This window comes from Bos indicus x Bos taurus, chromosome 2, assembly GCF_003369695.1.
Source record: "Bos indicus x Bos taurus breed Angus x Brahman F1 hybrid chromosome 2, Bos_hybrid_MaternalHap_v2.0, whole genome shotgun sequence".
In the NCBI taxonomy this organism is placed as follows: domain Eukaryota; kingdom Metazoa; phylum Chordata; class Mammalia; order Artiodactyla; family Bovidae; genus Bos; species Bos indicus x Bos taurus.
In genome coordinates this window covers 6,582,034-6,654,122 of record NC_040077.1, presented here as the reverse complement: position 1 = coordinate 6,654,122, position 72,089 = coordinate 6,582,034, and the positions used below count along the sequence as shown (strand labels likewise).

The 72,089-nt window shown below is 40.6% G+C and overlaps 1 long non-coding RNA gene across 3 annotated transcripts; it reads right to left on the bottom strand.

Moving 5' to 3' along the window:
• Nucleotides 1–14,860: 14,860 nt before the first annotated feature.
• LOC113901368 lies at nucleotides 14,861–38,966 on the bottom strand. Of its 3 annotated transcripts, none has more exons than XR_003513401.1 (3): nucleotides 38,721–38,953; nucleotides 15,765–15,805; nucleotides 15,429–15,554 (listed from the first exon to the last, which is right to left on the bottom strand). It is a non-coding gene; the product is annotated as an uncharacterized LOC113901368 (long non-coding RNA). The 3 variants fall into 3 exon arrangements; XR_003513402.1 differs by lacking the exon at nucleotides 38,721–38,953 and adding an exon at nucleotides 33,159–33,523; XR_003513398.1 differs by having other exon boundaries at nucleotides 14,861–15,805; nucleotides 38,721–38,966.
• Nucleotides 38,967–72,089: the final 33,123 nt, after the last annotated feature.

Genomic DNA, 72,089 nt, shown 5'->3' with positions numbered 1-72,089 from the left:
CACTTTTCACTTTCATGCATTGGAGAAGGAAATGGCAACCCACTCCAGTGTTCTTGCCTGGAGAATCCCAGGGACGGGGGAGCCTGGTGGGCTGCCGTCTATGGGGTCGCACAGAGTCGGACACGACTGAAGCAACTTAGCAGCAGCAGCAGCAACAGTGGCCAGGATGTACTTTTCTAAACCCACATCAGTCCCTAACATTTTTGGTTACAGGTACCCATAAGCTAACTACTTCATTGTTATTAGAAACACTTTGACAAAGGCAAGGTTCTAATAACCTAGTGAATAAAGTTTTCTAGAATCTGTGTGAGGAGACTTGTAATCATACAGCTCCCTTTTCTCTTTCATCACTCACCTCAGAGAAACAGTGCCTAGGATGACTAAACTGACATTATTTCAAGTATACTAGGTCAGGAGTGCCTTGGGAAGCAGAAAATCTAACTAAACAAAGAATGTAGAGATTGGCGGTCATGGACGTTGGTCAACCACTAAGCCATGTCATCAAGAGCCTAGACTTTATTTGCTCTATCATCCTTAGCTGTGTGGCTTCCTAGATGGTGCAGAGGTAAACAAACTACCTGCCAATGCAGGAGACACCAGGGGTGTGGGTTTGATCCCTGGGTCAGAAAGATCCCCTGGAGTAGGACATGGTAACCCACTCCAGTATTCTTGCCTAGAGAATCCCATGGACAGAGGAGCTTAGCAGGCTACAGTTCATGGGGTCACAAAGAGTTGGACACAACTGAACATGTATGCACAACCTTGATCCTTAGCTGTTAGCTTTACATCTTTGTGTCTTTCGATTTATGGTCTCAAGATGCCCACTGAATTTTCAAGCAAAGAAGAAGAGGGAAAGATCACTTCCAGTCCCCACCATGCCTTTTATCAAGAAGGAAAAAGCTTTTCCAGAAGTCCCCTGTAAATACCTTTGCAAATTTCTTTGGCCAGTCTGGGTCATTTGGACACTCCTACCTCCAAAAGAATCTGGAAATCAACTGTATTGAAAAGAATAACAAAATTAGCTTAGACCAATTATGATTCATCCCCTGGAGCTGGGCAGACTGCTGCCTGTATTAGTTGGCTATTGCTGTGAAAATGCTCGATAACAAGCAACCCCACATTCTTAGTGGTTTACAAGAACAAGCATTTGTTTCTTAATTATAATCGAGTAGGTCATTTGTGTGGAGTAGGAAATGGCAACCGACTCCAGTGTTCTTGCCTGGGAAATCCCAGGGACAGGGGAGCCTGGTGGGCTCTCGTCTCTGGGATCGCACAAAGCTGGACACGACTGAAGCGAGTTAGCAGCAGCAGCAGGAAATGGCAACCTACTCCAGTATTCTTGCCTGGGAAATCCTATGGACAGAGGAGCCTGGTGGGCTACAATCCATGAGGTCACAAAGAGTCAGACACGACTGAGAGACGAACACACACAGGTCATTTGTGACTCTGCTGGGTTTGACTAGGATCAACTGGACTTGAATGTAGGCTGTGTGTTTTCACGTCCGCTCCATATATCTTCTTATTCTGGCACTACTGGCCACATAGCTTATTCTTCTCATGGCAAATGATAGGTGCACAAGAAGCCAGGTACAATTTATACTAACACATTTAGAGGATCTGCTCATGTCCTGTCCAGTAACATTACATTTGCCAGACAAATCACCTGGCCAAGTCCAATACAAACTAGGCGAGAATATACGCTCTGCCTATTCCAGTGGAAAGTGCTAGAAAGTCATGTGCCAAAAGGTGCGTTAATGGGTGTGTAATTCTATTAGAGAGAATGAAGAATTGGGAACAAAAATTCAATCTGTCCCCTAATTCCACCAACCTGGGGAATGAGAAAGAAAGGAATGGCTCTTGGGTAGGCATCCAGAAGTGTCTTCCCACCAGAGTAGTCAAAAGAAGCCTTAGAAACTTCTTTTTCTGATTTAGTTAGCAGAGGGAAGAGGGGAAAGTAAGGAAACAGTAAAGTTACAGACTGCTTTCCTGGGCAGGGGTCTCCAGCTATAACATTGATGGCTAGTTGAATAGGCTGACAGACTGTTTCACAACTCAAACTCTCAGTTTCACAGTCTGACTGCCTGCAAATAGCCTGCGTGTCTCTGATGCAGGAGGTGCCAGGTATGACACTAAGTACTTCGAATGCATTAACTCACTTTATCTTCACAACAAATTTATGAAGCTTTTTCACTTTACAGTTAAGTGGTCAGGGGACTTAGGCAGCTGCGCACACATGGCAAAACCACTAGCAAAGCCCAAATCCCTCTGATTTCATTCACTCAGCCATCTATTACTCACCAGATGTTGACTGAGGATGCAGGCCAATAACACAGTCCCTGACCTCCAGGACTTCAGATCTCAGTCTCTAAGTTTCCCAGCCCACTGGACTTTACATGTCAACTAAAAAAAATTGAGTCCAAGACAAATGTGTTTTATTTTTAAATCAATATACTTTATGCCAGTTACACTTCTAAAAGCTTATCATGATATATTCCAATAAACCATCATGCCTACTCTTGGAGATAAGTACTATTATTCCACAATTTAAGTATGAATGAACTGAGATCCTGAGAGGTTTCCTTTGTTACCTTTGTGAGAGGGAATGTTCTCACATCATGTATGGATGTGAGAGTTGGACCATAAAGAAATCTGGGCACTGAAGAATTGATGCTTTTGAACTGTGGTGTTGGAGAAGACTCTTGAGAGTCCCCTGGACTGCAAGGAGATCCAACCAGTCAGTCCTAAAGGAAATTAGTCCTGAATATTCATTGGAAAGACTGATGCTGAAAGCTGAAATTCACCTGACGTGAAGAACTGACTCATTGGAAAAGACTTTTATGCTAGGAAGCACTGAAGGCAGGAGAAGGGAACGACAGAGGATGAGATGCTTGGACGGCGTCACTGACTCGATGGACATGAGTTTGAGTAAGTTCCGGGAGTTGGTGATGGACAAGGAAGCCTGGTGTGCTGCAGTCCATGGGGTCTTAAAGAGTTGGTACCCAACTGAGTGACTGAACTGAACTGAGAAACGGATGGAGCAGAATTAGAAACCAAGCCACTTGACTCCAGAATCCACCTTTTCACCACACCTGCCATGCACAGTCCATGACCAGTAGAAAATAGATTTCTTCAAGTAAAGTAATAAATCAATACAGCGTTTTCTGATGCATTTTCTCATTAAAAGATATTAGTTATAAACTTATTGCATAAAGGCCTGTTAACTACTTTATGTTAAAAAGGGTTCCTCACACTTAACACAGGCTTTCCAGGTGATACTCAGTTCAGTTCAGTCGACACAGGCTTTCCAGGTGATACTCAGTTCAGTTCAGTCGCTCAGTCCTGTCCAACTCTTTGCAATCCGATGAACCGCAGCATGCCAGGCCTCCCTGTCCATCACCAACTGCCGGAGTCCGCCCAAACTCATGTCCATTGAGTCGGTGATGCCATCCAACCATCTCATCCTCTATTGTCCCCTTCTCCTCCTGCCCTCAATCTTTCTGAGCATCAGGGTCTTTTACAATGAGTCAACTCTTCGCATCAGGTGGCCAAAGTATTGGAGTTTCAGCTTCAGCATCAGTCCTTCCAATGAACACCCAGGACTGATATCCCTTAGGATGGACTGGCTGATCTCCTTGCAGTCCAAGGGACTCTCAAGTCTTCAACACCACAGTTCAAAAGCATCAACTCTTCAAAAGCGCCAGGTGGCGCTACTGGCAAAGAATCCACCTGCCATTGCAAGAGATCCAAGAGACACAGGTTCGATCCCTGGGTTGGAAAGATCCGCTGGAGTAGGAAGTGGCAAACCACTCCAGTATTCTTGCCCGGAGAATCCCATGGACACAGAAGCCTGGCGGGCTACAGTCCATGGGGTCACAAAGAGTCGGACACAAGTGAGCACACTTAAAACACTTGGGGTCATGGGTCTGGTATTTTTTTAGTGTTTCAAAATTATAAACTAAGAGAGAAGATATCAAAATATAAAATGACAGTTGTCGTTTCTTTTTCTTTAAATCTCACAGACTGGATTTCATTGAGTCCACTATTTTATCTGCTTGATGTTCACATAATACTTTACAACTGCTAATTAATCACACTACATTTTAGCCATAATTATTAAAATCGCCTCGTATTCGGGTGCTGGAGGCACCTTTGGAGCCCTCTTGCCTGCCAGTTCCACCGAAGTCACAAGTGGGGCGGCAGCCCGTCACTCCGGCTCCTGGTCCCCAGCCACCTGGCGACACAACTGCGGGGCGATTTGTCGGCACCCGGGCGGCGCTGCTAAGCGCTGATTCCCCAAAGCTGTGGGGCTGCCCGCCGCCGCCCGTCTGCTGCCGCAGAACTTCCGGTCCAGGGCCCCGACTCCGCGCTGAGGACCGGAGCCCACCGCCCACACTGCAGCAGACTGGCCCTGCTCCATATCCAGGGCGCCTTTCAGCCGGAGCAAATTTTTCAGAGCATCAAGCAAGACTACAGTCACTATCAGAAGTGGAGTCATTCAGAAGTTGTTCTTAAAGCTTGTATTTTGGGAATTCATCTCCCTCCTCGGCATGCCCAGCATCTAGGTTCTCCAGGTTCCTCCTGTATGAACACCAATCAGTCCTCCTCCATCGTCCAACAAGTTGCAATTATGTGTAAGCATCTCTTACAAGACTAAAAAGATCATATTTGGGAAGGGTATGAGCAAATCCTCTACAGCTAATTAGCAGAATGGTATGAATCTTTTGTGAAATTCACACATCGTGAGATTAGGCCACGAGATGGGAGGAGGCCAGCAAATTAAGTGTCCTGAAGCTGTTTGCACGTCTGGGTACCAGGCTAGCCATCAAAGAGATGGCTGGTATGTACTTTTTGCAGCTGGTTTGGTTTCATATCTCACTCCAAGTTTACTACAACCTGAGAACACTTAAGTGTTTCTACAGGTCCTTTTTATGAACTTAAACTTTCTGGTTGCAACAAGGATCTCATTTCTGTTCACCCAATAAACAGCCATGCCCTACTGGGATAGATTTTCCAAACAAAACAGCTGGAGGAACAACTTAGCAAAATATACCTTCAGTGGCATTTAACGAATGGAGTTTCCCCGTGCACAATTCTGTAAGACGTGTGTGTATGTATCTTTTACATTATTGCTAGTTTTGTTCAATTAAAAAAAAATCCTTGGGGATTCTGGCTGTGAATGTGAGACGTGATAACTATGGTTAAAAGACTATGATCTTCTACAGACCATTCATGTTTTGTGACCATGTATTTAATACATTGCAACAGTGGATTCTGTGTAGGAATTATGGTTAAATACAGGGGCCGTTTCCAGGCACAGAATGTGAATCATAAGTTAGTATGGGCATCAGATGGTCTTATAATGATATAGCAAAGTCTGTGGTCCTAGGTCTGCAAATGCATGGTAGGGAAGTAGGACAAACCAGAAATGAGCCACTGACAGCTGGATTCTCTCTAGCTGGTATTAGGAAAATACTTTGATTCCAACCCTTAAACACCCACGTGGCGCCTGTGTTCACTCAGTCACATAAAGAGCTCCCTGGACACTGACCTCTAAAAAGAAAACACTTCCTCTGGAGTGAAAGCATCAGGATTTATTTGGGAGCTTAGCAGAGATGAGCATAGGGTGGGCCTGATTCAGGAGGCATTGCTGCTTGGCAGAGACCACTTGACCTTTGTATCTGTTCTAAAAATAGAACTTGGATTCCTTGGTCAGACTCCCCCAAATTCTTTTAAGAGGTGTCCACATCAAACTGGCTTGAGCTTGGCTTTGGCAGCCCTTCCGTAAAATTGCTTATGGATTGTTTTTCACACTGTTTCCAAGACAGAGAAACAGCAAGCAGCCTCTGCTTGGAGGAAGTGGAAGTTAAACATACATTTATTCATTTACAGTGACTTGTTCAGGACCACATTTTATAAATGCTTTGTTTCTTTTATTGTTGTTTCTAGAAAGAAAAGTTCTATTAAAACTAATAGTTTCAATATGGAATAATTTTTTTAATAGGGCTTATTTGGGGACTTCTCTGGTGGCTCAGTAGTAAAGAATCCACCTGACAATGCAGGAGTCATGGGTTCAATCCCTGGTCCCAAAAGATCCCACAGGCCAAGGAGCAACTCAGCCCTTGTGCCACAACTCTTGAGACTGTGCTCAAGAGCCCATGCTCACCAGCAAGAGAAGCCCCCGCAGTGAGAAGCCCGCACACCACAACTAAAGAGAGTCCCCGCTTGCCACAACTAGAGAACGCCTGCACACAGCAGTGAAGACCCGGTGTAGCCAAAAATCAGTATATACACACAACTATTAAAAATGACAGTAAAATGAAATAGGGCTTATTTTGAAAAATTGAGTTTAATTCCCATGGGAAAAAAAATTTTTAAGGTAACCTTATTGATAAATACAGTTGCAAAATTCCTAAATAAAATATTCACAAACTACACTTGAAGGAAAGTTACAAGGCTCAAAATAGCCTGGAGTTAAAACTCCCCTCCTATCCTCCCCACCATTCTAAGCAAAACAAAGGGGTCTTCTCACCTGAAGAAAAAAATGGACATTAAGGTTGATTACGCCCAGCTCCCAGCTGGTCCCAGCCTCTGGCCGATCTCCAGAATTCCTTACACCAGCCTTTTAAGAGATAACTAACCTGAACAACCTTGGAGAAGAATAGGCCCCATTAAGGCAGTAGATTTCCACATATATGCCTATATATACTTACTCTTTTCTTGGATTAGTGCAGCAGCTCACTAATCTGACTGCTGCCCCTTCTCACCTCATTCCATTCAGTTCAGTTCAGTCACTCAGTCATGTCCGACTCTTTGCGACCCCATGAATTGCAGCACGCCCGGCCTCCCTGTCCATCACCAACTCCCAGACTTCACTCAGACTCACGTCCATTGAGTCGGTGATGCCATCCAGCCATCTCATCCTCTGTCGTCCTCTTCTCCTCTTGCCCCCAATCCCTCCCAGCATCAGAGTCTTTTCCAATGAGTCAACTCTTTGCATGAGGTGGCCAAGGTATTGGAGTTTCAGCTTTAGCATCAGTCCTTTCAATGAACACCCAGGACTGATCTCCTTTAGGATGGACTGGTTGGACCTCCTTGCAGTCCAAGGGACTCTCAAGAGTTCTCCAACACCACAGTTCAAAAGCATCAATTCTTCAGCTCTCAGCTTTCTTCACAGTCCAACTCTCACATCCATACATGACCACAGGAAAAACCATAGCCTTGACTAGACGGATCTTTGTTGGCAAAGTAATGTCTCTGCTTTTTAATATGCTCTCTAGGTTGGTCATAACTTTCCTTCCAAGGAGTAAGCGTCTTTTAATTTCATGGCTGCAATCACCATCTGCAGTGATTGTGGAGCCCCCAAAAATAAAGTCTGACACTGTTTCCACTGTTTCCCCATCTATTTCCCATGAAGTTATGGGACCAGATGTCATGATCTTCATTTTCTGAATGCTGAGTTTTAAGCCAACTTTTTAACTTTTCTCTTTTACTTTCATCAAGAGGCTTTTGAGTTCCTCTTCACTTTCTGCCATAAGGGTGGTGTCATCTGCATATCTGAGGTTATTGATATTTCTCCCAGCAATCTTGATTCTAGCTTGTGCTTCTTCCAGCCCAGGGTTTCTCATGATGTACTCTGTGTATAAGTTAAATCAGCAGGGTGACAATATACAGCCTTGACGTACTCCTTTTCCTATTTGGAACCAGTCTGTTGTTCCATGTCCAGTTCTAACTGTTGCTTCCTGACCTACATATAGGTTTCTCAAGAGGCCGGTCAGGTGGTCTGGTATTCCCATCTCTTGAAGAATTTTCCACAGTTTATTGTGATCCACACAGTCAAAGGCTTTGGCATAGTCAATAAAGCAGAAATAGATGCTTTTCTGGAACTCTCTTGCTTTTTTTGATGATCCAACGGATGTTGGCAATTTGATCTCTGGTTCCTCTGCCTTTTCTAAAACCAGCTTGAACATCAGGAAGTTCACAGTTCACATATTGCTGAAGCCTGGCTTGGAGAATTTTGAGCATTACTTTACTAGCGTGTGAGATGAGTGCAATTGTGTGGTCGTTTGAGCATTCTTTGGCATTGCCTTTCTTTGGGTTTGGAATGAAAACACCTTTTCCAGTCCTGTGTCCACTACTGAGTTTTCCAAATTTGCTGGCATATTGAGTGTAGCACTTTCACAGCATCATCTTTCAGGATTTCAAAAAGCTCAACGGGAATTCCATCACCTCCACTAGCTTTGTTCGTAGTGATGCTTCCTAAGGCCCACTTGACTTCACATTCCAGGATGTCTGGCTGTAGGTGAGTGATGACATCATCGTGATTATCTCACCTCATTTGAAAGTGCTGGTCTCCTTTTTCTGAACCTCGCCTTCTCTAACTCCCTTACCCTACAACACTCATCAATGTACAAGAAAAAACACTACATCATAACCAACGGTGGATCTAGAAACGCAAGGATTTTCCAACACTGGAAAATCTATTTATGCAGGTGACTGAAATATAAATAATATTTAAATCCTTAGTAATAAAGGAGATTCCCTAAGAAAGACAAAGTAGATAAAGTGATTCCCAAGAATGTGATCTGCAACATTTAAAATGTATGCAAAGGAGATCTCAAAGGAGCTCCAGTTAAATGAGGGTGGAATTGGCAAGAAAGACGTGTGGTGTCCAGGCATTGGAGAGGAGAAAGGGTTTCAAGTGGTCAAGCCTTGAGACATCAAGTAAGATGAGGACTGAGAACTATTAATTTAGCATGGTAGTGGTCACTGTTTCTGGGATAATCACAATTTCTGTGGAGTGATGGGAGAGAGATCTGATTAGACTGGGTTAAGGAAAAATGTGAAGTGAGAAATGGAGCTCAGACTATAGAAAATTCTTTTAAGAAGTTAAGAGTTGAAGGGAACAGATAAATGGGGTGGTAACATGGCCTTTTTAAGAGGAATTGGTAAAAGAAAGGTTTTGTTTCTTTGTATATTGTTTTATATTTGTTGGTGTTATTTAAAGATGATAGGTACTGGACATATTTTATACCAAAGGGAAAAAATCAATGAATAAAAGTTTGACAATCCAGGAAGAAAAGACATAATTATGGGAGTAATGCTTTCTCCCTCAGCCAGGAACACCTTGCGAAACTCCAACTCAGGTGAAAGTCAACTGTCTTCCATGCTCCTGAGCTTAGTAAGGGAATGGGGGGTGGGGGAGGGGGTGGAAATACACAGCTAGTGTCACTTAAAATCCGTGACTACAAATCTCAAAAGAACACTTCACAGTCCTTCCACACTTTGCTAATATGATGACTTCACCTCTCTCCAAAATAACTACATCACACAGTCTTCTCTCTCCAAAAGCTGATGTTCTTTTCCTCCCCCACTAAAACAGGAGCTGTTAGGTAGCCATCTGTCATTTTCACAGCGCCCCATCTACCTGCTTTTGTGCACCCGTCGTCTTTCTTCTGTCTCTCCGTGTGGTCTGGACCCCACTTCATTATAATAGGACACCAGTTTAAGGATAACTGAAATACGCAGACTTTCTTAGAAGAAAGCTCAGTCCAAATAAAACTGAAAAATCACTAAACTGTACACAATAAAAATGTGACTAAAATTAATGGAAATATTCAATCTCCTTGAAAAAGTTAGATGCACAAACTGACCTGGGAAAATTAGATTTGGTAGTAATAATCCACCCAAATAAAGGTCCAGTGCTATGTGTCATCAGCAACAAAAATCTTTTTTAAAGATTCCACATAAGTACAGTATTTCTCTGACTTACTTCACTTAGTAAAATACCCTCAAAGCCCATCCGTGTTGTTGAAAATGGCTGTAATAACCTTTAATGTTCATTAGAAAGAACCTCAGTGCCTTTACCGAGAAACAAATTTCAAGCCATTTGCTGCTTTGCATTTAAATAAACAGCTTGGCCATAGCCCTTTCAACCTAACAACAAGTAAAAAGCTATACATACTGAAAAATCCACAATCTTCTTGGACCCATAAAAAAGGGGAAGGACACGCAGCAAACTTCTGCCCCCAAGACTGGAGAGGCAGACAGCAAATACAGAGTCACGACTCTCCAGACCAGACAGCCCCTCTGGAAACAGCTGCAGGGAAGGAAAGCGGGGCTGTAACCGATGCACAGCTGGAGGCTCAGTGTGGGCAGCGCAGAGAATAAAAAACTTCAGGGGCTCAGTCAGAGGGCGCCCCCGCAGTATCGCGAGGTTTGTTTCCAGGAGCTCAAGCAGGTTCGCACAGTAAACATTGGAGAAAAACCCTGTCCTGTTTCCAGCAGGATTGGGGAAAGGGGCCTATTTTGAAATATGTCATCGCGTTCTCAACGAGGCCGGCCCTCAGGTTAAACAGAGTTAACCAGACCCCGACACCTTGGAGTGTTATTAGAACCTAACTCACCTGGCTGGGGAAGGAAATACTCCAGCCAGCCCCAGCCCACTCTAGCCATCCTCTCCCACGTAACTGAGAAACACTTGTGATGTTCACAGTCCAGAGGTACAACTTCACTGAGAGACTGAGCCCTAATCACAGGGCTATAGAATCCTTCCCCCTACGCCACATACCTCACCACCATATTACTAAAGGCCCAATACAGCATTTCCTTTTACCCAGTACATCATGTCTGGTTATCAGAAGAAAAAAATTACAAAACATACTAAAAGCAAACACCACCACCAATGCCTACATAGTATTCCAACAGAAGAAAGCATTGTATTCTACTTTTACAGGCTCCTATCTATGTTGTTTAAATTTTCCACCATCCTAAAATGATAAAAACTCTTGTGTGTATATATTTATAATTTGATATTTGTAATCAGATGGTAAATTTCCTTAGGATGCATTGCTAACAGTGATTTGCCAAATGTTTGAAAATAATAGATTATCACCTAGCTTAGTAAACAAATACTGTACAATATTACTTATACATGGTATCTAAAAAATACAACTAGTGAATGTAATTTAAAAAAAAATAGACTCATAGAAAACAAATGGGTGATTACCAGTAAGGAGCGGGGAGGGAGGGGCAATATGTGCCTGCGTGCTTAGTCACTCAGTTGTTTCCTATTCACTGCGACCCCGTGGACTGGAGCCCGCCAGGCTCCTCTGTCCCTGGAATTCTCCAGGCAAGAACACTGGAGTGGGTTGCCATTTCCTTCTCCAGGGAATCTTCCCAACCCAGGGATCGAACCCAGGTCTCCCGCATTGCGGTCAGATTCTTTACTGTCTGAGCTATCAGGGAATCCTAGGGGCAATACAGGAGTAGAGAATTAAAAGGTATTAACTATTAGGTACAAAATAAGCTACAAAGATATATTGTACAGACAGAGGAATATAACAAATATTTTATAGTAACTATAAAATTTTTGAATCACTATATTGTATACCTATAACATATAATAATTTTTAAAAAATTTAGCCTCTGGCATAGGAGAGAAGAGCATGGGCACTGTGGGGGAAGAGGAAAAAATAAGTCAATCTAGACAAAGATACGACCAACCTAGACAGCATATTAAAAAGTAGAGACAATTACTTTGCCAACAAAGGTCCATCTAGTCAAAGCTATGGTTTTTCCTGTAGTCATGTATGGATGTGAGAGTTAGACTATAAAGAAAGCTGAGTGCTCACGAATTGAAGCTTTTGAACTGTGGTTTTGGAGAAAACTCTTGAGAGTCCCTTGGATTGCAAGGAGATCCAACTAGTCCATCCTAAAGGAGATCAGTCCTGGGTGTTCACTGGAAGGACTGATGTTGAAGCTGAAACTCGAATACTTTCACCACCTGATGTGAAGAGCTAACTCATTGGAAAAGACCCTGATTCTAGGAAAGATTGAAGGCAGGAGGAAAAGGGGACAACAGAAGATGAGATGGTTGGATGGCATCACTGACTCAATGGACATGAGTATGAGTAAGCTCTGGGAGTTGGTGATGGACAGGGAAGCCCAGCATGCTGCAGTCCACGGGGTCTCAAAGAGTTGAACATGACTGAGTGACTGAACTGAACTGATCTGAGACTTATGACCACATTTATTTCTCTTTGTAAAATGTCTATATTTAAAAAATAAATAAAAAATAAAATGTCTATATTAATTTTTTGAGTATGATAAAAAAATATCCTTGGATTTCAAAGAATGTGTGGAGAAAAGTAAGCCTACCTCTCATATGTCTCCCAGTTCCTGGTTTTCTCCCTAGTTTCTCTATCCTTTTAGATATCAAGGTGAACCAAACAAAAAAAACCAGTTTTGTAGATCAAACACAGTTTAAAGTTTTCAGAAATGCAATATGGTTCCACCTAATATGATATGCACATCCATTTACTTTTCCAAATATATGACCATAATAAGCTCGGTGACGTTTTCATATATATCAGGAAGTTTTGCTGTCAAATTCTGTCCTCAGTGGGTACAAAGAAAGTGAAGTTGCTCAGTCGTGTCCTACTCTTTGTGACCTCATGGACTGTAGCCCACCAGGCTCCTCCATCCATGGAATTTTCCAGGTTAGAGTATGGAGTGGGTTGCCGTTTCCTTCTCTAGGGGATCTTCCCGACCCAGGGATTGAACCCGGGTCTCCAGCATTGCAGGCAGACGCTTTACCATCTGAACCACCAGGGAAGCCCCTCAGTGGGGACAAAATATCCACAAATCAGGTTTTAAAAATTAAAACTGCCAAGGGACATCAGATAAGTGGAATAGAGGTCTTGGGGGTGGTGTAATTCATTTTCTTAAAATGAGAAATTGTTTCCTTTAACTTGAAGAGAGAGCAACACTTTTGAAGTCTATAAGTTACATAAACAAATGATAAGAAAACATATTGTGTGAAGAATATCTCCCACTATCAAAGCTCAATGATTTCCTACAGTAGGAGAAAGCCCAGCCTCAGGCTATGAAGGCATGCAGGCTAGAGGGTGCTGTGGTTCTTCCACGCTTGTTCCTGTAGCCAGGATTTGGGGATAAAATTGCCTAGAATAGTTTCTATACTATTAGAGGACCATGGGTGAACAGTATGTCTGTTACAGCATCACTTCCTGAAGTCCCTTTCCTGATTAAAAAAAAAAGAAGAGGAAATTATTAAAAATACTTAGCTACGTAAGTAAAATAATATCTTTTCAAGAAAAATGCAGATTATAGACCTGGAAGAAACCATGGAAACTCCATGGTTCTTAACAAGGAATCATATCAGTTTTGCCATGGCATTTTGGCTAATTATTCAAGGTCAGTAAAATGATTTTTTTTTCAAGTTTGAACCTGGATCTTTGGATATGGCAGCTTTGGAAAGTGATCCTTCCTATTTTTGTTGTCCAGTTCTTCTGAATTACAGCTCAGTCACCTCTTCAAAAAGCATTCCTATCATTTTCTCCACAAAGTGTATCTGGAATTACTATATCCTGATCAACTCTGCTGACCTATAAAATGCATTTCCTCACTCCCAATCTCTGAAGTGAAATTCCCCCTATACACAGTATAAATTGTCTATTCATGTATTGGGTTTAATTTGACCTTCCCTTGCCTCTGTGTAGTGCGTTCAGTTTCCTGTTAAAAGCATTTGCTTGTACATTAGGCTGTTTGTTTCTGTGGGAAAGTATGTTTTGTGTCAGTTTAGAAAATGGTGGTTGGGCTTCCAAGCCAAAAAAACGATACAGTCTATAATTTACGTGAACCATGATGCCGATGCCCCCCTTTTCAATTATACCTCCATTCCATTGAGTAAGCACTGACGAGGCATGTACTGGAAGATTTTATTGTGTTCCTGATGTGGGAGACTAGCAACAAAAATTTCTCTTAACTTCAGTAGAAAGCATGACCACGGGCTGCAGAGTCAGAAGGAATTGCTGGGCATCAATCTCAGCGTTCACTCACTGTATTTGAAGTACCTCTGGTCCTCAGCAATACTCTTGTTTTCAATAAACAACTATTCTGAAAAATGGTGTGTAATCAAGCTAATGAATACATGGCAAAATTCAAGTGGGAACAGTTCAGACAGTATTTTGTCTAGTAGTTAAATAAATGAGCCAAGGTAAGTCATTCTACAAACCGTTTGCTTTTATTTCAAGTCAGCAGCAGATATGTAGGGAGCATTAGGGCAATGGCAAAAAAGAAACTTAGAAGACTTCTCTAAACATTGCCACTTCTCAAAATGGAAGTAAAAGAATGTGGAAAGAAATTAAAAATGGAGAAGATAGAAGGGTTATCTGGGTGCTTTCAATGAGAGGCAGCATCTGTTCCCACAATTTGGTTAGGTGTGGTTTGTTCTGATTCATTTGTAAGTGGTTAAATGAGGTTTTCCTAAAAGCAACAATGATGTCGCTGCTGTGTTATCAGTTTGCTGCTAAGTCACTTCAGTTGTGTCCAACTCTGTTTGCTGCTGCTGCTAAGTCGCTTCAGTCGTGTCCGACTCTGTGCGTCCCCAGAGACAGCAGCCCACCAGGCTCCCCCGTCCCTGGGATTCTCCAGGCAAGAACACTGGAGTGGGTTGCCATTTCCTTCTCCAATGCATGAAAGTGAAAAGTGAAAGTGAAGTCGCTCAGTTGTGTCTGACTCTCAGCGACCCCATGGACTGCAGCCTACCAGGCTCCTCCATCCATGGGATTTTCCAGGCAAGAGTACTGGAGTGGGGCACCATTGCCTTCTCCACCGACTCTGTTTACATCATCTCAAAAACAAGAACACACTTGCACAAGACTAAAGCTTCCAGGTCGCACTTAGATTCCTAACCCTCTGCCAAGTGTGCCTCAAATTGCCTATAAGGTCACCAGCAATGAGGCATGCAAGGTGGATGGCTCTGTGAAAATCCACCATCACTAATGAAATCAAATAAGTTCTAGTGTCCAGTGCAATGTCAATAAGTCAATCACATCCTATCTGTAAGGAAAAGACAGAATTTATTGTGTGAACAGTGGTTCATTAATACAACTCCTTTTTTTTTTTTTTTTCAGAATATTAGCTTGTTTGCCTATAAGTGGACACATTCGCTGCACAAAGACGAATATTCTCAAGTTGAGTGGAAAGTAAACACTGTCGTAGAGTTTTCTCTCTTCAATGATCTTTGCTGCATGAGTGGAATATGGAGGCTGATGGAGAAACAAGGAGAATGATTATGCAATAAGTAGCAAATATTTCCCAGTAATTGATTTACATAAGATTAAGCACAATTAACCTGTTCCTCTGACTCACTGAAAGGTTTCTCAGTCCAAGAGGCAAGGTCTGCACCTGGTATTTGAGGGAAGTCAAAGACCTTTCTAATTACCTACCTGCGAGAATATCCATTAGCATGGATCATGTGTGTTAGTCATTCAGTCAGGCCCAACTCTTTGTGTTCCCATGGAGTGTAACCCATCAGGCTCCTCTGTCCGTGGAAGTCTCCAGGCAAGAAGACTGGAATGAATTGCCACTCCCTTCTCCAAGAGATCTTCCCAACCCAGGGATCAAACCCGGGTCCTCCCCCCACTCCGCCCATTGTAGGCAGATTCTTTACCACCTGAGCCACCAGGGAAGTCCAGCACAGATCATGTGAGTGGATTAATCCATCAGCAGTGGCCATCTAAGAGAAAATTTCCCTAGAAAATAAATCGACCTTGTTGAGACTGAGAAGGTGGATGGTGAATACTCTAAAAAGGGAAAGAGTATTAACATTAAAGGACAGTTTCCTTAGTTGAATTCAGGACATTGTGTCAAACTAACAAATATGAATTTGTAGCAAGTATGAGTTCTCTGCTGGAAAAACGTAAAAGATACAAAAAGGGCTAAGATCTTTGAAGGCAGCTTACCTCCTCATAGAAGCTTCAGGCTTAAATTCCACAGGCTTATTCTGAAACAAAAAGAATTAAAACTTTTAAAATATTACTTCATACTTCTGAATATGTTTTGCCAGGGAAGACTTCAGGTTACTATCAAACAGAATCAATTCTATTCTTGCTATTTGGTATCACATATAAAGCCACACATTGTCATCTCTGGAGATGGGACACAAACTTTTCAATCCAACCATGTGATCTCACTCATTAAGAATCCATTTCTGGGCATCTCCAATGGAGCCAATCGTGAAAGAGATGTTAAATGACAACAACAAGAACAAAAACAATAACAAAGTCAAACTATATTTGACCCAGTTGAAGATATTTGCTTAAGGTTTGACCATTTTTCAACTAGGAGGAAAATTACAAAAACAATAAAACGTTTGTTTAAACATGTTCAACTTTTTGGTAATTTATCAGTAACAAAGGAATTTAGTTATTTTCAGCATTTGGTATACTGCTGCTGCTACTGCTAAGTCGCTGCAGTCGTGTCCAACTCTGTGCGACCCCAGAGACGGCAGCCCACCAGGCTCCCCCGTCCCTGGGATTCTCCAGGCAAGAACACTGGAGTGGGTTGCCATTTCCTTCTCCAATGCATGAAAGTGAAAAGTGAAAGTGAAGTCGCTCAGTCGTGTCTGACTCTTAGCGACCCCATGGACTGCAGCCTACCAGGCCCCTCCGTCCATGGATTTTCCAGGCAAGGGTACTGGAGTGGGGTGCCATTGCCTTCTCCGCATTTGGTATACAGATACCACAAAGAATATATAGGGGCTTTTAAAAACAATGACTCATTATAATGAAAATTCTCTTTATAGACTTTCCCATACAGACAACAGACTATATTTTTAGAGATCTCATTTAAAAGCATGATTTCTAAAAAATAAAAAAATAAAAAATAAATAAAAGCATGATTTTTCTAAACCATTGACTATAGGACAAGATGTTTTTGGACTAGAAGGAATTTACAGAAAACAGAGACAAATGGCTTTTCTAATATGATTCTGAATTAAAACCATCCCACTTACTTCTTTATAGTTTTTTCCCAACTGCTGCTATTCAGAAAAACTTTCTAAATTTTAGACTACTGATTTTTCTTAGTAATACAAAACTTAATCTTATGCTTAGATTAGAGAAGAACTTTCAGCAGAATATTAGTAGTTTAAAAGCACTTAAACTTTTATTTGAGGCAATGCCAGTGAAACTGTTTGCACTGTGCGCTTCACCAATATCTGGAGAGTCATCCTCAATGTGGAATTAACAGGTCACGTCTTGGTAATGCATTCCACTGTCATCGGGATATAAACAGGAAATCATTTTTTTCAGCTTACCAAATCAAATCCATATATTTTTTATAGCAAATTTTCCTGTGGTTATAAATGCTAGAGAGTCTATAAATACCATTTCTGTGTAAATGAATTAATCTTTATTTTGTGAATCTATTTTTAAGTCATCTATCTGAAATCACATTATGCATTTCAGAAATGCGTTACTGTTTCTTTTAGAGCATGGAAGTCAATGTTTCAAAGCCTGAAAAAAAACCATACAAAAAATACAAAGGTACAAAGGTTTTTGCTTGATTCTTCTCTATTCATTCAGAAAGAATATAAATGAGATTCTAAAATGTTCAAGGATTTTTTTAAGGAAGAAATATCTTGTTGTCAGTAAGTACACATCATTTAAAATTCCATCTTTTAAAATATGTTGAGTTGCACAATAGCACAGAATGTTTGGCAAGCAGTGTTGAAGCTCACAGGGCCTGATGTTCCCTCGTCTGAGATATCTGGTAAGCAAAATCTCTTTGATATGCCTTCATCCAAGATTTGGTGTAATGTTTGTAAACTACAAAAGAATTGGCCACACAGAATTAGCTACCAGGCTTCCTCTATCCCAAGATGTACTTTTCCCCAGTTTAACTTTTCTAAAATCAAATGGTTCTATGTTAGGGTAATTATATTTAAAATAGTGTCATGTTCTTTTCCAGTGACCTGGGAGGATTTTTGTTTGTTCTTTTGTTCTGCCTTTTTCTTTTTTCTTTTTTTAATGAATCCCCTCTGCTTTCAGAGAGATTTGCTGTGGACTGGTACTCCTGGAGCCCTCAGGTCCATCACCTCCTGCCAGCTTTCCATGTGTGCTTTGCCATGGAAAAGGAAGGAAATGATTTTAAATCAGGGGTGAATCTTATTAATATGATGGATGTTGTCTGGACAAGTGTCTGTACTTTGCAAGTATATTGAGCATGCTCCTTTTAACATCCTTTTTTTTTCTTTCTGAAACCCCACAGAGAATGTGTTAATCATATTAACGTATTGGTTTTAGAACCATGACCTAAGTTTACATGTGACTTTTAAAGAAATATTTGTATAGCCAAGATTTAGATAATAACTGTCACCAGAAAGCTAGCTTTAAGGGGAAATCACTCTTGATAAAAATCTTAGTAAACCGCTTCTGCACAACAAAGGAAACTATTAGCAAGGTGAAAAGACAGCCTTCAGAATGGGAGAAAATAATAGCAAATGAAGCAACTGACAAAGAACTAATCTCAAAAATACACAAGCAACTCCTGCAGCTCAATTCCAGAAAAATAAATGACACAGTAAAAAATGGGCCAAAGAACTAAACAGACATTTCTCCAAAGAAGACATACAGATGGCTAACAAACACATGAAAAGATGCTCAACATCACTCATTATCAGAGAAATGCAAATCAAAACCACTATGAGGCACCATTTCACACCAGTCAGAATGGCTGCGATCCAAAGTCTACAAACAATAAATGCTGGAGAGGGTGTGGAGAAGAGGGAACCCTCTTACACTGTTGGTGGGAATGCAAACTAGTACAGCCACTATGGAGAACAGTGTGGAGATTCCTTAAAAAACTGGAAATAGAACTGCCTTATGATCCAGCAATCCCACTGCTGGGCATACACACTGAGGAAACCAGAAGGGAAAGAGACACGTGTACCCCAATGTTCATTGCAGCACTGTTTATAATAGCCAGGACATGGAAGCAGCCTAGATGTCCATCAGCAGATGAATGGATAAGAAAGCACTAGTACATATACACAATGGAGTATTACTCAGCCATTAAAAAGAATACATTTGAATCCGTTCTAATGAGGTGGATGAAACTGAAACCTATTATACAGAGTGAAGTAAGCCAGAAAGAAAAACACCAATACAGTATACTAACACATATATATGGAATTTAGAAAGATGGTAATGATAACCCTGTAAGCGAGACAGCAAAAGAGACACAGATGTATAGAACAGTCTTTTGGACTCTGTGGGAGAGGGAGAGGGTGGGATGATTTGGGAGAATGGCATTGAAACATGTATAATATCATATATGAAATGAATCGCCAGTCCAGGTTCGATGCAGGATACAGGATGCTTGGGGCTGGTGCACTGGGATGACCCAGAGGGATGGTATGGGGAGGGAGGTGGGAGGGGGGTTCAGGATGGGGAACACGTGTACGCCCGTGGTGGATTCATGTTGCTGTATGGCAAAACCAATACAATATTGTAAAGTAATTAACCTCCAACTAAAATAAATAAATTTATATTAAAAAATAAAGATGTCACATTAAAAAAGAAATCTTAGTAAACCAAAATCAAAGAGATTAATTTTCTGCACTGCAATTCTTTTTTTTTTCCCATATTTTTCATTTTTCAGTAGTAGCTAATAGGCTTCTGAAATGAACATCTAAAGTCTTTGTAAATCAAATATCTCTCTCAAGTATAAGAAAGACTGATACAGCTGGAAGTATTCTCCTGAATTAGGAATGTGTGTGTGTGTGTCTGTTGTGATATATTTTGTATATGCCATATATGTAACTGTGATGAAAGCTACATCATTCTTGTGGTTTTGTTAACCACAAACGTTCAAATTCAGACTTGACCAAGTGAAGAGAAGCCAAGAGCAATTACTAGTGTTGGGAAAAGGCAGAACTTGGCATTGCAAAATCTGGGATGAAGTCCCTGCTCAGTCCCTTGGGCTAGTCCCTTAAAACCTCTAAACCTCAGTTTTCGACATCTGACATTAAGAATGCATAATATGCCACTTCTTAGGATGGCTGAGCATTCAAATGCCATAATGGAAATATATATATTTTACAAATAATAAAATGCTCTACAAATGTCATTTTAAAACATTTGAAAAATAAAATCTGAGACAACTTCCTAGCTGAGCAGGGCCTCTGGGAATTATTTAAATAATCAGAAAAGAAGATCATTAGAAGCTGAACTTGGCACAATTGAGCATGAGATAGTCACAATTCATGCTGACTTACCAGGCCAGTGTATTAATCCCAGGATCCTCATGCCCTTGGCTGTGCAAGGAAGCCTCAGTCTGTGGACCTGGGAGCCATGGGGAAAATTTTCACGTTCCTGAATGACCAGGATGAGTTGGTTTCTTCATTCATACTCTGTACTAGGCTCTGGAGATACAGAGAGGGCTAAGAGCCAAGGCATATGTTCTTCTAGAACTTAAAGTCCAATAAGAGAGACACAACTCAATCAACTAATTACCTAAATACATTAAAATAGTGAATAGCCTTTAAGAGTTCAGGTGGCTCTGAAGCATATGAAATGCAGACTTATTTTGGTCTTGTCAGAAAGCTTTCCTTGGGAAGTAACATTTGGACTAATACATGACAGCAACAATGAGATGAAGTTGGGGGCAGAATGGAGAGGATCGTAGCAGAGAGAAATGTTTTAGCAAAGACTTTGAGACAGAAACAGCTGAAAGGAGGCTGTGTTGAAGGAGCCTGGAACTGGAGACAGTCAAAGAAATAAGCAGGAACCAGCCTGGAGAAGGTAATGGCACCCCACTCCAGTACTCTTGCCTGGAAAATCCCATGGACGGAGGAGCCTTGTAGGCTGCAGTCCATGGAGTCTCAAAGAGTCTGACACGACTGAGCGACTTCACTTTGACTTTTCACTTTCATGCATTGGAGAAGGAAATGGCAACCCACTTCAGTGTTCTTGCCTGGAGAATCCCAGGGACGGCGGAGCCTGGTGGGCTGCCCTCTATGGGGTCGCACAGAGTCGGACACGACTGAAGTGACTTAGCAGCAGCAGTCTGTATCTGAGAGCAGAGACATGACAATATTACTTTCTTGAGATAACACTGTGGAGTGAATTGGTGAGCTGAGAGGCAAAAGTGAAAAACAGTAAGTTTGATTAACATGGCAAGTTTGATTCAATGGAGAGGATTTGCTAGTTTCAAAAGAGGTCTGGGTACCATCCCATATCTGTGGATGTAGATTAAGAGAAAGGGTTGAGGAATAAGCTTTGGGCGGCTCTAACTTTTAAAGTCTCAATAGAAGAGGAGAAGTCTAAAAACAAGAGATAGAAAGATAAGAGGGGCATTAAGAGTCAGAAGGGGGAAAGTTGCTGCTGAGTGGTCTAGTAAGGTGAAGACTGAAAAAATGCTCATTGGTTTAGTGACATGGAGGGCATTAAGTCAGAGAGAACTATATTGGAGGCAAGATGGGAACAAATGTCTGCCAAAGAGTGAGAGGAAATAAAGAAATGGAACTAAGTTGTTTAAGACATTTGGTTATGAAAACTACAAGTAAAAGAGTGTGGTAGCTGAGGAGGGAGATAGAGAAATATAGGGGGACTTTTTGTCCATGCCCCAAATCAGCTGGTCACTCACTCTATTGGTCTAGAATTTCTTTCTCCCTTAAATTTGGGATGGTGTTGGTCCTTAGAGAGTATTTGAAGAGGAGGGTGGATAGTCTGATAAATATAGTCTCCAAAATAAATAAATAAATGGATCATTCATTTCCTCACTACCCACTATCAACAAGTCCCACACCAGCATTTATGATTTCTAAAAGAAACTTTCAATGATATGTTACTGGAAGAAGGAAGAAAGAAAGATGTAATATTTCTCAATATAAGTGTGGGCTTTCCTCTCATTCAGACTTCTTTTCCCAGACAATTATTTAAAGCCATGTCCTGTTCCTTCCTAACACCTCTTGTGAGTCCATTTAATCCATCTCTGTCTTCACTGGCTTGGAAACATCTCCTCTATGTTGGGCCCTAGACAGGTGTGGCCCCAGGGCTCAGGGGAGATGTCACTATCTTCTCTACCCTGGTCATCACTCCTCACCCCTCATCCTCTAACAGCAGAGAGACTTCTACTGAGCACCCAGCCACTGGTGTTATGCTGGGCTGTGCTGAGGTTGCTCAAGATGAGATTCCAGTGCCTCTTGCCACCGGCAGTTCTCCTCTGCCATTCACTGATAGTAAACCACACACTGCAGGTTGGCAATCGGCACTTGTCTTGCAAGCCTGCTGAGTCTGGCCCCCAAACACAGGTTCAACATCTTCTAGATCCTGCTGCCTCTTTTTGGAAGCTTTCTTCTAGCTAAACCTAGATGTCAATGGGCAGTGTAGTATATTCTACAACCAAAATGTATTTTTGTCAAAAAGTAAATTTATTTTCCATTACTGATCTAATTTAGTAAACATTTAACTGAAATAATTAAAATCGCTGTGTATGTGTCTGACTGTTGGTGACCCCATGGACTGTAGCCCTCCAGGCTCCTCTGAACATTGAATGCTTCAGACAAGAATACTGGAATGGGTAGCCATTTCTTTCCCCAGTGGATCTTCCTGACCCAGGGATCAAATCTTGGTCTCCTGCATTGTAGGCATATTCTTCACCATCTAAGTCACCAGGGAAACCCAGTTAGAATCCCTAAGGATCACCAATAATTGATAAAATTAAAAAAAAATTTTTTTTGAGAATGTTCTGGAAGCTATTTCTCTTTTGCTGTGTACTCAGGGGACTCTTGAGTACAAATAAAAGGATTATGTCTGTAGGACATATGTTGCCATCTGTTTGAAATGAATCAATGACCAATAACTCATATATGGTATCAATGTATTTTCCAATTTAAAAACAACAAGTTAGAAAGCTGTACACTTTAAAATACAAAGCAGGACAGAAGATGTGAACAGATGTTTCACTGATGAGGCTATATGGATGTATCAGTTCAGTTCAGTCGCTCAGTCGTGTCCGACTCTTCGCTACCCCATGTATACAGGCACATTAAAGGATATTGAACATCATTAGCTACCAGATAAATGCAGGTTAAAATGATCATGAAATAGCACTACACCTATCAGAACCGCTAAAATAAAATTAGTAACAACCAAATGCTAGTGAGGATGTGCGGGGAGTAGATCACACATACATTGCTGGCAGGGAGTGAAAAGGTATAGCTTCCCTGGAAAACAGCTGGCAGTTTCTTATGTAACTAAACAAACAATACTATTCAACCCAGCAAATACATTCTTGGGCATTTATCCTAGAGAAATTAAAACATATGCCCACACCAAATGCTGTACATAAATTGTCATTGCAGCTTTATTTGTAAGAGCCAAAAAGTTAAAACAGATGTCTTTCAACACAAACTGTTCCCTACCATGGGACACCACTAAACAATAAAAATAAGTTAACTATTGATATCTGCAAGGGGCTTCCCTGGTGGCTCAAACAGGAAAGAGTGCCTGCTATGCAGGAGACCCAGGTTCGATCCTGGGTTGGGAAGATCCCTTGGAGAAAGGAATGGCAACCCGCTCCAGTATTCTTGCCTGGAGAATTCCATGGACAGAGGAGTCTGGCCAGCTACAGTCCAGGGGGTTGCAAAGAGTTAGACACGACTGAGTAACTAACACTTTTACTTTCACTGATATTTGCAACAACTTAGAGGGACCTTCAGAGAATCATGTTGAGTGAAAAACATCAATCCTAAAGGTTACATCATATATGATTCCATTTACATAATATTTTTTAAATGACAAGATTTTGGAAATGCAGAATGGATTAGTGGTTGCCAGGGGTGAGGTATAGGGTGAAAGGTATGCAGGGGAGAAGAGGGGATATGGTTATTAAAGGGCAATGGGAAAGGTACTTGTCCAGTATCATGACTGGTGACAGACACAGGAAAACCTACATGTGATAAAATCGTATACAACTAAACACACATGCACACACACAAGTGAGTACAAGTAAAACTGGGGACATCTCAATAAAATCAGTGGATTTTATCCTGATCCTGGTTGTGATGATACACTAGAGTGTGCAAAATGTTATCACAAAGAGAAACTGGGAAGTGTGTAAACAGGATCTCTCTATATTACCTCTTACAACTGCATGTGAATCTATACCTATTAATATCTCAATTAATTTTAAATACAAAAGTCTTTATTGTTTAGTCGCTAAGTTGTGTCTGACTCTTTAGGATCCTGTGGACTGCAGTCTGCCAGGCTCTTCTGTCCATGAGATTTCTCAGGCAAGAATACTGGAGTGGGTTACCATTTCATTCTCCAGGGAATCTTCCTGATCCAGGGATTGAACTCTCATCTCTTGTGTCTTCTACATTGGCAGATGGATTCTTTACTTCTGAGACAGCAGGGAAGTCCAAAAAAGTCTTTACCACAGTTTTTTCTTTGTGAGGTACTCCTCTAAGCAAAATGGTGATGAGCAGTGACTATTAGTGAGCACACACTTTGCCACATGAAGGTTAAGACAGCTGTGTCAATAGGATGGCTGGAAAATGATAGTTCAAGTAGGTTTTATTCCGATAGCAATGAGTACTTTATATTCTTTTCAAATAACATCAGGAGCCAATTTACTGTGCAAAAACCACTACTATTAATTTTTCCCAAAGCTTTTTTTTTTTTTTTCATAATCCATTTCTGTGAAAATGTAAGTAGGAACCTCCATCTGGGTGGGAGTTTGCAAAAGCTCTGTAATTAGCCTAAAAAATTTTGACCTTGCTTCTTAGCCGTGCAGTGACTATACGAGGAACTCCTATCCATTTATAACTCAGAATCTTGCAATTTTGGAGTAGGTTTGGTTTTGAACCCTCTTCTCTGCTCTTTTTCTCACAAGCTCATCTGAATCCTGAGGGGGTAACTCTTTACCATAGCTTCTCAACAGCTTATCACTGCAGCAATCAGATCACATTTTAAAAAATGCATTTTTAACTTCCTCTATGGGGTCGCACAGAGTTGGACACGACTGAAGCGACTTAGCAGCAACAGCAGCAGCAACACAGATATGGTGTTCCCCAGGTGGCAGTAGTAGCAAAGAATCCGCCTGCCAGTGCAGGAGACACAAGAGACACGGGTTCCTCCCTGGGTTGGGAGGATCCCCTGAAGTAGGGAATGGTAACCCACCACGGTATTCTTGCCTGGAAAATTACTCAGACAGAGAGGAGCCTGGTGGACTACAGACCGTGGGGTCGCAAAGAGTCGGACACAACCCATCAACTGAGCACAACACAGACATGCTTTCCCAGCATAGCTTAACATTTTCCTTTCTATTTTAGAAAGGTTTATTATAAGAAATAACCATCTGAAGACTGTTTCTGCATCTCCTCAAACTATGAATTGAGTGCACTGTCTACCATATTATTAAATGTCTCCTATGTAATAATTTCTGTGACAAATTTTTCTCAGAGTATTGGAGAAAATGAAATGTCCCTTTGAATACAAAAGTATAATTATATTAGATCACAAGAAATATAGAATCTAACATGATTTATTTCTGTCCTACCTAGAAACTCAGATCTAAGCTTTGTTTTCATTTATTACTTTTACCTAACTAGAGATATTTTTCTCTTCCTCATACCTGTTTACTTTCAATATAATTTGTCTTAAAGGTTGTACTTACTAAAATTTTATCAAAGATCTTAGCCAACTGAAGTTCATTTAATTCTTGCAATTAATAACATCACTATAATACTACTTAAGCATTATGTATTTTAATTCTTTTTCCAAAAAGATAAACAATGTACTCTATGGAAATAAAACCAGCAAAAGGACACATGCAGGATTACTTAATATATTTGTGTTTCTATTCATTTTAAAACTTAAGACTCAGGGATATTTAGTTCCCTATTTTAACAAACTCATAAGTTGTCTTCATTTAAGAAAAACAGGTTTCCTGTATCTAAAGTCAAATCACTAAGTATAACTCATATGGTAGGCATTAAAAAGAAAAAAAGCATACTCTGCCAGAAATTCCTTCAAATTGTTTTTGGTCCTAAATAGAAGGAATGACTTTTATGTAAATGTATTTTCTGCTTGGGTGTAAGCAAAGGCCTAGGCAACCATCTTTTCTCTTACCCTCTGCCGGAAGCCCAGGATACACTATCACCGTGTACCTAATTTTCCTGATTTATGCACTCTTTCTTAGTTACATACTACAGACTAGCTCTCTGGATGCCTCTGACCCACATGGGTTAAATAATAACTACCTTGCATAGTGTTGCATAGGCCTGTCTTACTCTGCCTTCAACCCCATTATGGGCCTATAGCTCTTTCGGGGTTACACTCAGAGCCTCTTAAATGAATGCTCATTCCTCTGCCCGGTCCAAGCTGGTCCAAGCTGGCGGTCTCTTTGTTCCAATTTATTTCCATCTCTACCCCTCTCTTCTCTATCAAAAGTGACTTCCACTGGAATTTCAGAGAAAGCTGGAGAGAGACCACCAAGCCATGTGGCCTCCCAGCCTGGCCCTTCCAGGGGCCATATCCCCCTGGGGCTCTCAGCTGTAGCTTTCCTTGGTTTCTCTGTCAGTTCCCAATGTCAGCAGTTCCAGATGTGTGATCACAGGCACTTCTCTGGTTTACTACAAATTTTCTTGATGATTGCTCTTGCAGGTGATCAGTGAAGACCATCCTATTAGCAGTGTTCTCACTTTTGTACATGTCTACCATGACCCTGTGTCTTAACTGAGACTGACTGATTTCTGCAGATACAATCAATGCCCGATAAAGGAGAAGCCAAGCATTGTTATTCTGCTCATTGCAAAAAGTCCAGGCCTGGACCCCAGCTCCAATACTCTGGCCACTGATGCGAAAAGCCGACTCATTAGAAAAGATCCTGATGCTGGGAAAGATTGAGGGCAGGAGGAGAAGAGGGCAGCAGAGGATGAGAAGGTTGGATGGCACCACCGACTCAGTGACATGCCATTGTTGTTGTTCAGTCACCAAGTCGTGTCCAACTCTTTGTGACCCCATGGGCTAGAACCAGCATGCCAGGCTTCCCTGTCCTTCACCATCTCCAGGAATTTGCTCAGACTCATGTCCATTGAGTTGGTGATGCCGCCCAACCATCTAATGAGTTTGAGCAAACTCCAGGTGATGGTGAAGGACAGGGAAGCCTGTTGTGTAGCAGCCCATGGGGTCACAAAGAGTCAGACACGGCTTAGTGACTGAACAAGACGCCTTCACTACTGTACTTTAAACTTCTCTTCATCTTGTTCCTGGACTCTTAGATTCCTTCTTGATTTTTGGATCCTGACTTTTTTTTTTTTTTTTTGACCCATAGCACTCTTTCTTAGGTACATACTACAGACTAGCTCTCTGGATGCCTCTGACCCACATGGGTTAAATAATAACTACCTTGCATAGTGCTGCATAGGCCTGTCTTACTCTGCCTTCAACCCCATTATGGGGCCTACAGCTCTTTCAGGGGTTACACTCAGAGCCTCTTAAATGAATGCTCATTCCTCTGCCTCTAGAGAGGTGCCCCTAGTTAGGGAGAGAGGAGAATACTCAGAGCTGCTTCACAGACTTTCTCCTGCTCTTTTTGGAACTAGAGACTAAGCCTACTCTTATTGCAAATAAGCCCTCGAATATTTGTGAATGTCCACCCAGGGGCTGCTGTGTGGAGTCCATCACTTTTCTATATCCAATTCAGTATGAAGACAACTTGAACAAACACCTAAATTCCATTTCATTTTTTTTTACTCACCCAAGACACTAATCCAAATCAGATCATAAGAACATCCTTGGCTATTTCATAGTTCCCCAAGCTGGATCAATTTACTGAATTCTAATGTTCAAAGTGGTCACTGCTTATACTGATAATTCTAATTTATACTATAATTTTAACTATTAACTAGCTAGTTTTAACTATCAACTACTTTTAACTATAGCACTGAGATGGTTCCAATCATAGTGCTCTCCTTTCAATTCGTCAAATACACCAAATACATGGTAACAGTGCTTATCTGGCCTTACATAATCTAGCTTCTGCCAACTTCTCCATCCTCATCTTTTACCACTTCCTTTCTCGCTTCAGTCATGCTGAACTTGTTTCGGTTCCTCGAATGCTCTTACTGGGACTCGCACTTATTTGTGCTTTTGTCTGACACTCTTTAGCCCCCAGCTTTTGTTCCTCCTTATAACACTACGTCCTCAGCCCAAGTTTGGATCGTACGGTCTGTCTGTGTACATGCGTGGTGGGGAGCTATACATGATATAATGGGAATTAAAATTACATGTGTTTCGCTTTTCCAAAGTGTTTCCTGGTTATGTCTGTTTACTTGATGGTCTCTACCATTAGACTACAAGCTTTGTGAGGTCAGAGGCCGTGTCAACATAGTAAATGGCCAATTCATATTGGTTCAATGAATGAGCCATCGAACTGTAAGTTTCCAATAAATCTCTTCCAATGCAGTGCACTTAGATTGTTGTATTAGTTATATTCACACTCTTGAGAACAGGGGAAGCCTACGCTGCTGATGTTGCCTCGGCCCGTATGCCTATATCTCACAGTCTCACAGCCGAGCTTTACCTGTTTTGACAGTGAGAAGTAAGATGTGGCTGCCTTGGTAGATTAATTTCCTAAAATGAGGGGGGGAAAAAAAGCTCAGACAGCAAATACAACATCATGTTCACAGACTAAGCATTCAGGCTTCAAAGAAAGGTAATTGAAAAGCCATCTCATCCTTTATTCTTGAAAATATTGACTATGACTGTGTGTAGTCCGAAGTACAGAAACTTCAAATTCGGCAGAGAATGTTATCTGGAAGGTAAAGTCTGAGCAAATACTGGATCATTACCTCAGTACTCCCTATCAGTCACTTCTGCTGCGATTCTACCATAAGCTTCAAATCGAGTGAATTTTCAAAAACAGCCTAATTTTCCTTCTTCAGACAACTTTAAAAGCAGGATCATTGAGAGTCAGTGGAAGTGGTACTAATAAATAGATCTGAATTGTTTTTCCCCTGACCACGGCCATCCCCATTTTTGTTAAATCACCAACCATGTTATGCTCTGCTTTTTTTGCTCTCATTGAAACCTGTTTATGTGTCTTACCAAAATAGAAACACTGTAGTCAGTTCCTTTGAGAAGGAAGTAAACACTGGCTCTTCCCTCATAAGACAAGGTTCAGTTCAACAGTAAGTCCTGACCAGAATACAAGGAGTGCTGACTCATTTTTAAGTCAGATTTCTATATAAGAATAAGTTTCAACTATTCCAGAAGGTTCAATACCTGAAGAGTAAAATACTAATTTTTCCCCATTTTTTTTCTTGAATTTATTGCACCTAATTAATAAGATTCATTTAATCAAACATTTGAAGATACTATTTTATTCTTAAACCTTTTAAGAATGAAAGAAATAATAACCATTTCAGCCTCTAATATCTAAAATCCAGATTATCTTTCTAATGGTTTTATCATTAATCAAGACAACTCCCCAAGCAAATACTTTAATCCTATTCAATGTCTTCAACTATTCGAAGACTGACTTGAGACCTGAGATCAAACCAGGTCTGAAAACTCTCCAGGCTTCTGAGATCCTGGGACATGCCTAGATCAAGACTCAGTACAGTGCAATTAGGTGTGGGGTGGGAATGGTTTGGTAGAGAGGTCAGTCCTGTGGGAACAAGATACAGAAAAGAGAAGTGTTGCTGGTAAGGAGGAAGAAAATATGGCAGATTCTAGTCTTGAGTTGAGCCACAGATTTTTTTAAGTTGAGATAAGATTGGCTTATGCCATTATGTAAGTTTCACGTATAACATTATATTTCTACTTCTGTAAGCAGTGTGCTCACCATGCAAAAAACTAGCTTATATCCAACACCCAGCAGTTGACCCCCTTTACTCCTTTTGCCCTCTTCCCTGTCCCTTCTTCTCTAGTAATCGTTACTCTGTTCTCATTATCTACATGTTTATCTGGTTTGGTTTATTCATTTATTTTGTTGTTTGTTTGTTATATTCCACATATAAGTTAAATCATATGATATTTGTCTTTCTCTTACTTGTTTCATTTATCATGAAACTTTGAACTTCATCCATGTTGTTGAAAATGGCAAGATTTCTCTCTTTTTATGGCCAGTGTTATTCCATTGTATACATATTCCACTATTCTCTATCCTGGGCTTTCCTGGTGGCTCAGTGGTGAAGAATCTACCTGTCAATGCAGGAGATGAGGGTTCCATCCTTGGGTGGGGAAGATCCCCTGAAGAAGGAAATGGAAACTCTCTCCAGTATTCTTGCCTGGGGAATCCCATGGACAGAAGAGCCTGGCAGGCTACAGTCCCTGGGGTCGCAAAAGAGTTGGACATGACTCAGTGACTACACAACAATTCTTTGTTCTATCATCCATTGGTGGGCACTTAGGTTTTTTCCATATCTGAGTTATAATAAAGAATGCTGGGATGAACATAGGGGTGTATGTATTTTTTCAAATGACCATTTTTACCATTATCCTTTGGATAAATATCCAGAAGTGGAATAGTCAGACCATATGGTAGTACTGTTCTTAATTTTTTGAGGAGTCTCTATATTGTTTCCACAGAAGCCGAAGGCTCTCTTGAGATACTGACCCAGAGAGAGATGTCTGGGATAGCTAACTCATCAGCCTTCCTGAGTTGTTACTGCCATTTGGCCAAGGAAGGCAAGCTCTAGTCATGGGTTGTTCTGCTTACTGTTTTGAGTGAAATGATCTCCATTCTTACCTGTTGCACATGTCTATCACATGTTCTGTCTCATTATGTAGTTATATTTTTAAGTTTCTTGAGGCAGCATCTGTGTATTGTAATATTCTATACCATCATACATCCATGCCTGGCACAGTGAAGTGAAACCACTCAGTTGTGTCCGACTCTTTGCGACCCCATGGACTATAACCTACCAGGCCTCTTCGACCATGGGATTCTCCAGGCAAGAATACTGGAGTGGGTTGCCATTTCCTTCTCCAGGGGATCTTCCCGACCCAGGGATCGAACCCAGGTCTCCTGCATTGCAGGCAGACACTTTACCATCTGAACCACCAGGGAAGCCTGTCACAGAGCAATATACAAAAGAGATTTGTTAAATCAATGAATAAATTAATTTTTATAATGCTTGAGGTTCAGTGTAACAAAACACTGAGAAAATCATATCTTCAACATAGTTCAGTCTGCACTATTTATATGATGAAAAATACATAATTTGTTACCTATTAATACTTCTAAATGCATAAATTTAAAGAAAACACTAATTCACCAGCACAAGATGCAAGGCAATGTCTTCTTATTTGGAATATGCTGGTATTTAAATGGATCAATAAGCTCTGAGAGCTGGTGATGGACAGGAAGCCTGGCATGCTGTAGTCCATAGGTTGCAAAGAGTTGGATATGACTGAGCGACTGATCTGAAATGGAACAATACTCAGCATTTTGAGTTGCTTAGTTTGAGACTAGTTCTGTTTCCTCATTTTTGCTAATCATCATGTTTGTCACCGGCAGTCATACTCTCTATTTATTCCACAATATTAGTTCATCTGTAAGCAGATGTGGTGTTTCCCCTCTTTGACATCTTCTATTCCAACTTCCTCCACAACACATCTGTGCCAAGCAGAGATGCCTGGGTGTGCACATTATTATAAGACACAGATGCTTATCTCAAGAAGCTTACAAAGATAGCTACATAAGTAGGTAATACATAAATTGTTTCTCACCTTCAACTCTTTCAACAAAGCATAAGTAATAAAAGATAATATTCATTGACCTTTGTTATCCCAGAACATGACAATAAATGTTGTATTATTTAATCTTATAGCAACATTTTATAGCTGGGAAAAAAACAGAAGTTCAGGAACTTGTATAAATTGTCTGTAGTCATATAGAGGTCAATGCTACTGTCACTAATGCCTAAATGGAGCTCAAAATAAGAAGTAATGTAGGAGAAATAATGTGATATTGGCAGTTGATGGCACGGTGGTAATTATTGATAGGGTGGGAATGCATGAAACGACTATCTCAGGGGGAGAACATGAAAGTGAATAAGCAATTCCAAATTAATCCTGGGTGAATAAACAGAAAGAATGAGAGAAATTGAGAAGGAGCCATAGAACAGGTAAGAAGAGAACTAAGAAAAGGTAACACTGTAGAAATCAAGAAAAAATGATCAATAGTGTAACTGCTACAAAGAAGTCAAGGAAGGTAAGGCCTGGAAACAGGTTTTGGACTTGTCAGTAATAAAGTTATTAGCAATCCTAACCAGCATATTTTCTCAGGGGTTGTGGTGATAGAAGTCAATTTGCAAAGAGAGATCAGGAAGTCAAAGAGAGAAAATAGAGCCAAATCTTATACACATTTTGGTGTCAAAAGGAAGAAGATAAAGCAGAACAGTTGGCCCTCCATATTTGGGAGTTCCTCATGTGTGGCACCCCACTCCAGTATTCTTGCCTGGAAAATCCCACGGACGGAGGAGCCTGGTGGGCTGCAGTCCATGGGGTCGCTAAGAGTCGGACACGACTGAGTGACTTCCCTTTCACTTTTCACTTCATGCATTGGAGATGGAAATGGCAACCCACTGCAGTGTTCTTGCCTGGAGAATCCCAGGGACGGCGGAGCCTGGTGGGCTTCCATCTATGGGGCCACACAGAGTCGGACACGACTGAAGCGACTTAGCAGCAGCATGTGTGGATTCTATCAAGCTTGGATAGAAAATGCTGGGAAAGAATTCCAGAAAGTTACAGAAAGCAAAACTGAATTTGCTGCACACAGCAACTATTTACACAGCATTTACATTGCATTAGGTATTATAAGTATTCAAGAGATGATTTAAAGCACACAGGAGTATGTGTGTTAGGTTATATGTTAGTTAAGGGACTTGAGCATCTGTGGATTTGTGCATCTTCGGAGGATCTTGGAACCAATCCCCCACAGATACCAAGGGATGACTCTAGTTGGAGGCAGAAACAAGGGGCGATTCTGTAAAGTCCTTTATGGCTCTAAAAGAGCCAACAATAACCGACTGAACAAAGTCATAAAAGGGAGAGAAAGGATTCCCTTAGGGAGACAGAAAGAGCAGAGGGAGTGGTGGGTGAAGTTATTCATGCTGGAAGGATAGGAAAGGGAAATAAATGGGTTTTATTGTTTCTGTGACTTAAGAGATAAAGTCATATACCTAGAATGAGAAGATGAGTAGGATAAAGAGTTTCAGAAGGTTTGAAAATAATTGGGACCATCCCAATGAAGAAAAAGAAATGAAACTTTTAAAAAAAAAGAAAGAAAAGAAAGAATATCTGGAAGCACTAAAGCGCTCAGAGGGAGGGTGGACTTACCATAAATTCCTTAATTTTCCCAACAGGACCCAGGTCAGCAAGCTTCCTGCCCACCATGGCTCTTAAAATCAACCCCTCTTTCTAGTAAAATGACATTGAAGATGGGAAACCAGACTAGCCAGATTTGAGGTGGGGAAAGGTTGTACTCTCTAAAATAAACTACACTCAAGAGAGAGCAAGGGTTTCAAAACCAAACCCTGAGACAAAATAAGAGCTTCTTTGTATCTTTACCCTCTCCACCCTCCAGTTACTTTTCCTTCTCCGGGAGAATACTTCACTTTCCTTTCCTTTCCTTCCCCCTCACCTATTTTCTCAAACTCGACCCACGTTGTGCCATCTACTGAATTCAGAACTGGAAAATGCACATGTGTTATTTTTAGTCCAAGCATCACATGGTTGGAGAATATTTCATTTTTATTTCACATTGTCTCAGGTCAATGTACCAGGTTCTTAAGGCTGTCACAAGTCTCAGAGATCACTCCTGAGAACTGCAAAACAAAGAATCCTGTGACACAAATGCTGACAACGTGGAAAGACCTTGTGATTTGCTGAGTCACTGATCAGAACTTGCAATTTTGAATACTTTCTTTTAGAATTAAAATTCGGTATCCTAACACGCCCATCTCTCTCTATATACAGATTAAAAATCATTTAAAATTGACTTGCATTTGTAAATGAAATGGTAAATAATGTTTTTGAGTACCTCTCCCCCACCATACACATTCAACTTTTAAAATGTTCAGTTTCTCATTAATTCAATCTTTTCTTTTACTGAAAATTTGGTGTAGTTTAGAAGTGACCTAGTTGTAAACTTTTGTTTTGCACATCTTTCAAGAAGCAAGAAGAGTAGACACAATTTCAAAACTTATGTTTACTTGAATGGACAAATTGTGTTGAAGTTTGGATTGAATATATGCCAATGGAAACATTTCTGTGGTGAGATGAATCAGTGCCACATTGTCTAACTATGGATTTGCTGACCATTCTATATTCCTTAAAAACAACCTCTACTAGAATGCATGTTAACCTAGATCCAGGTCCTGTCTCTATTTGAAAGTACAGTTGACCCTTGAACAAGAATTTGAATTGTAAGTGTTCACTTATATGTGGATATTTTTCAACAGTAAATGCTACAGTAATACCACAGTAAATACTGCATAATTCATGGTTGGTAGTATCTGCAGATATCCAACCATTGCTATGCAGGAACCACTTATATAAAGGACCAAGTTATACTTGGGTTTTCAACTGTGCAGAGTGGAAAACCTGGGGGCTCTTGGTGCTTCCAACCGCAAGTTGTACAAGGGCCAAATGTAATAAAATTGCATTCCTATTTAAATGTTTTATTGGTTTAAGTAGTATAATAATTCTAATCAGCCTTGATCATAATTACTTAGTGTATTAATATAACCTTATGTTTATCTTACTTCTACCATTTAAAGTATATATTGTTCTTATTCCTATGAAATTCCTGAAAACAAAAATATTTATTTCACCAGTGTCAGTCTAAAATGCTTCTTTAATATCAGATCAGAGGTAGTATTTCAAAAGGAGCAGTTCTCAAAAGCCTTGACAGTTCTGCCACATAGCTGAGTTAAAATGAAGACTTACCATCAGGCAGCATTTTTAAAGCCTAGTATGAGATATTTTTTCTACTTAAAAGTAAGAAACAACATCTGCTTAAACAAACAAAAAAAAACTTTCCTATTTACATTTTGCATTAATTTTGACTGGGTATGTGTTATTTGTTGATATACATAATTGATTAAGATTATTACTCTAGGTTGATCTTATTTAAAATAATCTTTCTCTTCCATCTATTTCAGAGTAATTGGCTGGCACTGACCTCTCCAAATTTGTAATTTCTGAAATCTGCATTAATTCTGTTTATCTCTGATAAAATAGTCCAATGTTTAGAATTCTCTCAGTGCTACAGACTTATTTGTGCTGCGAATGTATATAGCTATCAGGGCACTACGCTGGGTGTGATAATCCTGAAAGGCACCCAGTCAGGGTCAAGAACCTGCATGAAGCAAGATGACTTTACAAGAAGAGGACACAGTACGCAGAGTGAGGGGAGCAGCAGCCACAAGTTGGTGAGATCAGTGTACAGGACTGTTTTATAGGGGAGGTGGTGGCGAGCTGGGTCCTAAAAGAAAAGGTCTTGAAGATCCTTCCCATGTGTGACAGGCCAGCCAGGGCAGGCAGAGGCCTGGGGATACAGTCCCCTGAGAGCTGTGGTGATGTCTTAGACGACCTGTATGGCTAGACTTTCAAGGACACAGGAAAAGGGGAGGGGCTCATTCTCCCCGACTTCACAGTGATCAGAAGATTGGACTTCAGTCCTAAATTCAAAGTACTTCAACACTGAAAAATATTTGTGATCCTTTGTTCCTTTGCTCTTGAATGTAAGACGTTGTATAAATGTTCTCTAAACAGGTCTTTCACTTTGGGAAAGGAAAGGTTCAAAGAGCAAAATTTTAAGCTACGGAGCCCTTCTCAGAAGGAATGTTCTATATATATACTAGAGGAAGCCAAGTCTCAGTGAGCTTGCGGGTTGAGAGAGGAGATGGGCGTCAGGACTCTGCATGCTTCCTTGTATGGCTCCAGACTGGAGTGACTGTTGCTGGTTGTCCCAGAAATGTTTTCTAGTCATGAAGGAAAGTCATGTGAGAGACTGTCTCCTTCCTGATTGTTTTACTTTTAACTCAACAGAACAGCTAGAAAGCAGATTTCCCAGACACTTCAGAAGGAGATAAACAGCCTGAAGAAAATCTGACATCTGCAAATCAGCATAGACTAGCTCTTAAATATTTCACATGAGTAATATATTAAAAAAGCAGCCAAGCAGGACATGGCAGATGGAAGACTGGGTGGAAAGCTGAAGCCTGGGCTGGAGATAAGTACCTAATAAAAACCATTCTTTCCAAAGAATGCCAAGAACTCAGATTTGAAGATTGGCCTTGTCAACACTTAAAGTCTCTGATTCCTCTCAAGAAAAGATGTGATAAATAATTAAGAGTGAATTATAATGAGCATATCCTTGAAAGCATTTGTTCCACACAGAGAAGTCATGCAGGGTAATTCTTCAGTCACTTCAAACTCATCACTGGCTTCTCTGGTAACAGCTGACTAGTACTGGTAACAAGAAAAACCTCTCGAGATCATTTGCGTGTCTTTAAGTTGATGATTGATGTCACTCTTAGTATTTTCAACTCTTTGAGAAACTGTTCAACCTAAAAAACATGATCGCCTTGATACTTGCTTTCTCTCATTACATTTCTTCAATTGCTAATTCAACGTTGGTAAATGGATTTCTTGCTAGGCTAATAAATGAGCTGCTGAGAAAAAAATTATAATGAGCATGTTCGTGGTTATCTATAATGAAAAGCACTTACAAGCAGTTCTTTTACGCCTCTTAAATGTTCAGGTGTGGTACTAATTTACGTTATAAAGAAAATGACTGACTTAGCAAATGCGCAAATTGGTCTAGCCAGTTACCACAAACCTCAAGTAGTAGAGGCCAAAGCAATGGCCTGTCCTGATGCATGCTTTCTCACATGCATCATTTGAAGCTAGATTGCAGCTTTTGAAGCTAGATTTAAAAGCAAAAACCCATTACCTTTCATATGAAGCTCCATCAGTTACTAATTAAAGATTATGCATTCTTACACATTAAATACACATACGCAAGGCCTCATTTTAAGACAAAAATAAAACTTTATAAATAGACTGCAAAGCATGACCAACCTCCCTAGCCAATTGGCTGGGTTGCTCCCTGTTGTGAGAACATCCCAGGAGAGGAGTCTGTCATCTATTAGGAGGCGTCCAAGGATCTGAGTGCTTGGAAGGCAGAGTTCTTCTCTGGCTCTGGGAATCCTAGCGCTGGCTGGGGGCCAAATCAGGAATTACTGTGAAGCCCTTAGGTTACTTGAGGCAGTAACCTCAAAAGATACAGTAATCTCAAAAAAGATACACAAAAAAAATCTCTCTCAGGTGTTTCATATTAAAAGTTTTGGGTGGAGTTCTACAGACAGCAGATTCAAAACATAGGTGAGGCTCTAACAAAGCTTGGTGATAAGGCAGATCAGTATACCTTGCTGATGATTTAAAAACCTAATCTAGACCATTGCTTCAAAATTAAGAATTAAAACACTAATACAAACCTAAACTTTTAAAATTATTGTTGAACTCTGCTTCCTAAGAAAGACCTTTCAGAGGGACTTCCCTGGCAGTCCAGTGGCTAAGACTCTGTGCTCCCAAAGCAGGGGGCCCAGGTTCAATTCCTGGTCAGGGAACTAGATCCCACATACTACGACTAAAGTTCACACATGCCATGACGAGGGGGGAAGATCCCGCATGCCTCAACCAAGACCCAGAGCAGCAAAATAAAAAACCTCAAAACAAAGATCGGTCAGAATCCTTTGAATCTCTTAGTTTTTAAGGGCAGTATTTAATTTGTCTAATGTAAGTGTAATCACCATTTTATGGTTGGCAAACATAAAATCAGAGAGGTAAGGAATTTTCCTTACATCACACAGTGGATAAATGAGTTTGTAATAGAATTCAAGCATCTTCCACCAGTAGCTAGAAATGACAACAATCATATAGCCAATTTTTTATTATCAGGGTTTTTCATTCTTCACGTGACTTTTTGTGTTTGTTTGATTCTATAACCTATAATGTAGGTACTACTGACATTTTCATTCCACATGTGAAAAACCAAAGCTCAGAGAAGCTCCCTGACTGCTCCAGCATCACACATTGGCCAGCAAATATGCAGGCAGGAGGGACATTTACAGGCCCTGCTCTTAACCACTATACAAAAGTGGTTTTATTTCTCTACCCACTTCTACCTCTTTCTCAACCTACTTCCCTACAAAAATTTGTGGGTTATTTGTCTATCAGATATCATAAAGGAACTCATCATAGAGTGAGTCCTCCCTCTAGACCCAAAGGCAAAACAAAACCACAAGGGTGACTTTTCATCTAACAATCTGTGACCCGGGATCTGCCAAGAAGAGGCACCCCCTTACAATTCCTGCACAGCCTCTGTGGTTGAGGGCCTTGACCCCGAGACTCCCTAATTCCACCAGCATTCACATTAGTTGTAAGCAAGCATTCTTTCCATGTACAACATTGTTTGTTTTGTAGAAATGCAAAAAGCACATTTCGACTACTCATCTGTTGCTTAAATCTCCTCTATGATACTCTGGCCAAGCAGTCTGGAAATTTGAAACCTCCCATGTTAGCACATTCCATCTTGGACAGCTTTAACTGAGAAATGTCTTTTCTCATATTGAAAAAAAAAAAAAATCTGCCTGTGACTTCTTTTTGTTTTTTGTGATTATAAGTATTAAGTCTGTTTATTTGTTTTTATTTTGAGAATTTAATGAACTATATAGACCCTATCCCTGGAAAAAAAAAAAAAAAGACTACAGCCATACACAAAAAGGCTGACAAGCAGCCCTCTGAAGGCATATAATGGTCTGTGAACCTCAAGGTTAGAAACCCTCTTCAATAACAGCCCTTCAAATGCTGTAAGTGAGAGAGCACTCTTACCCTCCTTGCTGCGAACCATGTCCAAGAAAGGGCTTGTGTTCTTCTCTTGCCACTGAATTACGTCGGCTTAGATTGTGGTCATTCATTTAGCCCATGGAGACCTTCCTGAATCCTGGCGCTGTGATCTAATCTATTCACTATGCCTTCTTCAAGTCAGCTCTAGTCTTGATCACCACAGCCCTGGCAAAGATCTTAGACAGGAAATAGCTGGAGATAAAACCCCAGTGACAGGATAATCACCCTGTGAGGTGGGAAGCGCCCCCTACATTTTTCTGCAAAGATCATATACTGGGACTTGAGTCTGTGAATACACAGGGAAGTGTGCACGTTTCAACAAACAGAATATAATCATATGCCATTAACTTTATCCCTCAAGAAACCTGCTTTTGTTTCATTTCTTCAGTGTTGGGTTAGTTCAGGACTTAGACTAACCAACTCAGAGGATATGAAAACACATGAGAACCACATGATTGAGGGTCTAGGTACCAATTGCAAAACTTCCTTTTACATCTTAGAATGTGGCCTCAGGAAACCCAAGTATTTTCCCAGGTCTAAACTCCCTCCAACTACAGTTTTCCTAAATAAAACAGAGTAGTTGCCTAGGGGCTATCTCTTTGGTGTGAAGAATTCTCACACCAGCAAGTTTATAAATGCCAAAAAGCAAGTTTACAAATGCCATGTTGTGTATTAGGGTTTTTTTTTTTTTAATGGTTTAATTTACTTGTTTTTAAATGAGTTTTTTCATTTATGCTTCAAGGTATGCTTCAAGGATACCTCGTAGTGTTCTAGCATTTTGAGTACAAGTTGACATTGACCCTGTCCAAGTACTTTGTAGATTTTAGAAATTAAATAATATCACTTCTAATGTTTGTCATTTCAAAGCTAAGAGCTTTAATATAGCCAGCATTGTGGAAGAAGATTGGAAAAGAATTGAGTCAGAGGATCCCACTCTGTCTTTAACTACACAAGTGATAACAAGCAATTCTTCTGTCCTTTCTGGGCCTCTTATTTCTCATACATAAAAGTCACTTCTCCAGTTCTCAAAAATCATTTTATTCTAATTTTGTTAAATTAGATGGATGCGCTAAAGCATCAGAACCAAGACAACAGCAGTATCTGGATTCCTTTCTGTGTCTTAATTAAGGCTAGAAGTATGATTTTAACATACAAGCGCTGTCACAAAATATCCTTTCACTCTAGTGGTGATGCATGGTGGGTCACAGGACACAATGCCTCTATTCCAAAGGTTCCTGAACTTTGGAAACACTTCGGGAATTAAAAAAAAAAAATTCATGAGGCCTAGATCTCACCCCAAAATGTTCCAAAAGGCGTGAGATTACCTCGACCAGTAGAATTATAAAAACCTAGAAAACTTAGAAAACATAAAAACTTCAGTTTAGAACCACTGCTCCATTCCAGCTTTCAATTCTGAATGTATGTAAGAATCAACTGATAATTTTTCAAAGCCTGCCAGTGCCTAGATCCACCCCCAGATTCTGATTCAACTGGCCCGTGGGCCAAGGGCATTGATGTGTTTTAAAACTCTGCAGGTTCCTGTGATGTGCAAACAGGGGTGGGAACTACTCCTCTAATCTCTACTTCACATGATCCTTCTAGTTGATCATCCTGACATCAGTCGCACACCGGCCACTCATCAAATGAAAAATCTTTGGACCTAATTACAAGGTACAGGTCCACCTCCACTATATCAACCTGGTGTCATAACTTCCTGCTTTTTCTCTAGGACCATAACTTCTTATCTTGTCAATTAACCAGTGCTCCCGGTGTTCTGTGACCTGAATTTCCCAGCTATGGGCTCTCAAGTGCTTCTTTCAGATTGTAGTCCCACTTCTATTAACTTCTGTTTGCCTTGTGCATCAATTCTCCCTAGTACTTTGAATGCCCTTGCCTATACTTCCAAATGCCCTCGCCTATTCTTCCAAATGCCCTCTGTATCTTGGATTATTCTGATCAAATTTCCCCTATGATCCCAACTAACTACTATTAAATGGGAGTCAAAAGGATATATTCAACGGAGAAAAAAAATCTGCCTAATTTTGCCAATGGCTGAGCAAATCCTAGGCACACATATCAAGGAAATTGGAAACACACACACACAATTTCTAAAACCATAACACTTTTTTTCCATTCTACACTGGCTTCAGTTCTGGCCAAGTACTTAAGAAACACAAGAACCAACCTTGGAAAACTACAAAGATGAGAACTGTACATTTTTAAGAGAATTAAGGAGTTACCAATAGAAGGTGAAAGCCAAGATTAGAACCTCAGTCTAGAAAAATGAAAGCTGATGGAGAATCATTTTTTAAGAGTGACTAAAACAATATTATTTTCTCAAATATGGAGCATAGAAGCTGAAAGAACAATGTTCTAGTAAAAAATGAAATACTGCATAGTAATTATAAAATAAACTTATAAGGAGTTTATACAGGGTAAAAATAAAAAGGTTCTCTGAAGTCTTAGATAAATGTGGTAAATGAGAATATTCAGAAAAAAAGCACTTAGTAGTATTTGGGGAGTAATTTACAAGTTTTTAAAGTGCTTTCATATACATGTTCTTACTTGAGGCTTGTAAAAAATCAGAAATTAGAGCTTCTCTGAGTATATTTTGAACAGTTTGAGGCAGTGTTATCAAGGGATCCAGCATCTGCTTTGATGAAAGTTTCTTTGAGATGCTGAGAGTGGGCTGGCCAGATCTTTGCTCTAGTGGTATTTATACCCTTTATGACCAAAGGTGGATTTGCCATAAATCTAGTGAAGTTTTAAGCTTAACTGCTTCTCTTGCAAGGGTTTTTCCCAAGCCTTAAGAGGAGCCCTGGCAGTAGGTTCTCATGGTTGTGTGTTTTTGTCACATAGCAAAAGTAAGTTATCATTTGCTGTGATTTTTTTCTTCATTCTTCTTATTTTTGTACATACTCTGTATTGGGCATTTTATATTCTTTTTCTTAAATATGAACTATGGTGCCTCTCCTGCTTATGAGCTATTATTACTAAGTCATGGCATCCTGCTAACCGTTGCAAGGCCCTTAGCATCTTCCTTGTCTTCTACTTTTCTTTCTCCATCAACACTCAGCCTTTGAGCTTCAGCTGTTCCCTGCCGTCTCTTCAGCCATGTTCCTCACTTCTGATGATCATCTCTTCACAGGAAGTGTCTTCCCCAGGAAGACTCAGAGTATCAGGTCAAGCTTTCCAGTTAATCCCCTTCTCTCCCCTGGACCGGTTCTCCTCCTTTCCCTCACCTTTGGAGTTTCTCAGCCTGAGAGAACTGTTTCCACTTGGACTCTGTCCACGGGGTCCTCCCAGCTGCACCCTTTCGTCTGAGGCGCCGAAAGGGCTGCTCCTCAGAACCTTCCCTGCTCAGCCCTTTCAGCAGTGATGGTCTCCTCCAGTGGTTTCTCCTTTCTAAATTTTCATTCTTTAACACCAGGGAAAAATACACTAGATACTGAAAATGCCTTTTATCTTGAGCTGTTTTGGCACAAGTGCCACAGAAGGGCAGGAAAGAAAAAGTTTTGTGGCAGCTGCTCCTGGGCCACCCTTGGGAGCTGTGCTTTCCCCCTCTACCCACTATGGATAAGCTGTCAAAATAGACACTGGGAAATGTAAAGAAATAAAATAAAATAAAAACATAGGTTTTCTTTCCATGGAACATGGTTTTGCACACCTGGAGTTCTCAGGTCAGCCTGAGGGAGGCAGAAAGAGTAGCGTGGGGCTGTGCATCACCAAGGGATCCATTTACGCACACGCACACGACATAGAGCACGGGTCAGGTGTTTTAGGACGACTAAGGCAATGGCAACCCACTCCAGTACTCTTGCCTGGAAAATCCCATGGACAGAGGAGCCTCATCGGTTGCAGTCCCTGGGGTCGCTGCGAGTTGGACATGACTGAGCGGCTTCGCTTTTTTTCACTTTCATGCATTGGAGAAGGAAATGGCAACCCACTCCAGTGTTCTTGCCTGGAGAATCCCAGGGACAGGGGAGCCTGGTGGGCTGCTGTCTATGGGGTCGCACAGAGTGGGACACGACTGAAGCGACTCAGCAGCAGCAGGAGCTTAGCTGTGAAATAAAGATCTGCTCAAAATTACCCACCCAATATAGGAAAAGGGAAATTTTTATTTTACAGAGATTTCAATAATGCAGGCTTAAGCTCAAAGAACAATAGCACTTTGAAGTTTATCTAGAAGATGTAATTAAATGTAGACCATCTCTGTCAGTGAATATTTTAGTTATCATGTTTGTTTTCTCATTTAAGTAATACTAAATAGGGATTCTGAAAAAGATTTAAAATATGTTATACTGCTATGGTATCCTAATACCTGCCCGCCCCCCACCCAGAAACCCTTCTAATGGGTTAAATAAAACTTAAGTAAAGATGTTAATATCAAGAAGCATTTAAATGAGCATCCTGGGCAGGATCAGCATTGTGTTTAAATAGAAATACACAGAGTCAGCAAAAAAAAAAAAAAAGAAGAAGGGATTTGACCTTTGCCTTAGATTTCAGTCTAGGAATTTGCAATACTTTAATGCTACATATTTTGTTCAACCTACAAAAACCCACAATATTTATGGAAGCTCAAGGGAGTCAGCTTCTCACTTGATGTTCTCAGTACAATAAAACACTAGTGCTGTGCAAAAATCATAATTTTCATACACACAGGAGAAAACTGTGCTGATTTCCTGGGAGCAAAAGATTTAGTAATAAAAAATAAATGAAATTATCAGATCAGATCAAATCAGTCGCTCAGTCGTGTCCGACTCTTTGCGACCCCATGAATTGCAGCACGCCAGGCCTCAGTTTTTCACACCTATCATTTTCATATCTACTAATTTGAAGACCCACGTACTGGGATATCTCTTTGGGGAGAAGAAACAACCGTGTACAAATAATAACCAAGTCCTGTGAATTCCTGACAGTTCTAACATTTTTGACATAAAGATTTTTAGTAAGATATGTATGCCTTGATTTTATCCCAACTCTTATCACCACCCTGGGCATTCTCTTTCTTTCAATAGTTCAACAGTATACACTCACTGAAAATGCTGACTCACAATGATGTGAGCTAATCATGCAATCTCCTGCTTAGGATTACCCATAATGAAGAAAAGTCAGTGATGATTGGATAAATAATGACCCATATGGAATTTAGTCCACTACTTATATTGGCTGTCTGTTTGTAGGGGGGATTCCCTGATGGCTCAGCAGGGGAAAGAATCTGACTACAATGCAGGAGGCACGGGAGACGAGGGTTCAGTCCCTGGGTTGGGAAGATCTCCTGGAGGAGGAAATGGCAATCACTCCAGTATTCTTGCCTGAAAAATTCCATGTAGAGATGAGCCTGGTGGGCTACATTCCAATGGGTCGCAAAGAGTCGGACACAACTGAGCAAGTAAGGAAACACAAACACTCCATTTTTAAGCCAAATTCCACAAGACCACACTGCCTTGGGCATGAGGAAACAACTGGTCTAACAAAAATACAGATCAGATTCCTTACAATATTAGACTAAAGCTTACATCATTAAAAAAAAAAAAAAAGCTGAAGAAAAAGAGAAACATGACCACAGTTTCCCAAAAGGATTGGATTAGCTTCGTTGAGTCATCACAGAAAAAATGGACTAACATTCAGCAGCAGTATCAATGCTCCTAACAGCATATGCAGACTGGAAAAGCATCAGAACCCAAACATCATAGACCACACACATAAAAAGTTGGGCAGAACCACCTTCTTCAAGCAGTGGCCACAGCAATCATCTTTCAAATGTCAGAGAAATATCCCAGAGCATTGATATTCAAATTAGTAAATATTTGTTCTGAGCATTAAAACAACTAGCTTCATATAACCCTTCTCTTCTTTTCTTCTCACTGTACCTTGCTGTCCTATGACCTCTGTGTTTGGCACATAGTTGAATTTTACATATGAATAAACAAATGGTAGAAAAGTGAGTATCTTGGGATATGATGTGGCTGGATTTAATTCTTAAAAATAAGACTTTTTAAGGATTCTTGGACTGGGAGAATTTCCCAGAAGGGGCCCCTAAAGGATGCTGCTGCTGCTGCTGCTAAGTCACTTCAGTCATGTCCGACTCTGTGCGACCCCATAGACGGCAGCCCGCCAGGCTCCCCCGTCCCTGGGATTCTCCAGGCAAGAACACTGGAGTGGGTTGCCATTTCCTTCTCCAACCCTAAAGGATGACCTATTCTCAATGCATAATAAAGTTTCATTAACTATTTTATTCCTTCATTTATTCACTGCATATTTTTTGTCTGTCTTCTGCACACCAAGAATTGTTCTGGGTTTCTGTGATTTGCTAAACAACAGCACAGACATGGACACTGATCTCATAGAATTTACTTTCTAGGGTGGAAGGACATAATTAAAAAGTAAAAATGAACACAGGAACACATGAATAATGAGATAGTTATGACTGTGATTAGAGCCAAAATGGAGTTTTTTGAGAAATGGAAAGGTGAGAGCCAGATTGTACAACGCCTTATAAACTGTCTCAAGGATTTTCTATTTTATCCTAAGATAAACGGTAAATACTGTAAAGTTTAGGAAGCGTTATAATTAAAATTTTATTTTTAAAAGATGACTCTAGGTGTCTGTAAGTAAAAAGAATTAGAAGAGATGAGAAAAACATGATTATGGCAGATGTGGATGAGAGTAAAGGTCCAGCTGGGGAGGCTACTGCTGTAGTCTAGGTAAAAGATGATGACAGTTGAGACAGAGGAGTAGCTGTGGGTACATGGAGATGTAACCAGATTCAAGATTCATCTGGAAGGCACAAGATTCTTATCAAGGAGATAGTAGTCAAAGGTAATATCGGCATTTCTGTCATGAGCAACTTGAAGCATGGGAGATGCGAAGACTGAAAATATCAAATGAAGAATTGGTTTAAGGGATAAAATGCAGGACACGTAACCAAGAGGAGATAGCAAATAAATGTACGTACAGTTTTGTAGCTTACAAGGGAGATCTGTGTTGGAGAATGCAACCTCCGAGTCATGGTGAATACACAGTATTATTTATAAGCTGTGGAAGTGAATGAGAGCTCATGGGAAAAGAATGTAAGGTAAGAAATAAACAGGCTCCAAGACTGATCTTTGAAAAGCTCCAGTTGCCAAGCAGAGGAGGAAGCTTTACCAAAGGTGAATGAAAAAGGTTGTCATGATGGGGTAGAAAAAACAGTAGACTGTGTGTGTGTTACTCTAAGTTGTGTATTACAGAAGCCAAGAAAAAGAGAATTTCAGATAGAGAAAGTGATCACACAGGAAGTCAAGTAAGGGGAGGATTTTGCAATGGGGTCACCATTGAGATCTTAGTCAGGACAGCTAGAGTTATGGTAGATTGGAGAGAACGGAGCTGTGAAAGGGAAGTGAAGGCATTAGGAAAATGTGCACATAATTACTCTTCTTAGAAGCCTGATAATAAGCAGAATTTTGAGGTTCTGTTCTCAGTTACATAGCCTTCACTTCCCCATCCACAATGTGAGAGTGTAAATATAATCATATTCCAAAAATAACTCAGAAATGCAAGGGCAAAGTCCGGTGATTGGCATCACTCCATTCAGTTGAGTTCAAGTAATATTTATTGAGCACAAAGATGAACAGGACAAGGTGCATTCTTGCCAAAAGCTTATGGGGGAGACAGAATAACTCGTACATTTTTTTTTAATGCAGTAAATTTGAAGATGAAAGTTTGCATGCTGTGCTGTGAGAGCAAGGAAGGAGGGCATTTACCCCAACCAGAATATTTGAAAAAATTTCTGTAAGAGAAAAGACACATGAACTAAACTGTGGAGGAACAAATAGGAATTAGCCCAGTGGTGAGAGGAAGTAAAGCCGCATCGCAGAGGAAATATATGAACATCAGCAAGGGCCCAGAGAGGTGGAAGACAAGTTAAATTCTGTGTGCATCCTGTCCATGATTTGCTCAGAGCATGTACACACACATCAGCTACTAGAATATAAAGCAGAGTGTGAGAGTTAGGTCTAGAGAGGTAGACAGGCCAAGCTCATGAAGAATTTGTGTGCTCTGTTAAGATTTGACTTGAGAGATGCAGACACAGAAAACAGATGTGTGGAGGGAAGGGGAAGGGCAGGAAAAACTGGGAGATTAGGCCGACATACACGCACTGAGAGTCAGTCGCCCAGTTGTGTCTGACTCTTTGTGACTCCCAGGACTGTAGTCTGCCAGGCTCCTCTGTCCGTGGAATTCTCCAGGCAAGAATAGTAGAGTGGGTAGCCATTCCCTCCTCCAGAGGATCTTCCTGACCCAGGGCTCAAGCTCGGGTCTCCTGCATTGCAGGCAGATTCTTTACCGGCTGAACCACCAGGGAAGCCCCATATATACACTACCATGTACAAAATAGGTAGCTGGTGGGAACCTGCTGTATAACACAGGGAGTTCAGCTTGGTGCTCTGTGATGACCTAGCTGGGTGGGATGGGGTGGGGTTTGGGAAGGAGGTTCCAAAGGGAGGGGATATATGTATGTGTGTTAGTCGCTCAGTGGTGTCTGGCTCTTGGTGACCCTATGGAGTGTAGCAAGCAGGCTCCTCTGTCCAAGGGATTTCCCAGGCAAGAATACTGGAGTGGGTTGCCTTTGCCTTCTCCAGGGGATCTTTTCAACCCAGGGGTTGAATCCTGGTCTCCTACATCTCAGGCAGACTCTTTACCATCTGAGCCACCGGGAAAGCCCAGATATATGTATATGTATAGCTGATTTGGGTCTCCCAGGTGGTATTAGTGGTAAAGAACCTGCCTGCCAATGCAGGAGACATGACAGATGCAGGTTCCATCTGCAACCCACTCCAGTATTCTTGCCTGGAAAATCCCATGGAAAAAGGGGCCTGGCGGGCTACAGTCCATGGGGTTCCAAAGAGCCGGACTTGGCTTACTGACTGATCACCCCCACATGCATAGCTGATTCACTTCATTGTACAGCAGAAACTGACACAACATTGTAAAAGTAATTATACTCCAGTTAAAAAATTAAAAAAAATTTACATTTAAAAATTAAGAAAAAGATTGATTCAAATTTAAGATCAACCACCTATTATTTCTGGGCCCTTGGACAATTTACTCAGTCTTCCAGAGCCTTGATTTCCTTAATGAGAGTTTTTATTTTTAGTTTCCTTGAATTAGAGTTTAAATAATATTTACATCCTAATGTGAAAATTTCATGAACTCACAATTAGGGTTAAACATTAACTACGCAGGGAGCAAACTTAAACTCATCCAATCTACTTATTATACATATAAGGGAACTGAGTCCTGAGGAGCTTGATCATTTATCCAAATTCATGCCTTTAGGAAGCAGGAGAGCCTACAGCAAATCTAAGTTCTGTTATCTGACACTACGACACTATTGAGGGGTTTTCAAGTGGCTCAGGGGTAAAGAATCTGCTTGCCAATGCAAGAGACGCAAGAGATTCAGGTTCGATCCCTGGGTCGGGATGATCCTCTGGAGGAAGACATGGCAACCCACTCCATCATTCTTGCCTGCAAAATTCCATGCAGAGAGGAGCCTGGCAGGCTACCGTCCATGGTGTCGCAAAGAGTTCGACATGACTGAGCGACTGAGTATGCACCCATGCGTGACACTATTAAACATGCCTTTCTTCTTGAGTTAAAGTCGGAAGTAACCAGAAAATGAAAGGGGCAGAAGACGGGCTGTCAAATGCCAAAGTGTCAGGGGAGATGCATTTTCTGTTGATGAACAATAAACTAAAGGTTGAGAAATAAGACAGGCACAAGGGCTGAGGATATGATGGCCACATCTCCAGATATCGTTCTTCCTGGTGTAAATAACCATGAACTCACAGCTTGCTACATATATTACAAGAGGCTTTGACAGAAACCAGTCCAGGTTGATATCCCTGTTCTGCCATTTACTTGTTATGTGACTTGATTTAACTTTTTTCTATATCTATAAAATATGAAAATAATGCCTTACTGATTTCTTATGAAGCTTGAATAAGTTAATGTATATGGACATGCTTAATATGTTGCCTCACCAAATGTGGCACCTAAACATTTTCTTTATTCCTTCTGAAAATAATACAGGGCACACCAGCATACATACAAGTTGAGTCCATTTAACGACATGTCCCCACCCAATTTATTCTCATGACTCTCAAAGAGAATCTGAAAAAGGAAGAAAATATGCTATTCTATAGGCTGTGCTTTATTTTCCAGATTTCAGACTGACTTGCTATGTCCTGGACAACCGATGACAGACTAGCCAAAGCTCAGAGACCAAAGATCAGAGTCTGAATTGACTTGGTGGAGCTTTTAGTTAACAAGAAAGGGTCATGTCATGGGTTAGTAGGACAGGTGTGGTGTCTGGGATAGAAATAAATGTAAGCAAAGGTGAGAAAAGTAAAACTGGTGAAGTAGAGAAAGAAGCTGTCAACCCACACATCATCATCTCAAACATAAAAATGGTCTAGCTAGGCAGCCATAAAATGCTTTCTTTGTAATTATTAACAGCTGTTGCCTGAAAATTATTGTGCATTCATTCCAATGTAAATAGTAAGACAGGAGGAGTAAGCACTTTTCTTTAACTGCATGACCTTTAAGGATGAAAGCTTAAGATTTGCTTAAAGTAGCCATGACACTTGTACTATCATCTTCACATGACTGGGTGCACTCCAGCTCCTGATGAAGGGGTCCTGACAATGAGCCCCAGGCAGGTGGTACATGAGGATTTTGAACCATATTTCATTGCCACTTCTTTCCTTCCCTGAAATTTGCTAACTTCTCTGTTCAGGGCATTTGGTAACATGCACACTTCCTGTTGAAACAGCCAGATGAAAACAAAGGCAGACTAAGCTCTTTTCATGCTGGTAATCTTGAGCCTCACAAGTATTTTATTTGCTAAAGTCATACCCTATCATGTCAGCTCTCTTCACCTTTCCCAATCTAAATGAATTTGTCTATAACCCCCTCTTCCTTTTACTGTTTAAGAAATTCTGATAGGAAGACATTAGGAAATACAGAGGAGTCTCATTTACTTTTCAACTATTCACCGAGGACCTCGAATGGGTCAGATGCTCTGCTAGATACAGAAGACACAAGGATAATGAGACACAGAACTTGCCCTCAGGCACTCTCGGTCTCATACAGAAACAGACATGAAAACTAGTCACTGTACTACAGTGTAACAAGGTGTAATGAAAGAGCTAAGCAAGGAATTAAAAGGGGCTCATCAACATCCAAGGCAGAGGAAGGAAACATCCATGAGTTGTCAAAGTAGAAAAACGGGACTTTGCCAGAGAAAAGGGGGAAATGTCAGTTGTAACAATACTACCAATATAGGGAGATATGAAAGAACCTGGCAAATTTGTGTATCTGCTAATAGTTTGTTCTTAATGGAATGATGGTACAATGGAATGGAACAGGATTGGGGAAATGAGACCAGAGAAGGCAGCAGAGACTAATTCATGACGGGATTCATACACCATGATAGAAGTTTTTTAACTTTACTCAGAGGGTCATAGACACCCATTGAAAGGTATTAATCCAGGGAGTAAATAAATAGATTTAAACTCTAGAAAGATCATCTTCACTGGGGTGGAAGTGGGGAGAGGATTGGATGGGGTGAAGACTCAATATAGGATTTCTAGTGAGAAGTCACTATATTGGTTCATGTGAGTGGTGATGGGAACCTGAACTGGAGGACTGGCAATGGGAATGGAGGAGAAGATGCATATTTGTGAAGTATTTAAGATCAGCTAACTAATAAAATATGTAGAGTGAGGGCCAGGGACCTTTAGCTCCTGGGTAGGTGGTGGTAAATTTAGCTGAAGTAGAAACATGGAAGGATATTAAGGGGAAGATTTGTTTGTATTTATATTTAGATTTTTATTTTTATTGTGTTAAGCATACTTAGAACATGATTCAGCTCATAACCATTTTTTTTATGTGAAATACAATATTGTTGACTTATTTGTACAACGTGGTCCTAGAACTTAAATCATCTTGCTCAGCTGAAACTTTATGCTTGTTGAATACTAATTTCCTATCTCCTCTTCTCTCTAGTCCCTGGCAATCACTAAATTCACTCTTTCAGTTTGTGAATTTTACTATTTTAATCTGTCATGTAAGCGGAATCATGCAGTGTTTGAAATCGGAATCTCAAAGACACATTAGCACTCTCGTGTTCGCTGCAGCTCTAGTCATAATAGCCAAGGTGTGGAAAGAACCTAAATCCCTGTCCACAGACGAATGGACAAGAAAATGTGGTATAAATATACAACAGATTTTTATCTAGCCTTTAAAAAGAAGGAAATTCTAAAATATGCGGTAATAGTAATGAATCTTGAGGACATTATGCTAAGTGAAATAAGTTCCTGTGAACTTCCCATAGGGCACTAAGTTGGTGCTGTCCAATAAGTCCTTTAGATATACATGTAGATCTTGAGCTGAAGTAGAGAAATACTAGAATAAAATCAAGACAAATCACAAAGCTAAGAAGGCAATGAAAAAATCATGCATGACATTCTCTGCCTCTAGAAGTCAGACTTGTTTAGGAAATCAAATAGGAACATGTTTACATCTTATTATCAAAACAGGAAGAGAAGAAGACTGGAAACAAAATGAGTGTAAATCCTGAGTTCTTATCACAAGGAAAAAATATTTTTTAAATTTCTCTTTTCTTTTGAATTTCTCTGAGATGATGAGTCCTCACTATCCTGCAGTGTTAATCAATTCATGATATATATAAGCCAAATCATTGTGCTGTACACCTTAAGTATACAGTGCTGTATGTCAATGATATCTCAATAAAGTTGGAAGGAAAACAATTCAAATAAAATAGGCTAATTATCCTGGAGAATGAGAAAAATTTCCTAAAAGGAAATATTGAGATCTTTGTGGACACCTTGACAGATTTAAATGAAGTCTGAAAGGCCAGGAGAGACTGATATGAAAAAGGATGCTCCCGTGTATAACTGCTTTTTTCGAGGGTTTCAGAGAGGGGAATGATGAGTCAGCTGCTATCAAATCAGAAACTGTGAAATGTAACTGCTCTGGGAAGACAGAAAACAAGTGAGAAGCACCTTCTTAAAGTCACAGACACTAAAAATAACATGGGGAACTTGAAATATTGAGAGAAGGGTACAAAGCGGTTACTGAATGTATCGACAGATATGATGGGGGAAGATAGGAAGACCAGCCTAAGAGGTTCAGGGTCAGTTCAGTTCAGTTGCTCAGTCATGTCCATCTCTTTGTGACCCTATGGACCACAGCACACCAGGCTTCCTGTCCATCACCAACTCCCAGATTTTACTCAAACTCATGTCCAACGTGTTGGTGATGCCATCCAACCATTGCATTCTCTGTTGTCCCCTTCTCCTCCCTCCTTTAATCTTTCCCAGAATCAGGGTCTTTTCCAACGAGTCAGTTCTTCTCATCAGGTGGCCAAAGTATTGGAGTTTCAGCTTCAGCATCAGTCCTTCCAATGAATATTCAGGACTGGTTTCCTTTAGGATGGACTGGTTGGATCTCCTTGCAGTCTAAGGGACTCTCAAGAGTCTTCTCCAACACCACAGTTCAAAAGCATCAATTCTTCAGCGCTCAGCTTTCTTTATAGTCCAACTCTCACATCCATACATGACCACTGGAAAAACCATAGCCTTGACTAGACGGACCTTTGTTGGTAAAGTAATGTTTCTGCTTTTTAATATGCTGTCTAGGTTGGTCATAACTTTTCTTCCAAGGAGCAAGGGTCTTTGAATTTCATGGCTGCGGTCACCATCTGTAGTGATTCTGGAGCCCAGAAAAATAAAGTCTGACACTGTTTCCACTGTTTCCCCATCTATTTCCCATAAAGTGATGGGACCAGATGCCATGATCTTAATTTTCTGAATGTTGAGTTTTAAGCCAACTTTTTCACTGTCCTCTTTCACTTTCATCAAGAGGCTCTTTAGTTCTTCTTCGCTTTCTGTCATAAGGGTGGTGTCATCTCTGGGTAATGAAGTAGAAACAATGAATAAGCAGAAACTCTGGGCTTGTATGAAGTAGAAAGAAAAGACAGAGTTATTGTCTTGATTGGTAAGAGTTGATTGGTGTTGATAAGAGTAGTACAAGCAGTCGAAAAGCTGAGTCAGTGTTCTGATGGAGAGTTGGCTCAGTCTTTCACACTGAGGAAGCCACAAAATAACCCAATTCCCAAGTGTGTTTCACCTCCATGAGGACAACTTAGAGTGTCATTCCTATGTTTCCATGAAATTTGTATTACCTTATTTCTACAAATATATTTACAATAAATCCCTCAGTACTTGGAGGTAGTTTGAGATCATACTGTTTTCTCTTTTTCTGGCAGCAAAAATGGCCTAAGATACTGCTCCAACTTTTCAAAGCAGCTTACTACACCCTTCTTATAGTGTTGCAGCAAGAAATGAGTGGAATATGTCATATAGTCCAGTAAATGATCTCTCTCTCCAGGAGGGAAATGATTACCCTCTCCTCTTTGAAAATCATCTCGTTTTATTAGCAGCCTCATCACACTGCTCATAATGACTTTTCTGTCAATTAAAAGCTTCAATTCTTTTATTATATACCAAGAACTTCTATTATATACTAAGCACTCCATATAAAAGGAACCAGAGGATATAAAAGACTAAAAGCAAAAACAGCCACCTGCCTTCATGTAGTTTAGCATCTAATGGGGGAGACAGGCATTGAGTCAACAATCACACTCATGAAAGTACCATTCATTACTCACCTAATGTTGGCCCAGGACCACCTATACTCCCCATTGGACAGCCTTCCCTCGTGCTTTGTCCTTAGTTGCAGGAGAAAAGAGGGCGCTCCACAGCTTCTTCCCAGTTCAGTTCAGTTCAGTCGCTCAGTCGTGTCCGACTCTTTGCAACCCCATGAATTGCAGCACGCCAGGCCTCCCTGTCCTTCACCAACTCCCGGAGTTCACCCAGACTCACGTCCATCGAGTCAGTGATGCCATCCAGCCATCTCATCCTCTGTTGTCCCCTTCTCCACCTGCTCCCAATCCCTCCCAGCATCAGTCTTTTCCAATGAGTCAACTCTTCGCAAGAGGTGGCCAAAGTACTGGAGTTTCAGCTTCAGCATCAGTCTTTCCAATGAACACCCAGGACTGATCTCCTTTAGGATGGACTGGTTGGATCTCCTTACAGTCTGAGGGACTCTCAAGAGTCTTCTCCAACACCACAGTTCAAAAGCATAAATTCTTCGGCACTCAGCTTTCTTCACAGTCCAACTCTTACATCCATACATGACCACTGGAGAAACCATAGCCTCGACTAGACGGACCTTTGTTGGCAAAGTAATGTCTCTGCTTTTGAATATGCTATCTAGGTTGGTCATAACTTTCTTTCCAAGGAGTAAGCATCTTTTAATACAACCCATTACGTTCTTCCAAAGAGCCTCTGGCTCACCTGCATCTTTTTTTTGTTGTTGTTGTTACCTTTAAACTTCCTCCAACATCTTCATCCCACCCTACTCTTTACCCTGCACCCAGTCCAATCAAAGTTTTTCCCCCCACGGTCCCATGGTAATAGTCCTTTTCAAGATCTCCAGTAACTGCCAAAATTCTCAATCCAGTGATCAGTCATAGTCGTCATCTCATTTTACTTATCTTTGGCACAGGTGATCACTACTTTTTACTTGAAACATTTTTATCTCTTGACTTCCAGAACATTATACTTCCCTGGTTTTCCTTCTACTTCACTGGGCTCTCCTTCTTAGTGTCTTCTGTTGATCCCTTCTCAACTTCCTCACTCTCAATGCTCAGGTCACCTTGGACATTTCTTCTTTAGTTCATTTACTCTCCAGACAATATAACCTAATCTCTCAAGTGGCTTTTATATGCCGAATGCTCACACATTCATATCTATAGTCCAGACCTAGGAAAACCAATTTACCCAGTTTTTCCAGGACTTTCTTGGTTTTAGCACCTGAAGTCCCACGTCCCAGGAACCTCCTCCATCTCAGGCAAACCAGGATGGCTGGTCACCCCACTCAGACTTCTTCCCCAAACTGTAGATTCATACATCCAACCAACCACTAGCTCCATTTGGATATGTACTAGGCATCTTAAAGCTGACATGTCCAGATGGATCTTTCCACTCAGACCTGCTTCTTTCATGGACTTGCCCATCTCAGTAAATGGTGACGCTATTCTTCTAGTTATGCCATTAACCTTAATGCAATCTTTGATAGTTTTTTCTTCCTCCTATAAACTCATATTCAATCTGTCAACGTATTCTGTCATCTTTCCTTCAGAAGTATCCAGACTCTGACCACTCCCTTCATTTTTACTGTTATTACCTTGGTCAAACCACCATGATATCTTATCTGGATTAGCACAGACAAGTTTCTAGGTGCTATCTCTGCTCTATTCGCTGACTCTCATCCACACAGAGTGTTTACTGCCCACACAGTAGCCAGTGCAATCTTTTGAACGTATGTCAGATCACGTCCTTTGTTCAAATTGCATCATTATTCTCCACTCACTCAGACTGAAAGCCAAAGTTCTCACATTGACCTTTCAGGTCCTGCTTCACCCAACCCCTCTCTGTCTTCATCTCCTATTATTTGCATTTCCATTTATTTTGCTCCAAACACCCTGACCTTCATGCTGTTCTTTAAACATGGCAAACATGCTTCTATCTCCAGGCTTTTGCCCTTACTCTTCTCTCTACCTGGAGCAGTCTGCCTTTAGGTACATGCAAGCTTCACTCTCTAGCTCAAATGTTACCAAATCACTTCCTTCTTGACTATTTAAAATAACCTGTACTCGTGCACACATAGGTACTGTCTACACTCTCTGATGTACTTTTCTGCATAATGCTTAACAGCAGTGAACATCCTTTATGTTTTATTTGTTGCTATCTCCTCCATTACCAAATGAAGACCCTTAGGAAGGAAGTGATTTTTAAATTAATTTTTACTGCAGAATAGTTGCTTTACAATGTTGTGTTAGCTTCTGCTATACAGCAAAGCGAATCAGCTATATGTATACATATATCCCCTCTTTTTTAAGATTTCCTTCCCATTTAGGTCACCATAGAGCACTGAGTAGAGTTTTCTATGCTGTACAGCAGGTTCACAGTGTGTTCACAGTTCAAGGAACTGAAGGAAAGCCCATATGACTGGGATATAGAGAACAAAGAGGAGATTGCTGAGACAAGCACTTAATCTGGGAGTAGACATGTATATGACTCAAGCATATTTGCATTATAAAAAAATTACTAAGGCTGGTGTGTTAAATGGGGTGAAGGGAGCCAGAGTATAAGCACTGAGAGCAGATGGATTATACTAATAGTGAGAAATGATGACCCTATGGATTAATAAGATAGTGGTGGAGATGATTGAGTGACAGATCCTGAGATTTTAGGAGTTAAAATGAATGAAGTCTGGAGAGGAGTTAAAGATGGGGAGGAGGGATAAAGAGGTATCAGTGATGATGCCAGATTGACTAATAGCACAGAGAGAGTAGGAATATTTGCTGATTCAGAGTACTGGAAGAGGACCTAGCTTGAAAAGGATGCTTTGAGTTCAATCTTAGACAAGCTAAGAATGAGGAGTCTTTCAGATATCCAGCTCCAAGAGAAATTGGTTGAGTTATTGAATATACAAGACTGTAGCTATGTATAGATCTGGGCTGGAGAAGAGTCTTTGGAAACTATAATTTTAAAGATGGTAATGAAGCCTTTAAACTGATAAGACAGCTGAGTTTTTTTTCATGAGTTCCGACTAAGCCACATCTTTCCACCTTTGTACTCATAAACATAACTTTTCTGACAAAAGCACAGTTATGGTTTTATTCTTATTTGACTTCATTTTGTTGGAGTCAGATTATTACTGTCACCTGTAAAACTGTTTTTAAGGTTCTCATTCTCAATTTCCCCCTCCTCTTGCCATCTTTGCATATCCTGCACTAATAATAATAATCAGTAGTAGCAGCAGCATGGCATGAACGTCTGTAATCTGTTAATGAAAACATGGAACCAAACGAGATTTAAACGTTTCTCTTGGTACTCCACTTGGAACCTCTCTCCAAAGAGGCACTAACGTCACAGCAACAGTTCAAGGCTCATCCAACTATTCAACAGTCCCTATTGTCTCCCAAGGATAGCGTGAGAACTTGTAAAACTATTTTTGCATCAGGCAACTTCAGAAACATGACAAGCATACTCTTAAACCTAGTGTGCAAATCCCAGTTCCTTTGTTTGCTACAAGTTTGAGCAAGTTGCTGAAACTCTGGGTTATAGTTTCCATTTATAAAATACTGATCATAATACCTGCCCCACAGATCTACAAAGAGGATTGAATGAGATAATGCATGCAAAACATCTGGCATCTAATAAGTACCCCAAACAAGAGCTTGTTTATTTTTATGTTAGTTTTATTACTACCATTTCCCCAGAATCTGTATGTCCTTAATGTGTTACCAGGGTGTATCTTTTTTGATAACTTAGTGGGCTCAAGTCATAACCTCAGCAGTTATGAGGCTGCTTACCTTATTCCAGCAGATAATAGCAACATAAATTATATTTGTGCAAAGTTGGTCATAAGATGGGTAAAAAGAGTTATCCAGGAATAAACTGTCATTGAGAAATATTTTTAAATATAGCATAGGGAATGAAAGGACAGTATTGGTGGAGAGTGAAAATAAAACTTTAAAAGAATGTTTTTTTGTTCAAACATTGGAAAGTATAGTCATGTACCTTTATTATTAATTTAATGCTGAAATATTTACTACTAGCTAAATGTCTTAGGTACCTAGAAAAATAGGGTATTTATAGAAATTCACATTATAGAAAATATTGACTTTTAATGGAAATATAACTAGTAGTGCAATTTTACTAAAATCTGGTCTTTTTTAAGAAAGTATGGAGTGGGAAACCAAAGAAGAAGGTGAGTTTGGGGAGAATGATACATGCATGTATATGGCTGAGTTCCTTTGCTGTTCACCCGAAACTGTCAGCACACTGAGGAAAGTAGGGAAAACAACTAGACCATTCAGGTATGACCTAAATCAAATCCCTTACGATTATACAGTAGAAATGACAAATAGACTCAAGGGATTAGATCTGATAGACAGAGTGCCTGAAGAACTATGGGTGGAGGTTTATGACAATGTACAGAAGGCAGTGATCAAGACTATCCCCAAGAAAAAGAAATGCAAAAAGGCAAAATGGTTGTCTGAGGAGGCCTTACAAATAGTTGAGAAAAGAAGAGAAGCAAAAGGCAAATGAGAAAAGGAAAGATACACCCATTTGAATGCAGACTTCCAAAGAATAGCAAGGAGAGATAAGAAAGCCTTCTTCAGGGATCAATGCAAAGAAATAGAGGAAAACAATAGCATGGGAAAGACTAGAGACCTTTTCAAGAAAATTAGAGATACGAAAGGAATATTTCCTGTAAAGATGAGCTCAAAAAAGGACAGAAATGGTATGGACCTAACAGAAGCAGAAGATGTTAAGAAGAGGTGGCAAGAAAACACAAAAGAACTATACAAAAAATATCTTCATGACCCAGATAACCACGATGGTGTGATCACTCACCTAGAGCCAGACATCCTGGAATGTGAAATCAAGTGGGCCTTAGGAAGTATCATTATGAACAAAGCTAGTGGAGGTGATGGAATTCCAGTTGAGCTATTCCAAATCCTGAAAGATGATGCTGTAAAAGTGCTACACTCAATATGCCAGCAGATTAGGAAAACTCAGCAGTGGCTACAGAACTGGAAAGGGTCGGTTTTCATTCCAATCCCAAAGAAAGGCAATGCCAAAGAATGCTCAAACTACTGCACAATTGCACTCATCTCACACGCTAGCAAAGTAATGCTCAAAATTCTCCAAGCCAGGCTTCAAAAATACATTAGCCATGAACTTCCAGATGTTAAAGCTGGATTTAGAAAAGACAGAGGAACCAGACATTAAGTTGCCAACATCAGTTGGATCATCGAAAAAGTAAAAGAGTTTCAGAAAAACATCTGCTTTATTGACTATGCCAAAGCCTTCAACTGTGTGGATCACAACAAACTACTGAATATTCTTCAAAAGATGGGAATACCAGACCACCTTACCTGCCTCCTGAGAAATCTGTATGTGAGTCAAGAAGCAACAGTTAGAACTGGACATAAAACAATGGACTGGTTCCAAATTGGGAAAGGAGTATGTCAAGGCTGTATTTGTCACCCTGCTTGTTTAACTTATATGCATAGGACATCATGAGAAATGCTGGGCTGGAGGAAGCACAAGCTGGAATCAAGATTGCCAGGAGAAATATCAATACCCTCAGATATGCAGATAATACCACTCTTATGGCAGAAAGTGAAGAGGAACTAAAGAGCCTCTTGATGAAAGTGAAAGAGGAGAGTGAAAAAGTTGGCTTAAACTCAATATTCAAAAAACAAAAATCATGGCATCTGGTCCCATCATTTCAAGGCAAATAAATTGGGAAACAATGGAAACAGATACAGACTTTATTTTCTTGGGCTCCAAAAGCACTGCAGATGGTAACTGCAGCCATGAAATTCAAAGACGCTTGCTCCTTGGAAGAAAAGTTATGACCAACCTAGACAGCATATTCAAAAGCAGAGACATTACTTTGCCAACAAAGGTCCGTCTAGTCAAGGCTATGGTTTTTCCAGTGGTCATATATGGATGTGAGAGTTGGACTATAAAGAAAGCTGAGCGCTGAAGAATTGATGCTTTTGAACTGTGGTGTTGGAGAAGACTCTTGAGAATCCCTTGGACTACAGGGAAATCAAACCAGTCAATCCTAAAGGAACTCAGTCCTGAATATCCTTTGGAAGGACTGATGGTGAAGTTGAAACTCCAATACTTTGGCCACCTGATGTGAAGAACTGGCTCACTGGAAAAGACCCTGATGCTGGGAAAGATTGACAGCAGGAGGAGAAGGGGATGACAGAGGATAAGATGATCAAATGGTATCTCAACTCAATGGACATGAATTTGAGCAAGTTCTGGGAGTTGGTGATGGACAGGGGAGCCTGGTGTGCTACAGTCCATGGGATTGTAAAGAGTTGGACATGACTGAGCAACTGAACTGAACTGATTACAATATTGTTAGCCAGTTAGACTCCAGTATAAAATAAAAAAAATTTTTTAAATGAAAGAGCACAGATTTTGGAGTCAGATCTAGGCTGGTGATACAGCTCCCTACTTACACTGGGTTGCCATTAGCAAGCTTTGCCCTGTGTCTCAATTTCCTCATGTACCAAATGTGAACACTAATGCCAATGTCACAAGGGTTCTGAGTGCATGAAGTGACTTATCATATGCGAAGTATTTTCTACAAAGTAAGCATTTAATAAATGTTAGTTCTGTTTTCCTAAACAGTGCTAGCTAAGCAAAGGCAAACAATAAGGGGAAAAAACCTTTATTTTGTTCATGGACTTAGAACCCAAGCTGTTCTAATACTGTACTCTGCAAACTTCGTGCTATCTTTCATTTTCAGCACTTATCTTTGCAAACCTGTTTAAGGGCCCTGCCATTCATTAGAGCCAGGCGAAGACAAAGAAACAGTATCTATTTTTAAAAACTTGCTAAATGATGCAGAAAGGAAAATTCATTTCTAATGATTTCGTGCTTAATCCCATGACACTTGGTAGATGAAAAATGAGTTTCATTCTTTGATTATATAAATAACTTCTTAGAAGTCATTTAACTTATATATTAATCAATATAATACATGTATGCGGTAATAAAGTAAATAGGACTTGTGATGAAAGCAAAAATAATATTCCCATCCTTCTCCTCGCACCTTCAGTGCACTCCCCAGGGGCATAATTTTTCAGTTGTTTCTGTTTTTAGTTTTGGTGATTCCCTCTAGATATTATGATTTTATCTCTGTTTTGATTCATCTACTTTGGACATAGTATCTAGTGAATCCTGTATGTGTGTGTGCATACTAAGTCACTTCAGTCCTATCTGACTCTGTGACCCCATGGACTGTGGCCTGCCAGGCTCTTCTGTCCATAGGATTCTCCAGGCAAGAATACTGGAGTGGGTTGCCATGCCCTAGGGCATTTTTCTGATCCAGGGATCAAACTCGAGTCTCTGATATTTCCTGCCTTGGCAGACAGGCCCTTTACCACTAGTGCCATCTGGGAAGCCTGAACCCTGTATATGAGAGCTTAACATTCAGGTCACTTACTCATCTCTACTCAATGTATGTTATTATGATGTTAGTTACCTTTACATCTTTAATAATATATATAAATCTCTATTTCTTTATTCCAGTAGCTTTTGAGATTATCTGCGTCAGGCTCATATCCTAATGGCATAATGTACGGGAAGCTCCCTGAAGGTAAGGAGTTCTCTGATGTTTTTCTTTCTGTTTCCCAAGTCCCTAGAACAGAACCTCTACCCAATAGTTCTCAGTAAATTTTTGTCAAGTGAATTAGTAAATGACTACACAAATGATATTAGTATATTAGCAGCTTTACCTTTCCTTCTACATGTCCTTCCTCCCATCAGCTTGCTTACTTTTTTACATTTTACAATTATTATTATTTATATATTATCCTGCAAGCACAGCAAAGGCTTCCACCTTTTGTCCATAAGTGATTCAAGGCTACTCTTCTTTCCCCAAATGTTGTTCAGTTTATTTAGTTGGGCTTCCCTTGTAGCTCAGCTAGTAAAGAATCAACCTGTAATGTAGGAGATCTGGGTTCAATCCCTGGGTTGGGAAGATCCCCTGGAGAAGGGAAAGGCTACCCACTCCAGTATTCTGATCTGGAGAATTCCACGGACTGTATAGTCAATGGGGTCACAAAGAGTCGGACACGAATGAGCAACTTTCATCTGTATGCCATCTGCCTATGTATTGGTTTGGGGAAGGAAGATAGAGGTACCCACTGGTGGCCACAATTTCATCACAGACCTCACGTGAATTCCTTGATTTCAACTTGAGTTCTCACTTGCTTGTTGTTCATCCTGAGGCCAGAGACTCTGGGATTCTGCAGAGCAGATCAGCTCTTATCTACTTATAGCTCCTTATCGTCTATAAAACCATGACTTTTCTATCCTGTTTCACTTACCAAGACATTCTTGTTCATTCCCAATTTCCCAGAAACTTGATAAAATCATTTGTTTGTTGAATTTGTTCATCCCCAGTGTGGTTTTCTTTAATGTTAGGAACATGTTTTTTGTGTGTGTCTCCACAAACTCCAATACTTTGGTCACCTCATGCAAAGAGTTGACTCATTGGAAAAGACCCTGATGCGGGGAGGGATTGGGGGCAGGAGGAGAAGGGGATGACAGAGGATGAGATGGCTGGGTGGGATCACCAACTCCATGCACATGAGTTTGAGTGAACTCCAGGAATCGGTGATGGACAGGGAGGTCTGGCGTGCTGCAATTCATGGGGTCGCAAAGAGTCGGACATGACTGAGTGATTGAACTGAACTGTTATTTCAGTAGATGTTAAAATGAAAGTGTATGTGTAATTTGCCATCTTAAACCAGAAATGTTAGAAGTTATTTCTTAATGTTTTATTTAAGTCATGTGTATGTGAAGGAAATTATAGGATACGTATTATTTGTCATAGACAATTTCTCTTTGCCTTTCCTGCTCAAAGAATGACTTCTCACATGGAGCGTAACATGGTCAATATACGATTGTTGAGTCTCTTAACTTTTCTTTCTTATTTAAAATTGAAATCCGAGATTTATGCTAATCCTGTGATGCATATTTTAAGCCACATTAAAAGCATTTTTTAGCAAATTAATTTAAAAATAAGAAATAAAAAAAAATACCTCCTTTCCCTCCCACACATACTGTTCAGTTCAGTCGCTCAGTTGTGTCCGACTCTTTGTGACCCCATGAACCACAGCACACCAGGCCTCCCTGTGCATCACCAACTCCCAGAGGTTACCCAAACTCATGTCCACTGAGTTGGTGATGCCATCTAACCATCTCATCCTCTGTCATCTCCTTCTCCTCCTGCCCTCAATCTTTCCCAACATCAGGGTCTTTTTCAATGAGTCAGCTCTTTGCATCAGGTGGCCAAAATATTGGAGTTTCAGCTTCAATATCAGTCCTTCCAATGAACACCCAGGACTGATCTCCTAGTTGGATCTCCTTTCAGTCCAAGGGACTCTCAAGAGTCAAAAGCATCAATTCTTCAGTGCTCAGCTTTCTTTATAGTTCAACTCTGACATCCATACGTGACTACTGGAAAAACCATAGCCTTGACTAGATGGACCTTTGTTGACAAAGTAATGTCTCTGCTTTTGAATATGCTGTCTAGGTTGGTCATAACTTTTCTTTCAAGGAGTAAGCGTCTTTTAATTTCATGGCTGCAATCACCATCTGCAGTGATTTTGGAGCCCCCCAAAATAAAGTCAGCCACTGTTTCCACTGTTTTCCCATCTATTTGCCATGAAGTGATGGGACCCGATGCCATGATCTTAGTTTTCTGAATGCAGAGCTTTAAGCCAACTTTTTCACTCTCCTCTTTCACTTTCATCAAGAGGCTCTTTAGTTCTTCTTCACTTTCTGCCATAAGGGTGGTGTCATCTGCATATATGAGGTTATTGATATTTCTCCTGGCAATCTTGATTCCAGCCTGTGCTTCCTCCAGCCCAGCGTTTCTCATGATGTACTCTTCATATAAGTTAAATAAGTAGGGTGACAATATACACCCTGCTTGATGTACTTCTTTTCTTATTCCTGTCCTTTTCCAACAGACTGAAACAACCACTCTGTTGTTCCATGTCCAGTTCTAAATGTTGCTTCCTGGCCTGCATATAGGTTTCTCAAGAGGCAGGCCAGGTGGTCTGGTATTCCCATTTCTTTCAGAATTTTCCACAGTTTATTGTGATCCACACAGTCAAAGGCTTTGGCATAGTCAATAAAGCAGAAATAGATATTTTTCTGGAACTCTCTTGCTTTTTCCATGATCCAGCGGATGTTGGCAGTTTGATCTCTGGTTCCTCTGCCTTTTCTAAAACCAGCTTGAACATCAGGAAGTTCACGGTTCACGTATTGCTGAAGCCTGGCTTGGAGAATTTTGAGCATCACTTTAGCATGTGAGATGAGTGCAATTGTGCAGTAGTTTGAGTATTCTTTGGCATTGCCTTTCTCTGGAATTGGAATGAAAACTGACTTTTCCAGTCCTGTGGCCACTGCTGAGTTTTCCAAATTTGCTGACATATTGAGTGCAGCACTTTCACAGCGTCATCTTTTAGGATTTGAAATACCTCAACTGGACTTCCATCACCTCCACTAGCTTTGTTTGTAGTGATGCTTCCTAAGGCCCACTTGACTTCCCATTCCAGGATGTCTGGCTGTACGTGAGTGTTCACACCATTGTGATTATCTGGGTCATGAAGATCTTTTTGTGGATGAGGACAAATCCTACCTGAGAAAGGAATGAAGAAGAGGGAGAAGGGAGGAGGAGTGAATGAGCCATGATGACAAAACTTCCTCCTTATGTGGCCATAGAGCCAAGTAATTGACTCAGACAATATTTTCCAAAGGGAGATGAGCCTGGAGAATTCCAGAAAGAAAGGTCCAAGAGTCACCTACGTTTAGTACTTCTACTTGAAGAGAAGTAGCTCTCTTATCAAATTCATTCATCTAACAAACATTATTTTGGAAGAAAGCAGTCTGTATTTACTGATCATACCATGTTTTAACTCGTCTACCTATATTACATTCTTTCATGTTTACAAGAAACATGAGTAGGTATTACAGTAGACTCTTATCATTTGAGATTTAACATTAGAAGTTTTAGCTACTTCTAATAACTCCAAAAATTTAGGACTTGGCACTTCTCTAAAGCACTCACGTGCTGTTGATGTCCCCTTGGAGGCTGAGATCACAGAGCAAATGACGAACCAATTAGTGAAACAGGGTTATTGGCAAGGATCTCTACCTCCTTTTGAGTTTGCTTTTCTCACAACTCTTCCCTATCTGTATAGCTTTTCAGAAGTACTCCAGTAGTCTTCTTGCATTTAAACCTGCTATGTCTCAAGAGTATCCCTTGAGTATTTCAAGGGTCTATTACAATCAAGACAAATGTTAATGCCACAATGTTTACCCAGGAAAAAATGTCAAACTGGAACTTGAGACCATTTATCTAGACTCTAAAATTCATGCTCTTTCTTAGTTCACCCTAAGTTTCCTCTAATGCCGGGACAGATCCGTAGCGATAATTTTTGTCCCCACAAGTCTGAGGCCCCATAGGGAAGGTAGGCTTCACCTCTCCCAGCAGCAAACTGAGCTTCAGGCAGTTTAGGGGTCCTGTGAAGATCAACCTGTTAACAAAGAGGCTTATCTTTTCTTTGTTTGCAGGAAGATACAAAGCTAACTCCCTCCTGAGGACCATCAGAATAAGATGAGCAAACACAAGTTGTTCAGTTGAATCAGTCAAATGACCAATGTAATAACAGTTAAAGATGTGTGACCTGAAGAGAACATGAACCTATTGGGGAAAATTGACAAAGAAGCCAAAACTGAGTTCAGAAACAATGGTCTTAAGTTCTACCATACTGAGAGAGAGTCCATGACTCAGGCAGCCCACGGTGCACCAGCTCCATAAACAGTTGATGGAGTTTTCTACAATTCCAATGTTCTAGTTCATAGTAAGGTAAAACAACGTGTTCCAATTGTTTTTAGCAATCCCTAAATCAGTGTCTGTGCATGGGAAATATTTTGTCAATAACCAAATATGCTTCTCCCTCCAAAATATCTCCTCAACATGTTTTCTTCAAGCCAATTATCTCTGTTTAGTAAGAAGTTTTCTGAAAATCTCTTTAATGAGATTAATGAGATCAATTCTTCCATGAAATTACCAGTGTATCATGGGGCCCAAAGTGCCCATCCTCTGAGTGAGACTCCAACAGACAAAATTTATGAGCGGTTCCTGCTTTGTGTGGCCTACTCTACTTAATGTGAATGTTTTTGCTTGTTCTGATTTTGGGGATTTTTTTCTCCAAAAAAAAGTGTTCAAAACAATTTCTTAAAGCCTAATAGTATCTGGACCCCAGTCAACTTAGTTAGCTGAGATGCCCTTAAATAAATATTATTGTATAATCATTTAGAAAGTGCCTAGACCAGATAATTACTGAGATTATTAGTGTTTTCTCCTAAAGTACACAGAAAAAAAAAAAAATCTAATTCAATTTGCACAAATAACAAACAATACATTTATGAGATACTTCAGAATTAGAGCATACCTTCACTTCGGAATTGCAGTGTACCTTCACATCCATTTCTTCACCTAGTTCTTATGAGGTTCTTGTGAGATAGACATTATTCTCTTGTTTAGCAAGTTGAGTAATTTGCCTGAGGTGACTCAGATGCTACATGACCAAAGTCAACTCCATATGATCCATATTATCCCTTTATTGAGGTGCGAGGGTTACAACAGTGAGCAAGACAGTGTCTTTCTCCACATTGTGTTAGCAGTGTGTGTACACATATTCTCAGTGAAAAGTCTAACACTTGCAGGAATGAGCTAGAAATTAGTCTCTTCCAGCAGATAAGAAAACTCTAACCAGTCATAGTTCCAATTCAGTCTACCTGCCCTCCTTCAGCATTGACGTTGATAGATCATAAATCATGAGGGGAAAATAGTCGCTGTGCCAATTCTGTTTTTGTTCAGATCCATACAAGTCACCAAGAAAGCTTTTCAGCTTTTTAGAAAACCAGTGTCTCAGGTTGCTGTTACGAGGGCCCTTAATGTCACGTTCATTGTGCCAGGGTGTACTAGTGCTCCACCCTAGGAAAACGTAGGAGCAACTCTGAAGTTCAGCCACTAAGAGGAAGATGACCTGAAAGAGGTCACGTCAAACCACTTAGACCTGTTAGATGTGAACAAATTTTTTTTCTGCTGATTTTTTCCCTGCTGATATGTGGAATGGGATATAGTGATGTGAACTAGTATTCACTTTGATGTCCCCTAAATTCCACTGAAATATTGTCAGAAAATCAGGATGTAAAACTTGCAAACTGTTGGCCAAAGGCACAGACAGTGGTCCAAAGAGTGGAGAGTGAGGCCACAGGCGTGTAGAGCCGTATAATGACTGTGATGTGTGTCAACTTCACCCCTCCACCTCCTCTGCCTCCCTGCTTCTCTGCACTGAGACACCTTCCTCTGGTATATTCAGGATCGGACTCTATTTCCTATATCTTTCCTCAACTATATACACCCAGCAATTGCTCCTCCCCCCTCTCTTAAATTCTGGCATATGGCATGACTCATTTTGCAGCTGGGGGCTGTCTAGAACTTGCTGTCAGAGTCCCCTTTGAAGGAGGGTGCCACTTCTTTCTATGAGACCAGCAGACAAGACAGGCCGATTTCTTATCTTCTCCACCCGCATGTTTGCTACAACCCCAGCCCACAAAGCTGTGTGATGTGTCAGTCAGTCTTATCCAAACTGTTGAGATCACTAAAAGCACTGGGCCAAGAAGCGAATCATTTAGTTAACAGAATTTGTCCAGGGCAAAACAACCAACAAGGTTCAGCCCTGATAGAAGTTTCTAGATGGACCCTCCCCAAAGTCTCATCCTGTTGCCTTATCCGCACCTATCTGGTATAATCTCTTTGCACCTCACATAACCTGATGCAAATCACCTTTAAAACCCCACTCTTAACCACAGTGGTTGCCCTTTCCTCACTGTTCATTTCCCCCAAGTCACTACATCTAAAATAAATCCCTGAGGTGCTCTGGGCTTCCCTGGTAGCTCAACTGGTAAAAAATCCCTGCAATGCAGGACACCCCAGTTCAATTCCTGGGTCAGGAAGATCCACTGGAGAAGGGATAGGCTACCCACTCCAGTATTCTTGAGTTTGCCTGATGGTTCAGCTTGTAAAAAATCCACCTGAAAATGTGGGAGACCTGGGTTTGATCCCTGGGTGGGGAAGATTCCCCTGGAGAAGGGACAGGCTACCCACTCCAGTATTCTGGCCTGGAAAATTCCATGGACTACACAGTCCATGGGGTCACAAAGAGTCAGACACGACTGAGAGACTTTTACATTCAGGTGGTCCAGCTGGACAGTCCAGTGTGGCATGTGGAATTTTCCATCTTGCAAAGCAACCCAGCACAGATGTGGAGATGTCATGTCCAGGTTCTCTCTGAGAATTTCCTATTAATGGGAAATCCCTTCCTTCCTTCAGATAACCAGGGAACAGGTGAAGGGACTTGGCATACACACACACATCTCTAAAGGACCAACATTCATTCTCAGAGATGGTAAGCCAGAGTTTAACCAGAAATCACAAAATAGTGACCATGGATCTGTTTTATTTAAGCCTTTACATTAAAAAGTTAATCAATTTCTGGAGTGGACAGAATTAAAACCCCCACTAAGATACCAGACCACCTGACCTGCTTCCTGAGAAATCTGTATGCAGGTCAAGACGCAACAGTTAGAACTGGACATGGAACAACAGACTGATTCCAAATCAGGAAAGGAGTACATCAAGGCTGTATATTGTCACCCTGCTTATTTAACTTATATTCAGAGTACATCATGAGAAACACTGGGCTGGATGAAACACAAGCTGGAATCAAGATTTCAGGCAGAAATATAAATAACCTCAGATATGCAGATGACACCACCCTTATTGCAGAAAGTGAAGAAGAACTAAAGAGCCCTTGGTGAAAGTGAAAGAGGAGAGTGAAAAAGTTGGCTTAAAACTCAACATTCAGAAAGCTAAGATCATGACATCTGGTCCCATCATTTCATGGCAAATAGGTGGGGAAACAATGGAAACAGTGACAGACTTTATTTTGGGGGGCTGCAAATCACTGCAGGTGGTGACTGCAGCCATGAAGCTGAAGCACTATTTGTGGTAATTTGTTTCAGCCGCAATAGAAAGCTAAAGCAATTTTCAACATTTTAAAGTCAGAAGTTTTGACACAGAAAAAACTGCCTTTCTTAGAGAAAGATAAATACCATATTCTAACGCATATATATGGGGTCTAGAAAAATGGTACTGAAGGATTTATTTACAGGGCAACAGTGGAGAAACAGACATAGAAAACAGACTTATGGACATGGGGAGAGGGAAGGAGAGGGGGAGATGTATGGAAAGAGTAATGTGGAAACTTACACTACCATACGTAAAATAGATAGCCAATGGGAATGTGCTGTATGACTCAGGAAACTCAAACAGGATGACCCTGAGGGATGTGATGGGGAGGGAGGTGGGAATGGGGTTCAGGATGGGGAACACATGTACACCCATGGCTGATTCATGTCACTGTATGGCAAAAACCACTACAATATTGTAAAGTAATTAGCCTCCAATTAAAGTAAATTAATTAATTTTTAAAAAGGGGGGCTCTGTATCAACCTAGAGGGGTAGAATGGGGAGGGAGATGCGAAGGAGGTTCAAAAGAGAGGGGATATATGTATACCTATGGGTGATTCATGTTGAGGTTTGACAGAAAATAGCAAAATTCTGTAAAGCAATTATCCTTCAATAAAAAATATATTAATTTTTTTTTAAATCTACCTTTTTTGCTTATCTTTGAAAATACTGTCCACACTCAACCTACTTTTCATGGCAGAAATCAGCTGAGGAGCAGCTGTCTCTTTAGAAAGAGAGGGGTGTACAGGTCTTCATCATCCCTCCCTTCCCTGTGTTCCCAAGTGCGGAAGCAGAGTCAGGGGTGGATTATCATCCTCAGCTTCGCACTGTGATGGATGACTGGTTGCTTCTCCCAGTGCTCAGTCACCACTGTGGCCACACAATTCTTCCTCTACCATTTTCCTGCCTTGAACAATTGCCTAAATGGGCAGTCATTCCTTGTTTAAAAAAATGCCATCCCAGTTTTAAAAAACTGCCCGCAGAAGGCTCCTGATTTTATCTTCACCTCTGAAACACACTGGACAGAGACTTGGAACAAATCAGAGAAAGGAGATAAATGAATCCGCAGGCAAGATGGGAAGAGGAGCCGGATCATCATGGTGTCAGCACTGAGGCCCCATATCCTCTTGAGTTCAGACAGATTTATTTTGACAGTTTTATTTCATGGGTGATTTACAGTAATTGCATGCACACATACAGATTCTACAGATTATAATCATTGAAAGTCTTCGCTTTGTTTAGTTTGAGAGAAAATAAGCCTAAATTAGATTTTAGAATTTTGGGCCAGTGATGTATTTATATCATTTTTATAAAATCATATTTTAAATTCAATGGATGTCAGCCAGAATCTAGTTTGTTTTTTCTGAGAAGAAGGCTCTGGCCACAAACAACTCCTAAAGACCTTGTAAATAGAAAGTCATGATTCTAAATGTACATAAAAGGGTATTCAAAAATATCTGTGTCTTGGAAATCACTCACTCAACAATTTGACTTCTAAAAAATGTTTCCACTGTATAGGGGGAATCTTTTGCCAAGCCAGGTACAACCATGACTAGCTATAAATGTCTAAAGTTACTTTTTAAAAGGCTACTTTATAAAACAGCATTGGTGTTTTTTTTTCCAATAACACTGAATATCAAAAGTCAGCATGAACAGTACATTTCCAGAAATCATAATCACTTCTTCGGTTAAAAACATCTATTCAGAGCCTTCACTTGTTACCAGGCAACTTCATCTGACTTTATTTTTGTAACATTTTATAACACCTCTGATGGTTCAACTATGCAAAGGCCAATCATTGTAAACAGGCCAGTTCTATTATTAGGCTGGTTGAGAAGAGTCTGCAGCCCCAAATAGTGGGACTAGTGGAAGAAATTTATTCCCCAAAACTAGCTGTTCCCTCTCAATGCAAACTCTAGTCAAAGAACTGTTGAATCTGGGAAATAAGGCAGATTTGGAATATGAAGTAGACTTGTGAAATGAAGCAGTTTTAAATTGCTTAGGTAAACACATTTTTTTCCGGTGTGAACTAAGCCACTCTGTTCTCTGTGGTTCGTGAGATTTCAGTGTGTATCCCCTGGAGAAGCACTTTGTTGACCTATTTGCTTTTGGACCTATGTTAATTTAGTAGGTTGACTATAACGAAGTACCATAAATGAGGTGGCTTAAGCAACAAAAATTTATTGCCTCACAGTTCTATACCCTGTAAGTCTGAGATCGACGTGTTGGAAGGGTTGGTTCTTTTTGAGGGCTGTGAAAGAGAATCTATCTCTAGCTTCTTTCTTAACTTCTGGAGGTCTGCTGGCAATTTCTGTCATTCCTTGTGTTTGGCTGTGTCACCCTAATCTCTGCCTTTATCATTATGTGATATTATTCCTGTGTGTATTTTTGTCCAGATCGCCCCTTTTATGGGCTTCCTAGTCGGAGAAGGCAATGGCACCCAACTCCAGTACTCTTGCCTGGAAAATCCCATGGACGGAGGAGCCTGGTAGGCTGCAGTCCATGGGGTCGCTAGGAGTCGGACACAACTGAGCGACTTCACTTTCACTTTTTACTTTCATGCATTGGGGAGGGAAATGGCAACCCACTCCAGTGTTCTTGCCTGGAGAATCCCAGGGACGGGGGAGCCTGGTGGGCTGCCGTCTATGGGGTGGCACAGAGTCGGACACGACTGAGGCGACTTAGCAGCAGCAGCAGCAGGTGACTCTGTAAAGAATCCACCTGCCAATACAGGAGATGCAGGAGACTTGGGTTCAATCCCGGGTCAGAAAGATCCCCTGGAGGAGGAAATGGCAACCCATTCCAGTATTCTGGCCTGGAAAATTCCATGGACAGAGGAGCCTGGTGGCTGCAGTCCATGGGCTCTCAAAGAGTCGACACAACTGTGCGACTGAGCACGCGTGCACCTCTTTTGTAAGGACTCCAGCTGTATTGCATTAGGCTCCCACCCTACTCCATTATGATCTCACCTTAACTTATTACAACTACAACAACCCTATTTCCAGACAAAGTCACATTCTGAGCTATTGGGGCTTAAGACTTTAACATAAATTTTGAGAGTTCAGCCTATAACAGGAACAAATCTATTGGTTCAATTGAACCAACTTTTAGAAAATTATGCTAACAGAAAAAGAGAGAAGTTGCAAACTAAGGCTACTCTCACTTTTCTCTTATACGCCATACTCTCTGTTCTTGGCATTTGGAGGATTTATGAATGATAGGCCTTTATCAAGGTAAAAGTTACAGAAAATTTTGTTCAATATTTGAACTTTGTAATTAGATTTTATCAGGAACTCATTTCCAGACACTGGAAATGGATAAATTAATATTATTATGTTTTAAGAGCTAAAATAAAAGAATGAGAGCATTTTAGGTAAGAGTTAATCTGGTTTCTTAAAAATGGAGTAACTTGGCCTGGGGGTAGACTTTTGCTGTAAAAATCTGACTGTCACCTCATCACTGTGGTCGTCTTTGCCATCGTTGGCTTTCTTCCTTCTACCTTGG